This window comes from Hypomesus nipponensis, chromosome 18 (assembly GCF_054491055.1).
Source record: "Hypomesus nipponensis isolate SF chromosome 18, ASM5449105v1, whole genome shotgun sequence".
NCBI lineage: Eukaryota > Metazoa > Chordata > Actinopteri > Osmeriformes > Osmeridae > Hypomesus > Hypomesus nipponensis.
This window is the reverse complement of record NC_140378.1, coordinates 7,941,226-8,005,801: the sequence shown is the minus strand read 5'-3', so window position 1 is coordinate 8,005,801 and position 64,576 is coordinate 7,941,226. Positions and strand designations below refer to the sequence as shown.

The following is a 64,576-nucleotide window of genomic DNA, read 5'->3' as shown; positions in this document are numbered from 1 at the left end:
TAGATGAAAAAGCAGAACAGCATTGAACAAAATATTTTTGAACCTTATACGCCAAGCCTACGCACAATAGTTTTAAGGATACTTCAGCAACAGTGGAATGAGTATCTCATAAAGAAAATAGATGTTTGAATGAAACAGGATAGTATTTTCAGCTCCCATTTAATGTTCATCATGTCTGTACAAAGGCCTATATTTGTGGTAGCCCACTCAATACCCCAGATTGTGCAGAAATAAATTAAACTGCCAGAATACATAACATGGAAACGAGCTGAGCAAGTATTTGATCAGGAAATAACATCATCTGTCAAGAATATGCATCAGTGCACATAAATCAAAAACCTAAACATAAATACTAAATTGTCCATCTTGAATAGTTTATGAAGAGACTTTTACTGCATAATGTTCATAACAAGTACATGTTTCTGCATGACCATACCATGGTGGCATTGTGCCTAGCCCTGCCGGCTCACAGGTAGAAGATCCTGGGTTTGATTCTGCATGGGGCATTGTTTGGAGCCCAGGTCTTCTGGGCCTTTCTGTGTGGAGTTCTCCATGAGCTAACATGAAGAGGCTGCCCACTGCTAAGGGAGGAAAGACAGCAGGAGGGGAAAAGGCTGAGACAAGATGTTTTGATGTACACCCCTGGCATGCGTGTGCTTGTACCACAGTTATGAGACTAAGAAAGGTTTGCTTCTTCTTTCAGACCAATACTGGGGATTAAAGGAAATAAATTGACAATTGTTTTCATCTTGAAAACAAGCTGAGACAGTTTCATGGCTTGATATTTACAGCTGCCTGTAGTCCTATATTTACATATTTTACAGTCCATCAGGAAAGAGGAAGCACTGTTATGTGCTGTGGCGTCCCTGAGGAAGAGGCTGACCTCCATTTGAGGTTAGAAACCAATCTGTCATCAAATACAGAACAGGTTATCTTCAGGAGTTATTCGGTCTCACAGCATATGGTTTGTTGGAGGAAGCATGTGGTTTGAGTGCAGAGAGCCCTTGGAGGACCCCAATCACAGCACTTTATACATTACATTTACATTTATTAATGTAGCAGACGCTTTTATCCAATGCGACTTCCAAGAGAAAGCTTTACAAAAGTGCATAGGTCACTGATCATAACAACGAAATAGCCCCAAAAGTTTATATTACTGCCAACAGTTTATATAAATTACTTGAAATCTGCATCTTAGAAAACCAAAATTGAACTGAAAACGTGTTGGCATCAACAGTGAGAAAGCCCCAAACCGACACCTGGAAGAAGAGTGGTCTCCACAGTGTGTATCACCTGGCTGAGGAGAGATGTGCTGAAGGAACAGCACGGTCTATTTAAGGGGATATTTAGCATGTTTTTTTACTATTTATTTATCTCTTTTCAAACCCAGGGGCAGTAATAAAGACACGTGGGAGTTCAGTCACACAGAGTGGGTTATTTATTCCTGTTTAATGTCTAGTTAGTGATGCAACTTGTCGCGCTCTCCCTCCCCAAAGATTTGAAGTGATTGTTTTCCTTTCGCATCATTGAAACGCGCCTTGAACGCAGCAATACAAAGCACACTAACATGATGGGACAAAGACGTCATAGGTTTGGTCTCATGATAGTCATGATGGTGATAGTGGTAATTACCGGTTTTGGAGCGTTTCTGTGGACACTCTAGCTCTTATTAGTGGAAGTCCTAAGGGAAAACTCTGGAAGGTTTCAGTGACTTCAGCAGGAAACACTGAAGGCTGAGCTCCAGTTAATACTGTATCAGCATATGTTAGTGTTTTACCTTTCAGCAGTCTGAGACCGCTCCATTTACTGCAGTATATTGGGGTCACATGTGGTGCTACTTCCATAAGTGATTTCAATTTAAAAACCCAGACCTTTCCTGGTTAGGAAGATAAGAGTTTTCTTTGGGCTCCCTTCAACAGTACCACACATTTCATTGCAGTGAATCTTCATTTACTTCTTGCTCTGTGAGTGTTTTCTACTGAGCACAGGCTTGAGCTGCGTGTGTGTCTGTGTTTAGGAACCCTGGTTCCATGGTGGCAGAGCAGGGCCTGGCAGCTGTCTCTTCCTGCTGGGCCCCTAAGGCCTGCCAGCAAGGCACACCCCAGAGCTCTGCCTGGCTCTCTTCATAGCAACCATCTCCAAGGCTGTTCTTTCCTGCACACTGCTCCTCACACGCCTCATAGCTACTGAACAGCAAGCTCTCCACGACGTTCAGAAATGGCATTTTACATTTTAACTGTACCCTCTGGAAGTAAAGAACTTTTTGTGACATTAGTGGAGATAAACAGGGTATAGATGCATGTACTGGAATAACTAAAAGCCCAAGGCTATTATCGTGATGAAGAGTATTGAGGCTTTCAGTAACTTGAGGATGTGTGGTGCAGTGACTGAAATGTTGCTTGAAAGGTTACAATCCCTGTTTGGAACCAGAGAATGAAATGTAGATTGCGTGGCAGGAATAATTATTCTTTAGATAGTATGTTGTACCATGTTACACCTTTAGAACACATTACATGCATACCCATGGAAATACACACAGTAATGCACATTCACATACAAAACACACGTTCTCACAGAAAACACACTAAAATAGTGCACAAAAGAACACACAGAAAATGTTACATTATGTAAGTGACCCAGCATTCTCTTTGATATCATTAGCTGTGGTAAATCAGCCTGAAATCCCTTTGGTCAAGCTGTTTAGTGTCTAGTGAGAGAGCCATAGAGATGGCTGATGTAGGCCAGCTCCAGAGCAGCTCATGTCTGAAGCCTGACAGTAGGGATCAAAGAAAAGCACGGGGCAAAGAAAGCTACTCCTGCAGGCTCAGAAAAGGAGGAAATCTGAGGAAGCACACGGGGTCTTTCTGCACATGAAAAGGAGTCATAAACATATGTACATGTATGTGCATTCTCTGTCAAACTCCATATCCCAGCCCCTCTTCCTCCATCTCTCATTCTTTATTTAACCTTCGTTTTACCTGGCGGGTTCATTAAAAAATTAATCCTTGTTACATACATTAATAACCTGGCAAGAGACAAAAGACCTTCAGTACGGATGGGGACTCCTCCACCCTCTCTTTTTTCCTTTCACTCTTTGTCTCACTCTCTTCCTTGGGTTATTATCTTCTTTTTAAAGAGAACTCTAACTTAAATCCAACAGAACTGTGTGTCCATAATTCCCCTCCAACTCATTTGTCTTACCTGTCAAGACAGTGATAAAAAGTCTGGCCTTCATTCATCGTGACAAAATGGCTCCATTTTTTAAAAGTAGCCATGACATAATGAGGAGGTCAACTGAATAAAGAGCACATCACCCTGTTCTGCCAGCCCGCGAAGAAAACGCTCCTCTCGTTAATCATCTACTTGTGGCTTTGACATCAATTGTTTCTATCCTGGCACATGTCTGTAAAGATGAAAGATTCTCCCTCAAGTCTCGTAAGAGTTTACTGAGGTGATGCAGAGACTGACATGCACAGGGCTTATAGAGAGTCTTCTCACAGAGCTGAAGGTCCATCCTCTGTCTCAATAACCCCACCTCAACAGGAGGAGCAGGAAAAGCTTTCTAAGATGGAAGGCTCTTGTAGCTCAGCATCATTGCCTCATAACAGCATGATTTCTCCCTGTAACTCTGACTTACCTTTATGGCCTTGGGCTTGTCTCAGCTAATGAAGTTATGTCCAGACAAACTTTGTCTGATGACTACTGCGGCTGCTATTTGACGTAGGTTGATATCTGCACCGGCTTCATCAAGCCTGACAGAGTTAAACCAAAGTTCTTTCCCCTTTAAAACTCTGTCCACAGTGACGGCTGTGGCCGTCACGCTGTCAGAAGCCATTATGGCCGTACCTGTTACCAACAGTCCTGTAGTTTGACGTGCTGCAGGCACAGAGGTGTTGGGGGACCACATCGGTATTCCCCTCCACTTCCTGTCAAGCTCTCTGGATCTCCTGATGTGTTACCCAGTGGCAACATGGTGACTTTCAGTATCAGCTGCTCCACAGTTACAAGGACAGCCAGAAGAGAGAGAGGGAGGAAGTGAAGAACAGGCAGCTGAATGATTTAATAAAGGAACGAATGGATGGATGAAGAAAGGAGAGACCTAAAGTGGTTTGATGACAATGCAGTTTGCTGGCCACAATGTTTACAAAGTTGTGCACATGAATGGAATGTCTGGCCTTAGCTGAACCTTGAAGTGATGCATCATCATACATCTTTTATCAATCTCATCCTTTATTAAAGTATACCTCTGCTGTATTCTTTTAATCTTCATCATGGGGGTTTCATCCCCAGAGATTGGCAGGTTTGATAATGATCTCCCGCTGATTCCAAATGAGTACGGTTGCCGTCAGGTGAGTGAGAGAGATTTGACGTGCATGTGAATTCCCAATGAGTGAGGGAGACCAAGCAGAACACATTACCTCAGGTTAGGTTACCATCAGCACAGCAAAACCTACTTGAGGGGGAGTTAAAATGTTCACTACAAGGGGGAAAAATGAATGAAAATTCCTTATCTTTTGCTTAAACACAAACAAAGAACAAACATGACCCCAAATCACTGTCATTCTTTCTCTAAAAGCTCCTGAGGCACTCAAAAAGCACTCCCAAAACTTGCTCAGCTTTTCTGTTGCGCACCAAAGGCACTCCCGCAAACATGGCAGAGCTCTGCACAGAGCTCCATGACATTCAACAGCCCTCATGTGCCAGTCTGCCTACTCTACTGCCCCCCTTCACCTTTCAATGGCTCCATAGACCACATCACATGGAAGAGATCTTGCCCTGACATGCACTACAAAACAACATTTAAATCTACGAGAGTGTGCATTTCTCTTCCTGAGTATTACACCTATATTACAGTGCTGCATACTTTCTTTCCCCTGTTCCCCGTCTCTCTCTATATATATTTTTTCTCTCTACATCTGTGATGGGATGTGTTTGTGTGTGTGTGCTAAGTGATTTCTCTCGGGTTCTTCAACCTATTGTTCCCTGGGTAACAGGGACCAGGAAACAAACGAATGCAGGACTGATTGCCTCTTTGCTGTCCAAGAGGAAGCTCCAGGACTAAATGGATATCTGGAATTGAAGGGCTTTTTTCTCAGACTTTAAAGGCATTTGTACACAAAACCCTTTAAACTGGTTTCTTTTAGCTTTGTTTAGTCTTTTGCTGAATATTGCTGAATAAAGAGAGCACTATGAGTTGAAAAATGCTGATGCCTTCCTATCCTGAGAAAGAATCACCAAATACGCTCAAGGGGATTATTGCAAATCACTGTCCATATTCTGCCCTCCATATTCAGTAAAAACGTTTTTATGGCTTTTCCCAGGTCAAAGAATTCGGTCAGAGGGAAATCAATGCAACACACATAAAAATGTGGTATCACGCATTATATTTATTACAGCCTTGTGGTGTTTTTAATCATGGATAGAAGAGCAGGAGGAACCAGAGGGAGAGCAATGAACCAGCAAAGACAAAACAGACAGACATCTGTGGTCAGAAGGCCAGAGTTGCTGTTCTGGGACTCTCATGTTCTTGTTGTTTTTATTATCACACACTAATTCATAGATCAGTGTGTGGTCCCAACAATTCGAAACACTTTTCCTTTGGGGAGCATACATAATTGAAGGAGATTGTCTTCAGGTAACTCAATGTTCTTTTCAACATGGGCAGGTGTAACAACATGGTTTCGTTCACAAACACGGTCCACTCTTTCTGTCCAAAGTCCACCGACCACTGGTGCTTCTTCCCTCCGTGGACAGCGTCTGATGAAGGGAGCACCTGCGTCACTTTGTAGAAAGTACACTCTGTAAAGACAATCAGGCGTTACACCCTATTGATTTCATAATTAGTCCCTCTAATGGCTCAGGTGACATCAGCAGACGCCTTTGCCAGCGGCATAGACAGAGATTGTGTCACCTTCTTCTGTCCTGCAATGGCTCTCCCTGGAGGACACTGGGAGGTCATGCTGTGGAGGAGGCCGTCAGCACACAGCAGCAGGCTGAGATCACCCTGCAGAGGCTGAGGCCGTGGCTCTAGCAGTTAGTCCCTTCTCTGGACATGTTACTGAGTTTACAGCCGCATAGCCTTTCCTGAGATCAGTTCACTGGATGGAACATGTGCATGGTGTGGGGATTGTGTTGACAGGGGACTTGTAGGGAATCTTGGTAGGGAGGGTGGAAGAGTGGGAGGGGACTGTAGGGGTAACACATCTCGTGAGTAAAATAATTACCACCAAAAACGATATTTGCTTTCATAAATGTGACTGCACCAGTCCTCTTGAGAGTAAGAAGAGAGGTGTGACTAGCAGTATTCTCTCCCTTGAGAAAATAACTTTGCGACCACTGTTGGGTACCAACACACTCAAATCCATCACCGGCAATGATTTTTCTTCCCTGGAGTTGTTTTCACACTATACCTGGTACTTCCTATATATCATGAGGCAACTCCATAAAAGTTTCACGACGGTAACTTACCCATGGTCCTCATGAATTAATAAGTTGTATAGAACCTGTTCAGTGTTCGAGGCTGACTGTTCATTCAGCACCATGCTACACTGAAAGTCCTCAGAGAATATTTGCCAGAATAGCACATGGGGTTCTCAGCTCATTACAGCCGAGGTGGATGTCTTCCTCCTGAAGGGTCATACAATATTCAACACTAAATACGTGTGATTTAGTCATTGGTGTTTGTGAGCCAAGGTCTCTTGGGTTGGTTGCTTGAAGAGAACACTGTTTTATGATGCTAATCATTACAGGGATGCCCTTTACTGGACAGTTTCATTCTACTGCTCTGATTCGGGCGATTGCTTCTACAGCCACATTTGAGTTTTGACAGCCTTGCTGAAGAGCAAAACATGGGGCATCTCATTTGCACCTTGCTAGCTGTGCAAGTCTTTTTTAGGAACATTATAAGATATGCACGAGGATGCATTTAATTTTGTTAATAACAAAGGCTACTACTGGTATAACCTTTGCCAATTAGATTAGATTTGCTTGTGCAACCACCCTTACCTACCCCATATCACACACATACACACACACATAACCCTTCACCCGCAGTCATCTCATTACTCTCTCTCTTTCACTTCCTCTCGCCCTCTCTCCCACTACTGAGTGATGGCTCATTGATCCAAAATGTCCTGCCCCCGGCACACCTTGTTCCCTCTCTCTGGCATCTAGAGGAGCCGATTAACACATTCTCGAAAGGCTCTGCTGAAGAAGGAAACATGAAGTAGCTTAGGAAGCCGACATTTTGTTCCCTCCAGGAGCAGGTGATGAGAAAACCCTTGTTCCGACACAAAGCTCTGAAAATGTTCCCCACTCTGAAGACAGCGAGGAGGGGATGATTGTAAACAGCTGTGCAGGTGACAGACAAAGACAGAGCAGCTCTCTCTGTCTGTTTAGCCTCAGACCCTCACGCTCTGCTGCCTGGGAACTGCACAAGGTGCTCTCACATGACAGGCCCCTGTTTATGTTATGTTTGATGAGGTCAGTCGTTCATTAAGACAGTCACTAGAGGATGATGCTGAGCCAAAGTGCTTCTGGAACGAGGACAGAGGCTTGGTTATCTGGAAGATGTCCATGTTTAAACCAAGCATCCACCTAGCCGCTGCCATCTGTCGCTCTTCTCACTTTGGCTGGAGATGCTCATGTTTACACGAACCCAGCGTGGCTTCCACTCACGGCTCATGTCAGCATATGGTGGAGCTTTGTTAGACATGACACGCTCATGCACTAGTGCCTTGAAGAGTTCCAGGGTAAAGTTTTGATTGTGTGCATGTCAGCACAGCTCTGTCATGTGCTGATTAAGAAAGGGCATTTTGTGATGTCATCACACAAGGCTGACAAGGTATGGAAAATATCTCAAATGTTTTCTAAAATTTCTCCTCAACAAAACTGAACCATTACAAAGGCTGTTTGTTAAAGAGAAATATTGACTTCAAAGGATCCAGATAATATCCTTGGAGACATATCCATCAAAATAATTTAGTCCTCAGTAATTTGGTCTACACAATATACAAATGAACAGTAACAGAATGTTACTGTTGCCAAAATGTAGATGTTTTTTTGTTTGATTGACTGGTTAGTTATATAATGAACAAAAAAGTAACTGGAACTAAACGGCATTGAAATTAAAATGGACAGAATTATTCAATTGTAAAATTGGAAATTATTTGTGAATGGGAAAGTGTGACATAATTTCATAGATACAAGCTCATAACTTGAATTCATTTTTGGATAACACCCGTAACGCAGTCTGAATTGTAATACTTGATGAGTCTGATATCAGAATAGCAGTAAAATGGTGGATGGCTGGTAACCGTTTCAGATCAGTCGGTTTTGTAACCAGCTGACAGCCTTCTTGCAGAGGCAGGGATTTTATGTTCATTTCCCGGACAATTCAATCCCCTGATTAATTGCCTGACTCAGAGTAAACGGCTGAGGAGCCAATAACAGTACAGACAAGATCTCTACCCCAGATCTACATCTCACTGAATGTGAACCCCCCGTTTAAGTTACATTTAATGTAACACTGGTCCTACTGTTGTAATGCTCCTGTTCTTGGGGGATGATACAAGAGGTCTCCATATAGAAGGTTAATTTCTGTTTTCCTTTTGGACAAATGCCTGGTTTTCTTGACAACAGCTTAGTCTAGGTCTTAGAATTATTTGGGGAAGATTGGGGAAGATAAACCACAAGCTTAAATTGGTCATTCACTCAAGTGTCCGGTAAGATAATGAAAACCACTCAGACTTGAGGGTATTTTACAACACAATTTGTGAATAAATACTTTATTATAAACCATAATCAGAATGTATCTTCACAGATTACAGTGTGCATTAGTAGGAAACAAACAAAAACAGTAGCCAAAATATTCGTTTTTTCATCAAACTGTGTGGGACTAACCCTTGGTATTTTTGCTTCATTTGTGGAAAAGAAGTCTGGCAGTGAAAAACACTGAGCTTTAACAGAAACTACAAACATATATTTAGCAAACCTGAAAACAAATGCCCATAGTATACAGAATATGTACGGCAAAATGCAAGCACGTCAGTCCATAAGCCCTCTCTATGTGTGTGATAAAAAAAAAAAAAGTATCACAGTGTGGAGCTGTAAAAGTCAAGAGATCAAAGGTGTCACATTTAAAAAGACAATAGCTCAATGCTAAATGTCACCGCTGACTTGTCATGCAGAAATGATGAAGCAGGGCTTTAACAAATGGGTAGCAATAAAGATTTCCAGGCAATGGCTTTATTCCTAAATTATAGTTCAATTATAGTTCATTAGTCAGCCACTGTTAATAATAAAATTGTATTAAACTTCTTCACAGGGTTGAATGCATTCAAAAAGGTCAACTGTGAAAAAGTCTGAAAATTTACTGTTGCACTGGCTATTACAGGATTGTCATATTAAAAATGATACATTTGTTTACAAACAACCTTGCTGGAAAATACTAACTCTCAGACATCCCTTCTAACTAAGACATCATTTGGGATACTCACAACAAAAGGAACACCAGGAGGGTACAACACGTTGGTTTGGGGTGCAACACACCTTCACGACCATGACACGATGCACGCAGTTCCCTCAGTAGGCTCTGAGAAGATTTGTCCTTTTCATTGTGCTATTAGAACACCTTTCCCTGTCCCACTCACATCCCTCTTTGTAAACACTCATCCTCCACACAGTCTCCCAAATAACTGACAAACCAAAGTATTTCCCCTAGTCTTGGAGGCAGGGAGACTGTGAAGGTACCAGTGAGAGGAGAGGATTGTGTTTTTTGTTTTGAAATGCAGTAAGATATCCTCCTGTTCTCTTAGGTCAAACTAGAGAACTGATGAATGTCATTGTATTGTTGTTGCCGTCACTGATTATGTTGATTTGGCACTCCTTTAGTCCATTAACTAAGTCCCCCAAGTCCATGTGACAGAATCGAATGGGGTCAGTGAAAGTCTCACAATTCCCCTCCTCCTCCTCCTTCTTCTTTTCCCCTTCTTCCTTCCTCTGAATGTTCCCCTCTTTCCTTTCCTGACCTCCTTCTGCCTTCTCCTGCTCCTGCTCCTCCTCAGTCTCTTCCTCCTCCTCAGTAATGGAGTAGAGGCGGGGGGCAATGCCAGCGTGGTCGGCAGGTGGCCGGTAGTAGCACTGTCCGTTGAGCAGTCTCCTCAGCGGCATGAGTGGCACCACCTCGTCCCCAAGCAGCTCCTGCTGGCAGTGTCGGAAGTCGCTCTGACGTTTCAGACGTTTGAACTCACTGAAGGCAGACGTGGAGGTCTGGTAAAGTCTATTTGCGATGGCCCGGGCCTTCTCTGACTTGGTGACCAGGACGGCGTGGCAACGCAAGACTACTGCCTTGTTCTTCACTTGGTGCCGGTAGATCCAGGCCAGTATTTTGGGCCTGTAGGGGTCAGATGTGCAGTAGGTGATCCGGTTCAGAGAGTACAGATGAGTCGGCTTTTTCTTCCCAGACTTGTCAGCGCTCATCCTGATGCCCTGCGCTCCCACAGTCAGTCTCATCTTGATGCTCTGCTCTCCGTAGTGGCTCCTGGTCCAGATCTTGGCCACCGCCTCCTGAGTGCATCCGTCTCCCTTGGCCGTGATGGTCACTATGCTTCCCAGGTAACGTACATTGTAGGTGGGGTCCTCCTTGTTTAGCTCAACCTTCTGCCGTTTGTTCTGGAAGACGTTGCCAAGCCAGTCGAAAGGGCAGTCCGGGAGCAGGTCTGGGCAGGAGCGCAGCAGGGAGGAGAGGATGGAGTGGTAGGTAAGCCCGGCTCCAAGACTCTTAGGCTTCGTCTTGGCCTCGTTCTCCACCAGCACAAACTTACTCCTTCTCCAGGGCAGCATGATGGGGGATGAAGGTGAGGGAGCGAGCCCCCCTGTCTGTGCGCGTGGGGTTTTGTCAGCGAAAGTGATAAAGAGAGCGGTGAGAAGGAGAGAGAGAGAGAAATAGAGAGCAGCGGTTCTGCCAAGCACTGAAGAGAGACTGAGAGCTGTGAGCCTCAGCCGGTCTGTTCCACCGCTCGCTCCTCCTTCCTTCCTCCCTCTCCTCCTCCTCCTCCTCCTGGTCCTTCTGCATCACGCAGTGCTGATCAGTACAAGAGACTCAGCCCTGTGCTCAAACACCCCCCTTCCTAGTGTTTTCTTTCCAAATGGCTCAACTCCAAAGCTTTATTTATCTGGTTGCCAGGTTTGTGCCGTCATTTCTCTGTATTTTTACTGCTCTTAACCTCTCAAGTCACCCTAGCCCAGTGGACTGATTTATGTTCTCGTGAGAAAAAAGAGGTCAAGAGGTGGAACTGGGTTCTAATTTGTTTTCTCTATCTGGTGTGAGGAGTAGCAATATCAATGAAATACATGAACTATTATCACTGTACAACCCAAGATGGATTTATAGTAACAGAAATACTTATTTGTAAAATATGTGCACACATATCACAGCAAGAATACCTGGAGATGATGTTTGTTGAATTATGAATTATGAATGTTCTTTACCTAACATCTACTGTAGTACAGAATGTTTGAGAAAATGACATTAGACTGTATACCTAGGTCTGTTGGAACTATAAAGTTACTCCTACACAAACGTCTATGTTTCACATATGATATGGATGATACCTTAACCCACTGTTGTATGTGTGGATTTGAACACTTGTGTACAGATGGTTTTATCGTGCTTTACAGCAACCAAGAAGAAATGAGGCTACATCCAAGGAGTTGTTCCAATGCACTATCCTTGCAGCACTAAATCATGGTCTCATTTATATCTGCCTGTGATAATGCCAGGGAGCTGGCAGGATATGTCGTGTGGTGATGAAGTCCTTCACTGAGAGAATGACTCACATGAAGAGGAAGTCACCGTGGCAACGGGCAATACTGAACAAAAGTTGTTTTTTCATGCTGTGCTTTGAGCCGGAAATGAGTGCAGTTCTCTGAATGAGGAAAATGTTGGAGATGAAGAGGAACTTTTGTGTGAAGTGGTGTGTCGTCATACAAGGTCCTAGTCACATAGTATGTAAGTAAAGCAAATGAGCACTAGCTCTTTTAAAAACCCTAGTCATTTTACAGTGTAACACACTTTTAGTATCTACTGAAAATGTATTGACAGAAATGTATGTTTTTACAATTGAAAAAATAACTTAAATATATTTGAGAATGACAAATTCAATATATCCCCTAATGGTTGAAAGGGAAGGCAGAGCTGGCATCATTAAGACTGACACTAATGCGGACGAGACTTCCACCTTTGAAATCCTAGGACATAAGTACCGGAGGAGAGCTGCAGTCAGAACCAGTGACAGCCGGTACAGCTGGAACATGAATGAATCCATCAGAACTACAACGCGGAGGGACCTTATCTAAATGGATGGGGGCTCACATAAATCACTGGTGACTTGAGGAAGCTCCTCTTCTGCCACTGAAAATTAACACGGGATGCACGGGCTTAAGTCAGCCATGACGGCCTGGCCTTTACAGAGATGGATGCTGGTGTCCCATATTGACTTATCTGCCATCAAGGTTATCATCGAATAGGAGGGCTGTTGAATGGAATGAGAAAATGTCTGGCAGTACTTCGACTCCAAAAACACATTACATCTCCTGATGAATCAATACCACTTCAAATGTTCCCTGGGTTAGGTTCCCTCTTTGACTCAAGATGTTTTTGTGTCAGTGCGTGGAGACATTTCTGCCCTATTGCTAATTTGTCTAGGGTGGTGAGAAGACAATGTAAATATTATTATCGGAATATGAGTTATTTCTGTATCAAGAAAAACAACGACCAGAATTGCATGTGACTGGTATGCTTTGGATGAAGATGAAATACACAATCAAGGTTTTCGTGTGTGCACACTTGACAACCACATCAGCGTATAAATAGACTTAATTTGTGAGGAGAAAAAGTGTTGTCCCCGTGGTGTGGTAAAACAATCATTATGCTGGGTAATGAGTTGAAGTATGTGTGTCCTTTGCTCATTAGATTCCTTCACTGGAACTAATGCTGATTGAGAAGACCCTAGGACTGCATCAGTGATTAACCCAACTGTAACAGGGAGCTGTGAGCTGTGAGCTTGCTTTTTTTCCAGTCTGTGGAGGTTGTTTGGACTCAACTCCAGGAGCCAGTCCCAGCTTCAGGACTCTCTGGACTCCTTGTCCATGCCCATTTGTTATCAGCTCTCCCATGTGCAACCCAGGGTGCAGAACGCAACCGCAGCTATCCAATTCCTCTTATCTGAGTAACCTCACCAAAAAAATGAGCCTCATTCTTCTTTCTTATTACTTTTCATCTGGTCCTGTCCTTATCCAGAGCAGTGTAGGGGTACAGTACATAATTCTTTTTAGCAGGGCAGGATAATTGAAATGGTCTCTCTCTCTTCATCACGTCATACTTATTCAGTGGATTGTAATCAATGAGAGGGCCCAGAAAGAGAGAGTCCGTCTTGTAGATGGATGATTTATGGCTGTACATGAAGGCAGTAACAACACAAAGGCAACCAGACGGCAAGTCCAAGGCAGGCAGGCCCAGAAGAGAGCGTCATTCTGTGAATCAACAATATGAATATTTAAAGGATTACAAGGAATTAGGAGTGTCCAAGCCTGAGAGTATCTATTTTAGAATGTCCTTTGTCTGCAAAAAAAGTAAGCTGATCTGGAAATCAATAAGGCCTCATTTATTTGTATTGTATATTCCCTACAGGCCCAACCAAAAACATAACATCCAGGCACATCTTGCTGTAATGAGCAAGGGAACAACAGCACAATCAAACCCAGTCCCTCTCCCTTGATCTGGAAATAGATATACCAACAGGGGACCAGAAGGTTAAGTTATCCTGCATGTCTCTAGCACTGCACACTCAGCTGTAGAAGTTATTCATTCATGTGACTTTTGGGAGTATTGAGCATAGGAAGGGTAAGATGCAGATAAGAGTCAAAACATGCATTTATAGAATAACAACATCAAAGGGCAGCAGCTGAGTGCACGGCCAGATGGATCCAGGACTTTTATTGACTTAAGGTCCAAAGTCTACTGTTTAAGGGATGTCCTGTGTGCTGAATTTAAAGTTTTCATCTGACATCAGGAGATAAATGATACCCTTTTAGAAATTATTCACCATCATTTGCATCCTGCGTTATGTAACGTATTGTATATGTCCCACAGTTTGATGTTTCTGTGGACAGGAATTAAAAACACTGCAACACAACCTTGTGCCAAACATCTTTATTATTCATACTGTGTGCCTTTGTTTGGTAATCCTCAAAGGCAATTCTCCTGGCTAGCGGCATTCTTGTTCAGAATGCAGACCGATTTAAATATCTCAAAGCACATAGATGGATTTAATCATTATGATTTTAAGCAACAGCATGAATAACAGGTTACGTCTAACAGTAGAATTCGAAGAGAAAAACAAATATAAATTGTTCTCTTAAGTGCTCTTTGAGGTTGTTTACAAGTTAAATCTTCATTTATGATTAAAATCTGTTATGACATGTCTTCCTTTTGAGAGTGACTCAATGGTTCACATCCAAAGTTTCACATGGATCTTGATCTGGATTATCTTAAAGTGGGGAAAAAAACTCAGCGCATTGACATGTTGGAATCATTGGATGTACTTGTCTCAAATTATGAAATGCAATCAAAACATTTTTATTTACTTAATGAAACACTTTTCACCATATGCTTTGATGTTATGATGTTATGTTAGATGCTTATTTTCCCAACAACAGGGTCACTATGGTGGGTTTGCATGTTGACTGTGAGTATGTGTTTTGGGGAATTTGTTCAAGGGATTCTGTAGAGGTGTGCTAGGTACTAGGGTACATGTGCATCAGTCAGAGCCTCGCCTCCAGCCAGAGATCTGCTCCACCGCTTTGAGACGGACACATCTGGGACCCTGTTCTCCTCCTGCACGCCTCCCTCAAAGCAGCTCCCTCCATCTGCCAGGGCTATTTCTGTCTGTCCTGTGCATCTACAGGCCTCCCAACAACAGAGCTGGGGTAGTAGGAGGCTCTAGCTACAAGGTACACTGTATCTCCGTTATCCCAGCAAGGTAACTAATGTTGAAACAAACCTCTCAGATGGATTAAGCTCCCTCTTGACTGAAGGGGTCGGAAGGCTACAGAGGAGCCTTTTCATCTGTGAAGTTTGCTTTGAGTTGGATTGTTTCAGCTGTCAGGTTGATATGATCAAACTTTGATTCAGACAGGAAAACCTCTGTTTTCTGTCTAGTTTTGTTTCCTTCCATTAAGGAAATATTGAAAAGATTTTAAAGGGTAGTTTGAAGATGAGGCCACTCATTACTTATCTTGTTACTGAAACATAGAGCTGCCCGTCTCCTTAATCCAGAAATTTATATGGAGGTAGCTTTTGTTTACAGGCTCTACACATCTTTCATCTTTGCCCCATATGGTGTCCATAAATCGAATGCATCACATCAGTCATTTGACCACCTTTTTTTGGTTTGCCAACTCATCTTATCCAATAAGAGGTTAGGAACTCTACACTGCGACTGAATAGCTAAATTAGCTGTGACTGCGCCGTGTGGAAACGAGCTGACAAAATGTGGAGATCTAATGCTAATCCTTCTTTGGTTATGATTGGCTAAAGAATGGTGGTGAGAGAATGGCTGCTGTCAGAGCGTGAGGCTGAGAGTGACTCAGTAGATTTATGGTCCTCAGACTGAGAGGGCTCAGCTGAATGGTTTTGAAGCTTTCCACTTCATGCATCTCCTCACTTAAAGCAACTGACACCTTTTATATTTTCACTAAATAATTCACACCACATCACTATTCTATTTCACATTGGCACATCTCTATTGCATCATGGTTGTTTGGATGAGAGTGTACATTTATGATAGCGAATCAGAATGAGTAATGTTTTTTTGTCTGTTTCATACATGTTTGGAAATGGTTATCTCTGATTTATTACTAAATATCCTACTTGTACTTCTTTAATACATCACACAGTGTTTTTTTTCCTTTCATTGACACAGGAAAATGAGAGAAACAATATTCTCTTGTAGACACACTAAAATGTTAAAATGTGTGTGAGATTATTCTAGCTCCATTTGTTTTCAAGGTAGGTTCTGACCAAAGCCTGAACAAAGTAAATGTCTGATTTGTATTCATCATCATCAGAATTAATTCATGTATTTGTCCTTTATCCACAGAATACATATATGTTAGAAAAAAGTACACAATGTTCTTGAAGAATCCCCGCATAAAATAGAATGTCACAGAAGGAGATGCATGTTCTTGCACGCACATAGCACCTTTTACATTTTTACAAAAAAATAACTTCTACTTCGTGTACTTCATTTCTTGTTAGATGGAGAATTACATAATGATGATCTGGTACAAGGAGACCACTGACAGTTTTTCCCCACCCTTTCAGTTTGTCAGAAAACCTTAACTGATTATATACTGCCACCTAAAGGCTAACAAAATGGCATCTCTTTCCTGAACTTTTATTTTGAAATTTCAACATAAATCCCGGAAATTACATTGACGGCTAGCAAATATTGTGTGCCGTGTGAGAGGGTGAGTTGTTTTGAGCTTTCTTTAAACATTTAGTAAATCGATGTCACATAAAAGAGTTTGGGTTTGGTATAATGTAACTATTTTGAAACTAATAGTTTCAAAATTGGTTTCTGATAGTTAGCAAGCTCGTTATTTAAGCTAGCAAGCCAGGTAAAACACATTATAACAGAATCACGATATACTGTATGAAAGCATTTTTTCAAAAGCATATTTGCTTGCTGGAAATTCACCACCTGATACCTAGTTACAGTTTTAAGAAAACACTCAACAGATCTGTTTGGCTTAACGCTAACTAAAATATTCTGTTTCTTTGTCAAGGTCACTTTAGCAACGTATTTCTCCCATAATTGCAGGCTCCAGTTATTCCACTTTTTATTAAGGTTAATTGTTTCTGAATGTGTCTGTGACTAGACTATTGCCATTATACAGTACCAAACTCGCTTTTCTCACCCTGTTCTGTTTCTAATTGTTCAATTTCCGACCAAACAACACCTGCACTCAGACACAAGGTGTGATATGTTTCAGATCAAACGGGAGATCACAGGATGGATCCCGTTGGGAAGCCCTCCACTGGGCAAGTCCTGCTGTTGGCCACCAGCTCAGCCCTGACGGCTCTCTTCTACTCTGTCTACAAGAGCAGGGCAACAATAGTTGCTAGGCTAAAGGTAACTCACCAAAATAATCTGTAATCATAAATACTTTGCTTTTGCACTTTCAAATTAAAACAATATATTAACCCTTCTTGTAATACAGGATGCCAAAAAGGTGACTATTGATGAAGATCTAAATAACATCTTGTCTGAAGCACCGGGGAAATGTGTCCAATATGCTGTGATTGAAGGTGTGTTGAAATCTGCTGAGCATGATCAGAATGGTTATAGCTCAAATGGATTTAAAATTAGGTAATAACTTTACATATTGCCTTGTTCAATCCAGGTGTGGTGAAATCAGTAAAAGAGACATTAAACAGCCAGTTTGTGGACAATTGCAAAGGTGTTATAGAGAGATTGACCCTGAAGGAGAAGAAAATGGTATGGAATCGCACCACCCACCTCTGGTAGGTTAAGATGACAGTTAAGTGGATTATTACCCCAGAGTGACCTAAAAGCATTACAATTTATGTGCTGTCATCTTCAATGACAACTGTAAAAAGGAAAAACAGGAGTAGTAATAACAGTGATAAATGTCTACATACAATCATCAAGAGTACATGTACAATACTGTGAAAAGTAAAGGACGTATTTCATATGATCTCATTCATTAATGAAGGTTTGGTTTATACATTTTCGATGCATGTTATTCTATGTATTTCTGAATACACGCCCACGTGCACACACGCTCACATGTGCATACAGTATACGAACTGCTATATATAAAAAAATTGGGATTGACATCATCCTGAGTGTTTTCGTGCTTTGTGTGGTACAGGAATGACACAGAGAAGGTGATCCACCAGCGCACCAACACTGTACCCTTTGACCTTGCATCCACCAATGAGGCCGTGACCACTACAGTGCGTGTCATGCGTCCACTCGACTCAGCAGAGTTGGACCTGGAAACCACCTACGAGAACTTCCACCCGACCGTGCAGTCCTTCACCAATGTCATCGGCCACTTCATCAGCGGGGAGCGGCCCAAGGGCATCCACGAGATGGAGGAGATGCTGCGCCTGGGGGAGAACGTGACGGGGGTGGGGGAGCTGGTTCTGGACAACAACCTGGTGAAGCTCCAGCCCCCCAAGCAGGGCTTCCGCTACTTCCTGAGTCGGCTGGACTACGAAGGCCTGCTGAAGAAGCAGGAGAGCAGCGTGAGGGTGTGGAGGTTCCTCACCGTGGTATTCGGGGTGGCCGCCTGCACCACACTGCTGCTGATGCTGTGGAAGCAGTACGTGCAGCGCAGGCGGAGGGGGAAGGAGAGGAGCGTGCTGGACCAGTTCAAGGAGCAGCAGAGAGCTCGCATGCAGGAACTGAATGTGGAGGAGGACACAGTGTCTCCCAGCGCCTGCGCCGTGTGCCTGAACCGCGAGCGCTCCTGCGTGTTCCTGGAATGTGGACACGTGTGTGCCTGTTTTCAGTGCTACCAGGCCCTGGCAGAGCCAAAGAAGTGTCCCATCTGCAGGGCGACTATAGACCGGGTGGTGCCTCTCTATAACAGCTAGTCGGACAATCGGTATCAATGAATTTACGATGCGTTTAAAATGCATTGTGCTCAGCGCCTTAATAAGTTGGTTTCTGTATTTAGTTTTGTACAAAGAGCTTAAATGGTCATCATCACCAAAATATTATTGTTCATACCGAGGTCTTATTGAATGAATATGAAAATTAAGCAAATAAACCAATAATTTTCCAAAGACAGCTTTTTACAGCACTTAAAAGGGTTGGAAAGTGTTTGTCTTGTGAGAGAACCTTGACTTGTGATAATTTAATGGAAGATTTTTTTTTATCAGTGTATGGTGATGGTTGGTCTGTGGAACATTTAATAAATATCGAATCAAATTAAAGAATGCCGCTTTTGTGATGGAAACAGTTCTTACATTCACTACCTTCACTGCACCCAGGCATGAATGCAGGAAACTCACAGATGCCAGGAGAGGGGGATGTCTGCCTGTGTACAACAAAACACCAAGATTGCAGCAATAATGTAGGAGCGGATCAGGTGAAAACATAATTGTGTGTGACATGTTTAAGTCATCTTACGTTTTTTTTATGAAAACAGCATAGCCTACATCTTGTAGAAAAAGGAAATATACACAGTTGAATACAAAATGCATGTGTAGCTGTATTAGTTGAGTGATGTGAGGGAATCAGTAGACAGTCTGGGCAGAGCAACTGTGGACACCAGGAAAATTCTACCTCGGTGACGTATCGTTTGTTGCGGCTTGGGCTCCTGGGGAACGTGTTTTGCATCGCTCTCCGTCAGTATTTGCATCTCTCTTGTTCAACCTTACCGTCTAACTTAGCCTATTAGTTTATATATTTTTTTGCGGACATTATCATATTACAAGTCTGCAAAAGCACGATCCATTGAAACGTGAAGAGCGCGTTCAACTTGGAGTATAGTGTACTCAAAGCGAACACAATATAGGCGTGTATCTCTGTTACCGGTAGGTAACATTTAAATGGTTTATTTTTCGTCGTTAACGTCCACTTTTTTTCTTCATCGATCATTGATCATTCGTTTGGGAAAGACGTCATGTCAGAGGTGATGCCTTACAAAGACGAAAACATGTCTCACTATGAAGGTAAGGAGGAGGAGGAGGGACAAATCTCCATCACCTGTCGCCTGCAGGATACCAATAACTTCTTTGGCACTGCTCAGAATAAAAGACCCCCTAAACTGGGGCAAATTGGGAGAAGCAAACGAGGTGAGAGACAGCAGTTCGTATACTGTATGCACATGTGTGCACGTGTGCGTGTGTGCGCGTGGGTGTGTGTTCAGAAAAACATAGAATAACATGCGTCGAAAATGTATAAACCAAACCTTCATTAATGAATGAGATCATGTGAAATACGTCCTTTACTTTTCATAGTATTGTACATGTACTCTTGATGATTGTATGTAGACATTTATCACTGTTATTACTACTACTGTTTTTCCTTTTTACAGTTGTCATTGAAGATGACAGCACAGAAAATGTGCCCGAAAATGCAATGGAAAAGGCACCAGATGATGTCTGAAATGGTTTGAAGGATGCTGAATGATCACTCGCTCTGCACCACCCTCCCTCAACAAAAAAGCACTTTTCTGAATATGTGGTATTCACTGAGTAATCAGTGGCCCCAGTTGTTCACTGCTGCTGACTCTGAAACAGAAAATAGTTTAAAAGACTTCACCCTGCTCTTCTTCTCAAGAATGTGCAATAGATGGGGTTTCATGACTCCTTATTGATTATTTAAAGGGAATACAACTCAATTTAAAGGCAATGTTGTAATATGTACTTGACAGAAAACAAATCCAAACACTCTTTGTGTATTGCCTGATCCCTTTCTTACTGTCCTGTATCTTGTAAACATGTCAATGACGTGCACAATGAATGGCCAAATGCCATGTTTGAGTTATTAACATATTCAATACCTTTTGGATACTGTTTTTACAGTGATGAAAGAACAACTTGTTTTTTATAGGATGACAAATGAAGGACTACCTTTTTTAATGCTAAAACATTTTGCTGTTGCTATTTGTACCTATGTTGTTGCTATACAGTACTGCCTGCTCATCATGAAGTAAAAAGCTTATTTTTATATATTAGGCAGCTGGAATAATGTGGATTGACTTCTTCCTGTTTGTGGTGATTGTAACAGTTAAACCACTTGCTAGTACATTACTGTTCTGAGGAATTTTATGACTGCAGTGCCAAATATTTGAAGATGCCAGTTCTAAAAATTCCAATCAGGCCCCTGTTCAATAATGAATAAAGGCAATCAGCACTGAGTTTCACTTTACTTAAATGTTTGTGTCAATGTACCACAACTATGTCTGTGCTGTCAATGTAATCATAACGATAATTTAAGTTTGCTGTGGGCTGATTCACAATGCTTCTTGCCTTTATTAATTAACTGGGGTATTCCTCTCAGTTTTCTGGTGGACAGTCCTGGTTATCCTGTTTATTACAGGGCTGTTTCATATTTATCAGCCTTTGCATGAAACAGGCAGACATGTGTCAGTGACAAAACTAATATACAGTACAGTACACAAGTCATTGTGTGGTTTGCAACTTTGTAAAGGATGACAGACCTCAAGAGTATTGTTCTTGTTGCAATTATTTACGAAACAGGGCTATGTCTGTATTGTAGAATAAAATTAATAAAATGTGAAATGTGGTGTTTAACTTCACTGTTGTTTGGGCTTCCAGTGAGTAGCCTGCAGTAGGGAGACAATGTCTGTGGCTAAAGACATTGAAAAATGCCTACAGATACTACTACACAGTTGACACGACCTTGGTATCCACATCTGATCTGATGTCCACTCCAGGAGGGCTCAGCATGGAGCTGCCCCATAGAGCCTGCCGCTCTGTTGCACTAATGAGAAAGTGATCAGTCACCAGGGACCTGGTGGCCTGGCAGGCCTCTTCTCTCTAGTCATCTTACTATGACCTTAAAAGCCACATTATCAGCATCTTGAACCAACAGGCACATTCCTCCAGCTCCCTGTTAGACCTGGATGGATCTCTGCTCTCCTATCTAGAGCTTTCCTTGGCTGTCATTGTCTTAGTAAATCTCTCACAATCACAGTCATGTCATATTTTCAGTCCCAGATATCAAACATAGAATACTATGAATAAGTGATTACACCATGTGAAAGGTTTCTTCAGCCAATAAACATTGTCAAAATGGTAGCCCAAGATGGGTTTTCTGTTATGTTTTGTACATTTCTCCCTTGAATGCATTTAATGACATACAGTACCAGATGATGTATTATTTGCCCCTAAGTTTGCAACCCATATTCTTCTGATGCAATCTGGTGCCAGATCTCCTCTGGTTCAATTATCACTTAATGAAACGATAAATATTCACTTTTTGTTGAAATGCAATATCTCCTTGCCTCCATACGATTAAATACTCATCTGAAACAAAAGATTCGCCTGAAACTTTAGTTGTTACCATGGGAACCATTGGTGAAGAACTGGAAAGTTCCTTGAGTCTGTCTGGAGCCTTCCTTGTGGTTGTGCTGCAGCCTGTCTGTCTATTAAAAGGAAGCCTCGTTTTCTTTCTGAAGACAGTACTGTATTTAAAAAGATTTTCAGCTGTGCCTACAGAAATTGTTTGTGATGTCACGTCACATCTCGGACATCACAAAATAAAAATGCATAATGTATGGCTGGATCCTCAGCTTTTTCAGAGTACTGTCTGTCTAGTGTCGTCTAAATATTCATGTGCTTTTCAGAGGCACCAGAGGTGGCACAGCCCTGGCTGACAGAGAAAGTAATGGCCTACGAGCAAAGCCAATCAGCCTCCAGGAGGACTGTAGGACAGCGACATGAGGAGGATGTGGAGTTACAGTACAATCTGGACAGAGCCTCAGACTTCTGCTCCATGATGCTTCAATGAGGAACGGCCAGCTATGCTATCCACATGAGAATCTGCAGTAATGGCTGCTTTACGGAAGCTTTGCACCAAGAGATATCTTTATTAGATTAATCCATGACTGCATGGATGATTCATGATATTATTCCATTCATTGTGTGGATGATTGTAGTGTTGTATATTTCTTTGGGCATAGGGTGCAATTTTGTTATCAATGAAGTCTTGATCAGAATCTTTTGAATTAATAGTTTTCATTTTAAACGGATATCCTAATCTCATACTTAATATGCAGATGAATGAAGAAAAAGATTAAACGAAAATAAAGTATGGCTGCAGAACTAAGAGTCCAGGCTCACGTTCCCCATTCTTTTCTCTTGAATGGACAACGTGACAATGCACATCTAATCAAAACAGCCATGGTTCTTCTCTAAACTCTGGAGCATCCAAACCCACTCTTGGAGAGCAGCAGTGTATAATGAATGAATGAACACAGCTTGAGCTTTTTGTCTTTCCGAGCTTTGTCAGTAGAGAGAGACACAGAGCCTGCTTCATACTGGAGGCACACGGCACACACTATGAGAAGAGACTGTTGAATAATGGAGGAGCCAGTCATTTACTACAAGCTCCCTAATTGGACTTCAAAATCAGAGAGAGGGGCTGCACAGTCATTTGTCTGAGTTGTTTCTCCGGTTTGAGATGAAACACACTTACGTTGATTGTTTGACGTTGTGGTCCCCTCATGATTTTTGGGATTCTATGGGTGCTTCAAAAAAGAAAAATGACATCTGACCTGGTATCTGCTAACCGTGAAATGCCCAAAATGGTGGAATGTACAAAATATAAGTACCCTCACAGGAGATCATCTCCTGATGACACAGTGTTCTGGATCAAAGATGAACTTATTGAGGCTTGCAGAAGCCTGTTGAAAGGCAGTTTGTGTGCTATGGTTTGACCAAGAGCAGCTTGTGTGACGTTTCTGTTGCTATCACATAGTAGAAACGTGTGATGGGAACACCTTGTTTTTGATTTCCAGACACACTGTGATGTCTCCAGGAAACTGTGATAACACATGGCGGCACTCTTGGTATGACAACCGTAAGCTGGGAAAAGCATAACACATGGGCTGCCAGGGCGGTTGCCTTGGCAACTGCTCATGAGCCTCCTGCTCCCGCTCCCAGTGTGTTTGCTGCAAAGTTGAGACAGGGTGTGTTGGTATAGCTGCATCGTAAGACCTGGCCATGGACTCCTTTTGGACTTCATGCTTGGGTTTGCATGTATCTACTTGTGTGTATGTGTGCTTGTCTGTGTCTGTGTGTCTGTGTTTGTGTGTCTGTGTCAAAGTGACAAAATCACCAAGACATACGGTCCTACAAGGTTTCACATCGTGTGAAAGTCTAAACTATTTAGTCCTCAACTTCATTCCCCTGAAAGAATCTGAAATCAAACCAAACATCTGGAGCTTCCTGTGTGAGTGTGACTGTTGACTGCCAGTAGACCAACCATGGCACCACAGGCAGTCCCCAACCAGCAGGGGACATCTGATACTACACATCACCACCTCAGCCATGGTGGAAGCATTAGTGACAGCCATGATTACCTCAGAGCAACTACTGTTGAACGCTCCATTTGTTCTTGATTTCCCCTGTGTGGTTGCAACACCCCCACATGAGTTTTATTCAGATTCTGTCTCATGTCTTTGAAACTGTACAAACTATGATTTACATTCTCCCCAAATGGTAAACTTGTATTTACATGACAGCCATAATGAGTGATTGCAGAGTTACATTATATGATGAGTAATTGCAGAGTAGACAACACAATGAGACGTGATGGTAAGTATTTGTTCGGACTTGATTTACGTAATGAGGTTGGATGTAGATAGAGACCTCCTGACACAAAAAAATATTTTCTGAGGAGGCAAGAAAATAAGTGCTAAACTCAAGAAGTGCCCTGCATGGCAACCATACTCTCTAACCAGTCAGTTAGCATTGTCCTCTGTGTGAGTGCATTCTCTAATTTTGTCGTACAAATTAATGATTGATTTCTCCCCTTCCCTCCCCAGACAGACCAAGAAAAGCATTAGGCCTGGGACAAGTGACATCAGACCATCAAAGCCACCATGTAAAAACTGTCAGGCTGTGGTGTGTTTGTTAGAGAGAGATAGAGCGAGGGAGTGCATGAGAGAGAGAGAGAGAGAGAGAGAGAGAGAGAGAGAGAGAGACGTCTGCTTGTCGTCTGTCCATTCTATTGAAGTCTGTAACCCCATCAGACCCAAACTACCCTTATTTCGTAGGATGCAACAGCTTCCTGTGGATAAGTGCATCTGTTTTCAAACTGTGTGGGTGAAGGGATTTATTATGGGACATAAACTGATATCTGGTTAACAATTATGAATAGGCAAACACATCCCTCTTCTATCCTTTTTTTAACACATATTCATTAAGCTGTGAGAGACAGAGCTATTGACAAAGATGTATCAGACTGGAATGGACAAATTGTGGAAATACAAGTGAATTGACTGTAATATACAGGGTATGCTAATGGTAATATATTCATCTACCTACATATATCCAGTCGAATTACATGTTTTTTATGGCATGTGAAGCAATGGTTGCTATGTGTGTGAAACCTATTGTTACGTAGTACAATTAATTAGAATGACTGAATAGCCTGGTATGAAATTCCAAATCTGTTGACCTGATTATCCTCATCTTAGTATTATTACCTTATAGCTGTAGTAGGGACAGTATGTTCTGTGTTTAGGGCATTGGGAATCAGAGACACATGTTGTATGCATTCACAGATGTCCAACATTAAAAAGAAGGTAAACACATTTGACCTGGGTGCTGTTTTAATTACAATCAAATTACGCAGTGCTGTCATCTCAATACTGCAACCATGGCAACACCAACTTGAGCCTGGCCCAGGAGATTTTCAGTTCTAACTCGGATTGGAAAGTGTCTATAAGAAGGAGCTGAGAAGTCCAAAACCTCGCCAGCAGTCAGGACCTGCACCCAGCAGTCTGGACCAGCACCCAGCAGCCTGGACCAGCACTCAGCAGTCAGGACCTGCACCCAGCAGTCTGGACCTGCACCCAGCAGTCTGGACCAGCACTCAGCAGTCTGGACCTGCACCCAGCAGTCTGGACCAGCACTCAGCAGTCTGGACCTGCACCCAGCAGCCTGGACCTGCACTCAGCAGCCTGGACCAGCACTCAGCAGTCTGGACCTGCACCCAGCAGCCTGGACCAGCACTCAGCAGTCTGGAACTGCACCCAGCAGTCTGGACCTGCACCCAGCAGTCTGGACCTGCACTCAGCAGTCTGGACCTGCACCCAGCAGCCTGGACCTGCACTCAGCAGTCTGGACCTGCACCCAGCAGTCTGGACCTGCACCCAGCAGTCTGGACCTGCACCCAGCAGCCAGGACCTGCACCCAGCAGCCTGGACCAGCACTCAGCAGTCTGGACCTGCACCCAGCAGCCTGGACCTGCACCCAGCAGTCTGGACCTGCACCCAGCAGTCTGGACCTGCACCCAGCAGTCTGGACCAGCACCCAGCAGCTTGGACCAGCACTCAGCAGTCTGGACCTGCACCCAGCAGCCTGGACCTGCACCCAGCAGTCTGGACCTGCACCCAGCAGTCTGGACCAGCACCCAGCAGTCAGGACCTGCACCCAGCAGTCTGGACCTGCACCCAGCAGTCTGGACCAGCACCCAGCAGCCAGGACCTGCACCCAGCAGTCTGGACCGGCACTCAGCAGCCTGGACCAGCACTCAGCAGTCTGGACCTGCACCCAGCAGCCTGGACCAGCACTCAGCAGTCTGGACCTGCACCCAGCAGTCTGGACCAGCACTCAGCAGCCTGGACCAGCACTCAGCAGTCTGGACCTGCACTCAGCAGTCTGGACTTGGTTGGCTGTCATTACCAGATGTTGGGGAGATGCCACACACTGTCATGTAACCATACACCAGGGGTCAGCCTGTGTTCAGGAATATGTCAGTTGTTATGTATTCAATCTCTGAGGTGGAACTCTCTAACCCTGCTTGAATCAGATTAGTTACAAGTAGCATTGGAGAAAAAACCCTACATGAACCCACAGGACAAGAGGAACCAGACATTTGAGACAAATAAAATGAAGACTTTTCTTTTAACAGCAGAGTAGAACACAGTTCATGCAATATCGAGCATTAGAGAATAGATTATTGCTATAGTGGCAGACGTCTTGCATTGTCATGGAGACTTTGTTAATTGCAAAAACGCTTATAATCAGTTAACCTACAGTGGCTTATAGTGTAATATGCGTCATGGGCTTTATTTTGATTAAGGTTAATCATTTAACAAGTATTAAATTAGTTATACATTTCAAAGAAATTCACAATAATTCTTTATATGAATGTGGCAACTGCAGTGTTCTTCACCAAAACATGTTCTCTGGAAGCAGTAACCTAGCAACAAATATGAATATTTCAAGTGCACATATATTTGGTAAAAGTAGTGAATGCATTCATGTTATCCAAAGTATCATCCAGTGTCCATCAGACAGCATGATTGGCGAGCATGTGTAATTTGATGACAATCTTGTCAGCAATTGTCATTGGCTATCCTCTATGACTGACAGCATAGGGTTGTGATAGGAGCTGACGGAGCCCCATCACCGTCTTAATGCCTCATCAGCGTGTGAGGGTTTGTGAAGCTTTGAGAGGCATCTTCCACCCCTCGCGCTGTCAGTCTGAGGACTGCACTTCAAAGCACTATGTCTTTGAAGAAAGGGTCAAGACGAACAGACACATTCGACACGCCTTTAATGAGCAATCATCTTGATTCTTTTTTTACATCTCTGTCTATCTCTCTCTATTTTACTCTGGTGCAGTACATGAGTCATGGTCATCATGGTGGATGCATTACCACAGCCTTGTTATCCTAATTATGTTTTGAAATTCAATGACCCGTTGCTCTGCCTCTTGTAAAGGTGCAGAACAAGTCGACTCTGACTTAGCCCAGATTACGTCATCCTAGCATCACAACAACACTCATTTAGTAAAGTAATGATGCTGTGAGATATTTAGAAAATTCTCTTTATGCTCCATCCACAGAATCAGCTTCTTTTTTTAAACACACACATAAAAAACATTGACTTTGTAGTTGTCTGTCAGCCAGAGATATTGCATCCTGTTTGGAACTGATGCTTTGGTACTCTCCTTATTGAAAGACTTTCAAAGTGTGGTGCAACATCTACTGGTTGCAAAAAGTATTGCTTTGGAACGGATTATCCATTCTTAGTATTGTGAATAAAACAATAAAGAGCTTTATCACAAAACAAACTGTGAATCTGTACTGGAAAGTTATTTTTATTACATGCAGTCATAGCATTGACATATAAACCGACACTAGGGGCTTTCAAACCCTTAAACAGTCAAAAAAACTTTTACACAGCAACTTGAGAGATACAATTTATCTCAAAATGTGGAAACACAACTTGTCACAATAAAAGTCAGTTGCCACATTCACGAAAAGCTTGTTGGTGACATCTCAAGTATGACACCTCTCTTTTTAGACAGACCATTGCTGCAAAATACAGTACGTTCCAAATGCGGGAACACAGGTTTAATACTTTAAAAATAAACATGCTACTCCATGCAGGAGGATGGCTGAAATCCAGCCTGAGCAAAATAATACCTGAGTAAAACAACAACACTTAGAAGTACAAAGCAAGTAAGGAATACTGAAACACCCTCAAAATACATATGACAGGGAAGGAGATAACAGGGATACATCTCTTCCATTCAATTAGCAATATTCAAGACAATATATCAAGTCAATAAAGCCACAGACATGACCTCATACAGGGGCTGCATGATTATAGGCATTGCAATGAAAACATGATCAAATCACATATTTTTACGGATGTAAAATACAAGAAAGAAACATAATTTTCATGTATCCATTTACTGAATGTATTCTCAAACTTAGAGTTGAAATCGAACCCTTGTTAGGCACTTTTGGCTGATGAGTACAAAATGCAAGGAGTGGTCTCTCAGTGAACCATGTGATCAAACATGAACATGTCAACACCTCTACATTTTATATGACCCTGGAGATGACTGCAGCACTTAATATACAATACAGATAGATGAACACAACTGTCTTTAAATAGTTTTGACAGATTCTTTCTGACATCAATATGATGAAAACAAGTTTTTCTTTCTCAGATATCTACAGTTAATATCAACTTTTCAGGGCACTGCACTGTCTCTAACACAATTGATTTTCTCTGTCCTGAATTTCATCTTCTCTCGCTCTTCAGCCAATTATTTGGCACCGTCTCTGTAAATAACTTTGGCCTCGGAGAAGCTTATGATATGTTTACAAGTTATCACACACAACAGAATAAAGCCTAGTCACGCAATTCTCACAACTGCAACCGACAACATACTCCAAAAACTCCAAAAGGCAAACAACGTAACAGTAGCCAGTAGTAGCATAGTATAGTTGATAATAAGTGTCCTTTACAGCTTCTCTTCCCGTCAGACACTGTTGGGGTTGTAGCAGAGCATGTTGAGCTGCAAGTTCTCGTCCCAGTGTCTAAGTATTATAAAGAGCTGGTTGGCGGCAGCCTTGACGGAGGCTAAGTCCCGGCCCTCTGGGATGCTCTGGGCACTGAGCCACATGCTGGCCTTGGCTGCAGTCAGCTCCCATTCTATGAAGTAACTAGCCGAGCTGTGCTCCAGCCAGGCCAGGGCCACAGCTGTAGCCCACACCATGCTCTCCTGGTCCAGCAGCCTCCTCTGTGTGCCACCAGGGGGCACTGCTGGGGACGTCTCCTGGTTCTCGGATTCAGAACCCAGCCCGCTGTCTGTGAGGGAGTGAGGTGAAAGGAGGGGTTCAGCGGAGGTGGCGGGGCTGGCCAGAAAGAGGGACCCCCCTCCCTCCTGGGACTACTAGCCAGGTGGAGGGGAGAGGGACTGGGGGTGCTGACCCGTAGGTCCCCCAGCTGCTGGTGTTGCTGGGGGAGGCTGGCTGCCTCTGGCTCAGATGAAGAGGTGGACCTGCGAGTGTTCTCCACACCGTCTGGATGACAGCTACCAGAGTGGGACATGTGGCCCAGGCTCACTCTGTGGCTGGTGAAGGGGGACGTCCACTTGAGCTTGTCCATGGGCACGTTAATGGTCTCACACAAGACGCTGTCAAGGGCAAATGCCCCACATGCAAGCTGCAAGGACACCTAGATGACAGACAGAGAGAGAGAGTTGGAGAGATAGAGAGAGAGAGAGAGAGAGAGAGAGAGAGAGAGAGAGAGAGAGAGAGAGAGAGAGAGAGAGAGAGAGAGAGAGAGCATTTCTATCTGCCTTTATTACTTGTGTAAGACTGCAGGAGCTCTTCAGAAGCGGTACCCACCAGAGGAACGTAGTCTTTGTTCTCGTTGTCACTCTCTCCCACTGAGTCATTGGTCTTGCTGTGTGTTCGACACATGAAGCCCTTGGCAGCCCGGGTAAGCAGTCGTGTCCTGCTGAGAGTCAATCTGACAGTCGGGGATGGGAGTTAAACATAGTCTCACACAAAGATTGACCTTATGGAATGAAATAATTGCTATTTTCTACGGTCAAAGAAAAGTAGAAGCTATTTAATCTCAGTCAGACCACAGCCTTGTCTCAATCCTTGGGTGGAGCAACCACCAGCTATTCAAGTGATTTCTTGTTCATCTTCACTGACACATTGAGAAACACAATAAGAAACCATATTATCAGCTTTTTCCTCAATGGCAACTGTAACATAGGAATGGGAGACCTCAAGTGGATGGGTCCACATTCATGTGGTCTTCCTTTTCCACAAGAGTAGAAAAGATTTATTTTACTCCAGCTGGAATGAAGAAGGCCAGACAAAAGCAGGTCAAGAAGATCAAGCTGAGGACCTAGAGGTGAAGGGAAGAAATGGAAACTAATGGAAGCAATCTAGTTGTGCTGTTAACCTGCAGCTACTTTCAGTACGGAACATCTTATGTATCAGATGGAATGAAAAACAGAAAAGTACAGTCACTGACCTCATCTTAACACATTGAGAGAGGATATAGGAGAGGCAGCTAAAGTTGTCATTAAAACAGTGACTGTTTTTATGAGTGGTGGGGATTATAGTGGCAACAATAACACAACAGCTGTGAAGTATTACTGTCCAGGGTCATCTGCTTGTTTGCCAACAGTCTGCCCAGAGAGGTGTAGCATTACAGCTGTCACATTAGGCACCCTTGTGACCCAACTCCATCAACCCACCTGGCAGAAAAGAGACTCTCCACGGATTTCTGTGATTGGTCGGAGGTCACCGATGGGCTCTTTTGAGTGGCTGAGAGAGGTGGAGACAGGTGTGGTGCGTTAGCTTTCCATTGAGCTTGCCTCAGCATGACACTAGCACACAGATAAAAGACTACCACTGAGTCCTAGTGACTGCAAAGGACAAACATAATCTAACAGCTGTCCCTGTCTCTACAAGTTTTCAGTGTGTGTGTGTGTGTGTGGGCCTGCATGCGTGGGTTTGATCAGACAATATCACTTCAGACCACACATAATATTGATCTTCCCACAGATAACAGAGTACAACTTTCAATATGTCTTGGCTCATGTAATTGCGGTTTCTAGCAAGAAGACACCCAACCTTAGGAGAATGACAGACAAAACAACACAGGGTTATTATGAGACGCTGCCTGAAACTGACCTTCGGTGAAGCTGGACCTCTCCCAGCCAGAAGATGAGGGGGTGCTGCATGGAGAGACACCATCCTCAGCATCTGAAAACACAGTACCACCAGAGCACGGTCAATATGAAGTTGTTCTGGAGGAAGTCACAGGACGTGGTGCTGTGTCGGAGGGCGGGGGGCTGAGGCCTCACTGTTGGGTAGCAACGCTTCGTCTGTCTCCTCTGACATGGCGCCAGACTGCGAGCGGCCCAGCCCAATGGAGTAACCCCGGTTCTTCCTGCTCCCTGATCGGGAGTTGGAGTAAGAGCCTCTCTTGAGACTCTCTCCTGAAACAGCCAGGAGGGTTAGGAGGGCACTTATATCAAGCAGTGGTGCTCACCTATTCAAACTTTTTCAATTCCTTTCAATTCAAATCATGTAAATTCATTTAAATTCAAATCAATACAATTGAATTCAATTTATGTTGATTCATTTATCCCAAAGGAAGATTCAAGATGACATTGTCAATGAGTATGGCTCACCAGGGTTTACATATTCGATAGATGTCTGCAAGTACTCATTGGTGTCCAGATCAATTGGAATGAAAGCAGTATATTTGCTCAGTATATTGCAGGCCTTGCTGGTGTGAATAGCATACAGCTGGTACCTCCTGATTGATCCTGTGTAATAAGAACAAGATCACACACACTTCATAAAGTCAAGGAGCACAACGCTACAATTCCATGAACAAAGGGGAAGAGACGTTCAGAGAACACGTCGGTTTGAAAGGGGTCACACAAAGCAGTGCTCACAGCTCACCGTGTTCAATCTCACACTCTCTGTCTGCCATGCGCTCAAAGTCCTGGATGATGGAGCATCCGGCCAGGTGGTGGAAGGTTTCATTCCACAGCTCCTCGTGAACCTTCTCCTCTCGCTCCCGGCCTTTCAGGTAGGGCTCAATGTCAAACACCACTTCCCACTTCACTGGTTTCCCACCCAGCAGACCAGACACAATGGCCTTGCAGTCGCCATTCCCCTGACTGGTGAAGTGGAGGTCAGGGGCACTGGAGTCCTGGGGGGTTTCCACCTCACACATCTGGTGGGAGTAGCCCTCTGGTATCACAGCCAGAGGCAAGAGTTAGACTGTGCTTGGGTGTCATTCAGCTGAGTGAGTACCGGTAATTAAGGTGTTAAAATGTGTTTAACGACGTGTCATGCTTTGAATACGTGTTCTGATTTCTGATTAACAAGTGCACTTTACAAAAGTGTCTGGGCTTTAAAAAGTATAATTTCCTTTCAATAGCTATTTGTCCTAGCAGTGACTGAGTCATGAGGTCTACCGATTGGGGAAGAACTCCTAGCCTTGTTTCCGCACACACCTGCATCTCCTGTGCTGCCGATAGAGGGGCTGTCAGTGGAGGACCTGGAGCTGTCCTCCCCGGCCCCACGGTGGCTCCGGCCTGCTGCCTGCTGACTGCTCATGCTGCTGGGCTGGCACACCTCTGGGTCTTCCTCCTGGGAGGGGCCTTCCTGCTGGGCGGACGGCCTGTGGCAGCTAGCAGAGCGCCCCCTGGAGCTTGTGGCACACAGGCTGGCCAGCTGTGGCTGCAAGGGATCGGACAACGATACGTAGAAGGAACGGGATGAATATAGCCAAATATGAAATGCTATTGTATGACAAAACATACAGTCATCTGCTTACTCCTGCCCACGGTGAATATAGTCACTAATTACAAGTGAGATTATTGAGACAAGTTGCTCGCTCAAGTGCAAACCGAAGCCATTAAGGTTATGCACAGTAATTATAGACCCAATTCCTTGTTACAGCTCACTCAAGCTGAAACACTATCCAGATATCATATCCACTGATATGAAAGAATCATTCACATGTCATAAATGTGCATTAAGACAGTGTTTCACATTGTATTGTATCTGCTTGTATTGTATTTAACTCCCATAAAAAGGCCATAGTGTTGAGTCCCTCCGTTAGTCAGATGGTTCGGCTTGTACAGTACAATCAGATCAGTGTCAAACAGAGAGTGTATCATCAGTCCTACAAGGGCAGGTGAGCCTTGCCTGATTACACTGCTGCTCTCTGCGTAACATTCAAACCTTTGTCATTCATGAAATGATTATGGCTCTCATTACTGCTGAGAGCACATCTCACTTTTGTATTCTTGATTACTCTCCGAGCCAGACGAGGGTCAGATGGCTTTTTCTCACCCTATTATTTCTCCTGTGCCATTGCAATCTGAGCACTGATATGGTCTTTTGATGGAATGACAACATTCTCCCACCTGAATAACCTAAAGAGTTTTGGGCTTATTGTGTATGTGGGCGTGCATAGCTGAAACCATAAATCTGGTATCAGCCCGAGTAACCCTTTTATCTACAGATTTTCCCATAAAACCTCCTATTTCATGCAGTCTTGAGGATTCGTCTGTGTTCTCAAATCGTTTCTTGGTTTTCATAAAAATGCTCCTTTAGGCTGCCATTTGGGGACTGGATATATTGAGTATTACTATAAGTCGTATTGAGTCCTGTGTAAGAATGTGTTAGAAAATCCAGACTATTTATTCTGTTCTAAAACTATTCACCTGATAGTCATTCTTCCATTGGGCGCCGTAGTCTGGGCTGGTCTGGCCAATCAGCTCTTGGATTTTAGCCCTCCTCAGAGGGTTCTTCCCCACCACAGAGCTGGGGTCACTGGGGGTGTAGACCTTCTTCCCAGGGTTGTAGTCCACAATCTGGTTGGTGCTGTATGCCCTTCTCCTAGGTGATGTTTTAATGTCTATCCCTACTGGTGTGCATAAATATAGTACACTCTATTCATTACTGCTTTCACATTAGTAACATGATCTTAGTTCATTGTAAACAGCTGACAATGTGTTTGCTGGGATGATAATGTCAACAAGGCTGTTCCTGCTTGTTCTCAGTTCTTACCAAGGGGGTCTGGTTCTGTGGTGACTGGGCTGCTTTCAGACACAGAGTCCTGGTAGGTGTCATACAGGGGTCCTGACTGTGGGTCTCTCTGTGGCCCCAAACCATCAGCCCCAGGCCTCCAGGGGTCCTCCTCTTGAGAGTGGTAGAACACAGAGCTGGCTGACTCATTGGAACGCATCATACTGTACCGCCTCCTCTTATCCTGTTGAGATTGCATTTGAAAAACCCTCTGAAAACACTTTAGGAGGCATTCAAATTTCACAAGACTGGACAGGCAGTAGGCAAATTCAAGCATGCCCAAATACATTTTCCTCAAAAAATATTTTAATAGCTTTTTTAGACAAAAATATCACTAACTCTCTTCCCCTGCCCTTTATGAAAAGGAAGCCTCAAGAGGCTGAAAGGCTGATAATATATTTCATTTGTGAGTCAGACTAGATATGACAGACAGACTATGAGGCGTGGAGATAGTCTCATCTAGTTCAGGTGTACTTACAGACTTGGGATTGGAGTGGTAGCGAGTGGTGTCACAGACCACGCTATAGCCAATCAGGCGATCCCCAGGAAACAAGAAGCTGCTGCTGACTGGGGAGAGCAACACCTCTTTAGTCTCTGGGAAAAGCCACTCGATGGTGATGTCACTGAGCACAGGAGACATGGTCCTCTTCAGGGACTTGATCATCTGGGAGAACAAAGACAGAAACGGTTGAGGCAAAGACTGTTTCAGGTGCAGACTGGAGATGTACAATAGTCAGGCAACTATACTGGAGGTGTACAATAGTCAGGCTTAATTGTAAATATACTGGAGGTGTACAATAGTGAGGCTTAATTGTAAATATACTGGAGGTGTACAATAGTGAGGCTTAATTGTAACAATACCTGGAGGTGTACAATAGTCAGGCTTGATTGTAACTATACTGGATATGTACAATAGTGAGGCTTGATTGTAACTATACTGGATGTGTACAATAGTGAGGCTTAATTGTAACTATACTGGATGTGTACAATAGTGAGGCTTGATTGTACCTAGATATCTCAAACTTGTACATAATTCATTGACTCTCACAACTGGATTTCCATCACAATGTTAAATCTATCAAATCGTTTGGACTGGCAGTCTAACCTAGGGCTTCTTTCTTCCTAAACGGGAAAGGGCTGCCCATTGTTAATCATGTTTGTCTTCTATTGACGGAGTGATGAAAAAGAAGGAAACAAACAGAGGGAGAATAGCTGAGAAGGTGGGAGCTTGAGGCTCTGAGCCAGTTCCTCTCCACTGCTGAGGGGAGGCATATGTGACAGGAAAACAGGGAGTTTTACCACTACACGCTCAGCCTCACCAAGCTGGCATCCAAGAAGATTAAGGGTAGTGCTGCCAAGATTTATAAAGTGGACATACTGCCTACTAGACTGTTTTTAATGAGTGTTTTACTTCCCAACATAAATTGATAATTTGTACAGGTAGCAAGCTCTCGGTAATTTGCATAATCTGCATAATGGTCTTCCAATGACATTCAGAACAACTGGTTGTCACAAAGGGGGATAAATATGTCAACGCAAATGAGTACCTTGGGCTGCAGTCTCTCTCCCTCTGCCAAGAATTCTGCCGTTCCTTTGGAAACGGTGGCAAGTCCTAGCACGAGTCTCCTGCAGGCACTCTGACCGATGCCGAATGTATAGCACCTGCCAAGGAATTCAACACATAACACAGCCTCAGTGTCTCAGGAAGAGGATAGACAGATCTATAGATATCTGAGACTAATAAGAGGAGCGAAAGAGAGACTTCTCATCTACAAGACATACTTCCTCCTTAGATGGTCTGTTGCGCACAGCACTGACACGGTATCACTTTCATCAGTAATGCAATTTGTTGTGCATAGCAGCAGAAAGCACAGAGGAAGCCCAACAGGAAATCATCTTTCAACCTTGAGAGCTCAGATAACTAAGACGTGCCTGGAGCTCAGGCCATAACCCTCAGAGCACATCAAGGGAGGTAGAATACTAATCCATCATGGCCATTATAAATCACCTCATTTGGTCTGTCAATTACACTTCTCACAAAAGAAATGGAAATCTCCACACCATATGATCCATCAATACGAGTCCCTCTGCATATTTGATAAGGGCAAACATAGGAGATTAAAAGGGAGAAGGCGACCTTTGGCATGGCCACGTTTGACGGGGAAACTGTGGAACAGAGAGATTTCTCAATTCTGTGTCTCCTGACAGGAAGTGTAACATGATCATTCAGGATAGATGGATGGATGGGTGGGTGGGTGGATGGGCTATAGGCTCATAGGCTATAACCTAATGCAGTTTTCATCTGTGACCATCCATCCATTTAAGACTGAAGACTAAGTCAGTTATTAGATCGACTGTGGAGAGGGAGCATGGTCCTAGATTACACATGCAGCGACTGAGATCAAATAATTTCCCTCATACTGTTTTGAGTCTTTGTGTTACTGGCATTTACTGTCAATTACTAGCTGATGTTACTATTGCTAAGGTGCAGAGTGGCTTTAATGTGTATGTTAAACTTGAGATAGTATTTAAACAAGCTAGACTACAGTCACTTTTGCATTGGTTACAAATGTACAATATACCTTACATGTTTTATTTAAAATACTAATAAATAAGGGGCCGGCCTGTTCTGTCTTTCTAATTTTGAAAGGATGAATGTATAATAACAAAGGTTGCACACGTAAGCCTTCTCAAATCCCATTGATTTCATGACATGTTTGAATGGCTTATGTCGTTGTTGTTTGCATAACAAACGCAAACACAAGCTTGAATAGAGTCCCATCAGACAGAATGTGCTCCAGTTCCATTGTGCTGGCATTGTTGTGCTTACACAGTTGCTGTTGCGCTAAATCCCACTGTGACTCACTGAGTACCTCAGACACAAATCATTTAGGGTCTATATTCCAGTCTCCAAGGGGCATAACATTTCAACAAATGATGTTGTAATGTTTGATCCAGCAGGACCCATATGAAACCATAAATTACCATGGCAACCGATGTTTACTTTACTTAATCTTAGCTCTGCCTACCCACCCACTTCAAATCCCATCACGCACACATAGATTAAATGTAGGCCGCTACTGTGCTTACCTTGCATATCGAGCATGGCTGCGCACCAATTCAATAACCTTGCCTGTGTTGCTGACAGCCCCATCTGTAAGCAGGAATAGCAGGCGAGGATGTCCCCTGTGCATTGGTTGTCTCAGGATCCAGTTCAATGGGGCCAGGATGTTTGTGCCACCCATGTCTGCTCTGATCTTCTTGATGTATTCACAAGCCGTGGCCAGGCTTTCCTGAGAGGTGAAGGCAGGAGAAGAATCAATGTTGAGGTCAATTGGATGCTCAAAATAAATGATCTAAATACAGACAACGTTTCATTTACATTTACATTTATGCATTTAGCAGACGCTTTTATCCAAAGCGACTTCCAAAAGAGAGCTTTACAAAAGTGCATAGACATTACATTTCAACAAACGTCATGCATTTAGAGTATTGTATGTCTGTCTGCCTCCTACCTCATCATAGATCTGGCTGGTAGCGAAGAGGCTTTTGAACGTGGAGCCAAAGCCAATAATGTTGAAGAGGCAGCCAGGCACAAGGCTCTTCAGAATCACTACCATGGCATCCTGGGAAAGGACACACCACTCTGTCATCTCCAGGTCAAAACGGGGGCGAGCTGGTGAACCACAGGCAGCTACCAGCAAACTTGTTTACCTGCAAGTCTTTATCATGACCTTTGAGAAAACACCTTTTGCCTTTTCAATATTAGCTGTTGTTTCGCTGCAGTCTGCAGTCGTCAGTCTCTTTCAACAGTCGCTAGGAAGATAATCTTGCAATAACATACTCAGTTTGAAATAACCCATGACTAAATGTGTATTTTTAATCCATCCCCAACACATTCTCGATATTACCTCCCTACCATTCTTTAGTTTCTATGTTTTAAATAGCTGAAATTCCTATGCACATGAAAAACAATCAATAAGATTTAATCAATAACGTTTTTTTTTATACAAAATATGTGTGAGGAGATAATACCAACCAAAGTAGTATTAATATTGTCAGCATCGATGTATAACACTGTTGGTGCGTGATATTTTCAGGGGGCATTTTAAAGACACTGGAGTTATTTCATTATGATCTGGTTGACCTGGACCTTTCAGGCCAGACAGAGGAGGCATGTCTTCTGCCTGAGTCTGTCTGAGTCACCGCTGAGCATCACAGACCAGCTTTACGGAACAGTCTGTTCAAATGGCAGCCACCTCAACAATCTAAAAGTATCCTACAGGTTCACATGTATGGCGGTCAAATAGGTGTTGTAAAATCGACAATTTATGCAAATTATATATACTGCTTTGCTCCCCTTTGAGTCTAGCATCCCATTTGAAACACTTTGTGTACTACTTGACAGACAATTCTTAATAATTATGTGTCCATTTTCAGAAAATGTGGCCTCCCTCAATGTACTGTCAAGTAAGGCTTTCAGCTACATGAAAGTGTTCTATCACAGTACCTTCACCCGGGTGATGTTTACCCCACTCATACTCCCACTGCGGTCAATCAGGAAGACGAACTCTCCATGCACCATGCTCAGGTCAGAGGTCATAGACTTGAGGTCAGGGCAGAAGTTTAGCATGACCACAGGGTTGTGGAGGATGTCCTTGTGGAGACGTTTGTGGATAATATCAACCTACACATGAGAAGACCATGACAACAGGACAGTGCGATGGGGAACACAAACCCCCCCCCACACACACACACACACCTTAGAATGAGAGACTGCTTTACAGTTCAGTTGTGTAACACAACACTGGACCAGATATTTGTCTAGCTAATACATCATGAAATACATGAAGAAAACATTAAGGAGCTGAGAAACGGCACTTCAATGGTGTTTGCTTAAGTACAGATTCTGAGCTGAATGGTGCAAGGTTTGCAGCATTCAGTGGTTTCCATAGAAACACCTTTTTATCATTTTAGGGGTAAGTGCTTTCGTTTTCCCTGTCTTTTCCTCCTGTTGAGGTCGACTGGTCACTTAAGAATCTAATTATTGCCTTCCATCAAACAATTCTGAACAACCTCCACTGAAAGTCTTAATTATTTTTCCAAGAACAACCATTTGAAAAGGTTTGTTGACATGCTGTAATAGGTCTCATAGTTTAAACCTAACTGAGCCAATACAAATTGGAACAACAAGAATTTTCTGACAATTTAATTGGTCGAGGAAACCCTGTTTGAATGTTATGTTGTTTTGACAGAATAGAGTAAATGATTATGTTTATCAAGTCTATAAAATGTTATTAAAGCAGTAAATTTACATTTAGTCATTTAGTAGACACTCTTATCCAGAGCGACTTACAGTAAGTACAGGGACATTCCCCTGAGGCAAGTACGGTGAAGTGCCTTGCTCAAGGACACAACATCATTTATCATGGCCTGGAATCAAACCAGCAACCTTCTGATTACTAGCCAATTCCCTAACCGCTCAGCCACCTGACTCCCTTCCCTCCCAGTAGAATTAAGTTTCGGTTTCAATAAAAAAAATCTCTGATTATAAGCTTTGCAACAGAATAGCTCCAATTCATACTTTGTGCCAAGAGTTGCCCTCTCTTTCCTCTCCAAAGAATGCAGCTGTTCCCCCCTTGCCACTGTTGTTACCCTGCTGTTGTTATATGAACAGAAACAAATTGGCCTCACCTTCTTTTCGTTGCTGGAGTCCTTCTTGGTGGCCCTGATGTAGTCATTCCGTCCCCTGAGGTGTTCGTCATACTCCTCCTGGGTCATGTCTCCATCCTCAATCAGCACATGAGGGAGATGAGGCTCTGGGGGACGCGCAGGCGGACAGACAGACAGACAGACAGGCAGACAGACAGACAGACAGACAGACAGACAGACAGACAGGCAGGCAGGCAGGCAGGCAGGCAGGCAGGCAGGCAGGCAGGCAGGCAGGCAGACAGACAGAAGACCAGAGACGTAAGGCTCATCCTCCATCATCTTGATTACATTGGCAGGAGCAGAACTTACTCCGGTAACGGATTCCCTGCTTAAAATCCTGCTAGCTTAAAGGGAAGCAGAGGTGTCAACTGAAAAGTCTAAATGTACTTTACTGACATAATTTACGGACATAGAGTTCGGTACTGGACAAGAGTTAGGCTATTTCCATTCGAACCACATGCACCGTTGACTTACCTCTATTTATGTCACATTTTGTCACAAAAACTTTCGTTTGAGTTGATTTTTAAACAAATACTAAGGAAAGCAAGGATCAAGTGGGCAAAGCATGCCTCCAGATATTCTGTCAGTCTGCTGGAGCTGAGTTGCCTTAATGAGATTTAAACCACAGCATCACACTGAGCTGAATTGAATTGCATTGCATCGCCCCCAGGTCTGTCAGTTGACAAAGCCATCTGATAGCCTACTGGATAACCAATCAGGAGCTGAATCCTGCCTTCGGGAGACAACTGGACCATGGAGGTGAAGACAAACATGAGAAATGGAGGGATGCTGAAGGGGGAGGCTGGGTAACCTCCCACACAGCAACACCTCTGGACAAGTCATACATTACTGAAGAGATTCACACACAGAGGGGGCGATGATTCATCTCTACACTGATCTTATTAGCTCTCTGCCCATTACAGGGTCGTAAATGAGCTCAAGCTCAAGATCCAGCAGGGAGCAGCAAAACGCTGGCTCATTCTGGATCTGCCATCCAGGATTCAGGGCAGGATACAAAGTAAATGGAATCAATACAATGCTGAGACTGTCAGGGTTGGGGTTGTAACACTAAGGGAGTACCCACCGCTAGGATAGATGAGGATCTCCACAGGGCAGTCGTAGGTGTACTTGTCTGCCAGGGTGATGACCACACTGGTGGCCGAGCGGGCCAGGGGGTCAGCGTCAGCCCGGATGGCATGAGATGAGCTCTCCACACCTGCACACAGACACCTCTAAAGCCTCTAAAGAAGCAGCGGCAAGTGTGAATTAACATTTCTAACAGTAGCTGTGTTTAGCAAATAGTATATATTGTGCGCGTGTTCCTATTTACACCCCAAAAATGGATAGACAGTAATAGAATGAATGTCACAGTTAAACAGTAATACTTAACACAATCCATTGTTGTTTCTAATGTTAGCTGCATAATGTTATCGTATGCTGTGATATTGTATTATGTCTCTGACCTGCAAGGAGATAAGGGGCCCTTATCTCCAGCTGGAAGTTAAACTCATAGTCTATTGAATTGATGGCTTCCTCCTCCAGAAGAGAAGACATGCACAGTTGTGTGGAGCCAGGAGTCTGGTCTAGGGAACCCAGGGGACACTTCTGTCTGTCCCGCCTGTGACCCAAATACAATTAATATGAGTCAATTATTACATTTGCATACATTTGTAATATATGAGCTTGTAATTCGATTGTCTCCCAAGTTCATTCGATTTTGCTCACTGATGAGAAATTCCAATATTGCTAAACTTTTGATTATGAGTCTGAAGGCAGGCAGACTCAAGTTTATTATGGATTTAATCAAAGATCAAAAGGATACAATGAGTTGGTTCTTTGAACCACCCTGGTCATGACACTCACGTTCTGGTGAAGTTTGGGGAGAGGCCCTGCTCCTCGTTGATGGTCCTCTGTACCCGGGGAGTACACACTGGCGGTGAGGTGACACGGATGCCCCCCTGGGGCAGGGTGGGCAGCTCAGAAGAGGTGCTCACCAGAATGTTGACCGTCTCCAGTGGGGGGATGATCCCCAGGTTCACCACCAGCACGGTCCTCTCCAGGTCCTCATCGAGTAAGATGTGTCCTGGAACATCACACCGGCTGAGCCTCAACACCTAGCACATGCATTTACGCTTCGTGTTTCTCCATAGCAACATCGTCTTTATGGACAAGGCTCTGTGAGCATGTGGATAATTAGACCCAAAGCAGGAATACAATTGCTAACAATGTGCAGCCCCCCCACCAACCTTTAGAAGTAACATGACACCAAGCCTTACCACTTGCACTCTGAAGGGCATCATTTGCTACACTGCAGCAATCAAAGTAACAGTCATCAATCTTGGCTTTGTCTTTGATTTGCACTGTTATGATTTGGCTGGATATCATTGCTTCAAAGCCCACAACTGTACTGCATTCTTCCAGAGGGTAAATGAAGAGTCCTGCGTGATAATAGACAACATTAGATGGGGATTATTGGACATCCCCCCCAAAAAATGTATGTAATTACCTGCCTATAGATCTATATTGTATCTATAAGGTTTAACAGACCAATACAAGCCAGATTTGATAACGATAAATTTCACTCACCTTCAATAGAATGGTCCTCGAAGTTGTTGTAGGTCAAGGAGGCAGTCATGGCCAGGGTGTATCCCCTGACACAGGAAGTGATGTCGGAGACACTGAGAGGAAGAGCATTCCGTCTCCCCTTGTTTATCAGGCCTGGCATGGTGTTGGTTTTACTCTTCTACTTTCATGGCACCGGATAATAGATGGGCAAAAAAACAAACTCTTCAGGAACGTAAACTTAGAAAACCAAGCAAACAAATACAACTTGATGGAAACGCCCAATATCTTTCTCCTTTACATTGTTATCTAGCCATGACATCAAAGACAAGGGGGTGTCTCATTATAACCTTTGAAGCAGTGCAATTCCAGCAGTCCAGCTGTCTGCTCAATGCATCTGAACATGGCATCCCGGATAATACAAATAACAATCCAACAGTTTTACCGTGCATAATAAAATAAGTAATTGTATGCCAAATGTGTGCCATATTTAGAGCATGACATGATAAAAAAAATTGGCCAACAGACAAAAATGGAATGGCAGTATTTTACTGCATCAAATATGTCCTTCGAAGCTTACCTGGACGTTGTGTGAGACAGGGCAAATGAAATCCCTCTTTATTTATTTTATTGTATAAACATATCATGCACCACAGCCTTTATTGTCCTGTATATGCACCAACCATCTCTCTCTCTATCTCTATCTCGCTCTCTCTCTAGCTCTCTCTCTCTCTCTCTCTCTCTCTCTCTCTCTCTCTCTCTCTCTCTCTCTCTCTCTCTCTCTCTCTGTCTCTCTCTGTCTCTCTCTCTCTCTCTCTCTCTCTCTCACTACAGGACAGCCTTTGCTCCAACAGCGTGTTCATTAGGAGAGTTGTGACAAAAGCTATTTCCATAGAGACAGACCTACTTGCTTGCTAAGCTAGCCATGTCTTTCCAAGGTACAGTACAACATATCTAGCATCAGTAAATGTAACAGAAACTAAATATCCTAAATGTCCCCTCCAACAATGAGCACAGCAAACAAATTAACTACAGTACATTATATAGATAGAATACATAGCTACTGACTCAGACACAATATTTCCTCTTCATGAAATCACAAAAAAAATCTCAATCATCAGTGAATCTTAAGATATCAGCTTTTCCTGGAAAAGATTAAACATGTTGCAAAAAAGATAGCACATGTACTTGACAATTGACAAATTACATGTTAACAATATATCCACATGTCAGATATTTCACATGTGGTATCTGTGTTATTATTTAAACTAAGGTTTGGCTAGATCAGAGAGGAAAAGGTCAAAAATATATGGCCACAGTTGTTGTCAGCTTTGCTGTCCGTGTCAATACTGCCACCAAGCGTCTTGTAGCACCACAATCCACTGTCATAACAGCCAGGGACAAAAATTCTTAATTGTCCCTCCAGGGTGATCTATATTTATGAGTTCCAAGCATCTTGTTTGAACATTTTTTTTAATCTATATATTTGCAAAACTATACATTTGCAAAACTCTTAACAAGGAATATAAAATGCTTGATTATTTGTCACTATTTGTAAACAGAATAAATATTACCACACCAAAACATAAGCCTTAATTTTTGTTAATTGTTTTTAAATATTCAAATCTATGTCTGATTTGGTCAAAAGTACAGCACTGTCAGCCTCCTCTTATAAAGAATGACTCTTTCCACTTTCTGACAGATCATAAATTGTGATAATGTGATAAAGTGGCAGACCCAGGGGTGCCCCTCTGCTTTTTGTTCTGCATGAGTCACACAGAGCTCCACAGGAAAGCTAAGACTGACACTAAACCATCCCCTCGCTATATTCCTGCAACAGCCACAGTGGGAAGCACTAGTCGTCAGAAAGTACAAGCTATACAGTGCATAAGAGCAGAGAAAAATCAACCACTTGTTGACACAGAATTGCTCATTTGCCCAGCTTGCCATAATGGGCTGTAACATGCAGTCTCTATTATTGCAACAATATTTTGAGTGGGAAAAAAAGTAAACATTAAACAACACAAAGATAGGGCATATGGACAACAGTAATCAGGACATACAAAGAAACAGAATGAAGGTAACACAACGTCTGACATCACCTGAAGCAACATCCACTTACCTTTCATTTGTGTGAACTGGGAAGAAGATGATGCTTTCTGTCTTGCAAAATCCCACTTCTTGTTTAAAAAGGGTTTTACCTTTCTCCCCGTCCCTGCTCTCTGCAGCTTGTCTATGACGTAGAGAAAAAGCCAGCTGCCACAGGTGGAAGAAACTCTTAATGAAATGGCTGTGGCTTAAAGAGGAGAAAAGCAAAAAGGGAAGGAGAGGCAACACTGGAGCTAATCGGTCAGAATAGCAATGTGTGGTCTAAAAAGTATCTCTCTCAGTCTGTCTCTTCCCTGTGTCTGGAGTTGGAGAAGCTTGCTGGCAGAAAGACAGTCCTGTGCAACAGATTATCAACCCCCTTCTCACTGCATTGATATGATCAGCACCACCCACTCTCTCCCTCCCTGCAATCAATGACGAGGGACACCATTCATGTGTCCTTTTTAATAGCTTGGGGAGAGACTGAATGAAATGAAACACCAGGCAAGGAGAGAAAAAAGGGTGGAGGGAGGAAGGTGGGTGGAGGAACATAAAGCATGTCTCCTATAACATCAAATCTTCCCCCTTCGCATCTCTATCTCTCTGCCCCTGTCTATCGCATAGTCTCTGGCTGAATGGATGATCCTTAAAGCTTTGATTCTAATGTGGGAGTTTAGCGGTCTGTGTATTTTGTCCACAATTACTCTGATCCATCTGTTTTCTTCGGAGGTTACCATGACAATCAATAACAGCTATAGTGAGCGTCCTTTCAGACATTTGGTTGACAAGCAGGGAAACCTGGTGTGGGAGGGGCAGTAGCTGAAATTCAGCATCCACCTCATAAAATTAACCTAGTGCCGATAAACCCTTGTCCCCCGCCTCATCTGTCTTGCACACAAACCCACACGGACTATTTACTATTTTCTTCCATCTCTCTCTCTCTCTCTCTCTCTCTCTCTCTCTCTCTCTCTCTCTTTCTCTCTCTCTCTTTCTCTGTGTGTCTCAGATTCATTGTTTGCTGTCCAGTCCATAATGATTTTAAAAGAACTGTGTGCTTGAGTGTTGAACTGGTGTGTTAAATTATTTAAAAATATATAATTTAACAATATGACCGATCATAACATTAAACAGATATTCAAAAACATGCTTGGATTGCCGCACTGGCTATTTTGCTTAATCGAGCAATGCAGCAATAAAAGTTTGGTTGGAAACTTACTACTGACTTCCGAGCTTTTATCAGCTATACTGGGATCAGCTGATGCGCATGAGCGCACGAGAGAGCGGCGCGCATCAATCCTGTTCAGGCATCTGGCAACTGTGGCGTTGAGTGGTCTATTTAGCTAACTAAAAGTTGGGTAACTTGCCGGTGTCTATTTAACAACGTTAGAATAACACATACACGATGGCTTCTGATTCTTGGGCGTTGGCAGTCGATGTTCAAGAAGCTACGTCTAAATCGGTAAGTTTTTTCGCTACGTTTGTTTGACCTGGTCAGTCCTCGGGGTCGATTGACGTGCATGGCATAGAGGGGCATCAAATTAGCTGGTTAGCGAACGTTAGCCATGCTGGCCTGAAGAGGCGGAGGCTGGTCAGAAAGTTAGCTTAGCTAGCTAGCTAGTAAACTTCTAAACGGTCACCTCATGTCATTCAACTGGACCGATGTGAATGATGTCATGCCGCTGGTCTACCTCAGCTCCTAACATGTCAATCTCCGTGGTTCATGCTCGTCTTTCAAATCATTAGTTGTCATTTCAATTCATGAATCTATTTTAATTGGCTAATTTGTTTAGTAGTTTCACACGCATTTAAGGGGTAGAACGATGATGAAGTATGATGGGTTGTATTTTTACGGGGCCTAGCCTAACCATATTTCATTTCCATCAGTTCCGATTTGCAGATCACATGCAAACAATGGACAGGAGTGATTCTGCATGTATCCATAGAAGAGAAATCAATGGTAACAGATTGTAACTACATTTCAAAAGGCCTACAGAATAAATTGCTTCCGTTATTATTAGTTTTTAATGGCATGCTTCATTTTACTCAAGGTAGTCCTCAGAAAATTGAAAATGGTATCAAGGAACCAAAAGAAGAGGAAATGGGTGATTCTAAGACTAGTCTAGAAAGTAAAAGACTACCTATGTAAACATGTCAGGTGAAGTAAGCTTGCCAGTTGGCTACTCACGGTTTTCATCTTTATTCAACAGAGGATGACAAGGCAACTCAGTCTCTGTTGAACAAGCTTATCCACAGCAGTCTTGTGAACACCACAAATCAAGTGGAGGTTCTGCAGAGGGATCCCAACTCTCCTCTCTACTCTGTCAAGACCTTTGAAGAGCTGAGACTGTAAGTTCTGACATAGTGAATGGCCTGCTTCTGTATGCTTGTCTTGTATGGTCAAGCAAACACAAATCTGCTGTGATGTTTGTTGTATTGTATGCACACGGTACAGGAAACCAGAACTACTCAGGGGAATCTATGCCATGGGCTTTAACAGACCCTCCAGGATTCAGGAGAATGCGTTGCCTATGATGTTGGCTGAGCCGTAAGTTCTCCCTTTACTCAGCTCTGTATTCAAACCTTCATCTTGAAATTTAGGCTTCTTCGAGACCTGGCTTGCCCAATTCCATAAAGTGGTCCCTTAGTATTGAACACCACAGTGTAAAAGTGCTGAATCACCTATATAGTTACGGCACCACACAGCCCCCCATGCTTCTAAATTCAGAGTGTATGTTCCTTGGTTCCAGACCTCAGAACCTGATCGCCCAGTCACAGTCTGGCACAGGTAAAACCGCTGCCTTTGCTCTGGCCATGCTCAGCCGTGTCGACACAGCTCAGACAGTGACTCAGGTGAGTAAACATCCCTGCCTGTTCTTAGACTTGTACCACGGTGTGGTGTGCACACTCAACCTGTAGAGAAGCAATCCACTCATGCTGCCAGCACTAGCTATTTGTCGTCTGTATGTTGTATTATTGTTTGGAGCACCTGTAATGTATTACATTAAAGGAGCCTGTACTTTCAATGAGTACTGAAGTACATTATTTGGTACAAATAGTTTCATTTCTGCTTCTGTAGTGCCTTTGCATCTCCCCGACGTTTGAGCTTGCTGTGCAGACTGGTAAAGTGATAGAGCAAATGGGGAAATACTATCCTGAAGTGAAATTGGCGTATGCCATTCGAGGCAACCGAGGTAATTATATTTTGATTATAGCACTGCTCCCTGCTTCAAACACTCTGCTTCAAAGTCAAGGTATGAGGTGTAATGGTCAAGGATGGTTATCTCAAATTATCAAGTGCTAGAAACGGAAGAACGCTGGTACTTATTTCAATATGTATATGCTCCATAATGCATAATTGGATCAATATGGTAGCACAACGTCCTTCTTATATGTTGTGGCTCCTACTTAGTGGAGCGGGGAACCAAGATCCAGGACCATATAGTCATCGGGACTCCTGGCACCGTCCTGGACTGGTGCTCCAAGCTCAGGTTCATCGACCCCAAGAAGATCAAGATCCTTGTCCTGGACGAGGCCGATGTCATGATAGCCACTCAAGGCCACCAGGACCAGAGCATCCGGATCCAAAAGTGTTATATTTTCTGTCTTCTTTCCTTTTGATGGCACATAAGTGTTGTTGGCAGACATCTGCAGACATTTCTACAATTTGTTTTTTCTCTTCCTTGCCATCATTCTCAATAACAGTCTGCTGAGTACTTAAATGTTGTCTGTTTCCCCAAATGTGGTCTCTCCCCCCCCCATTTTAATCCACACTCAGAATGCTCCCAACGGATTGTCAGATGCTGCTGTTCTCGGCCACGTTCGAGGAGTCTGTTTGGAAGTTCTCTGAGAGGGTTATTCCTGACCCCAACATCATCAAGCTGAAGCGAGAGGAGGAGACCCTGGACACCATCAAGCAGTACTACATGGTCTGCAAGAGGAATCAAGACAAGTTCACTGCCATCTGCAGCGTGTATGGAGCCATCACCATTGCCCAGGCCATGATCTTCTGCCATGTGAGTCCTCCAACACCTCCCAATGAATAAGCCTGCTTTCAATAACTTGACTACAACCTTGCTAGTTTTTGCCTGATGGTCATAGTTTGTTGACAAAATTCATGTTATATGTGGCTGTGTCAGATTGCGGCTTAAGCCTGATTTGGAATATCTACCTGACGTTTTTTCCTTGTCTCCAGACTCGCAAGACAGCTGCCTGGCTGGCTTCACAGCTGTGTAGAGAGGGCCACCAGGTGGCCCTGCTGAGTGGGGAGATGACTGTGGAACAGAGAGCCAATGTCATTCAGCGCTTCAGGGATGGCAAGGAGAAAGTCTTGGTGACCACCAATGTATGCGCCAGAGGTAATTATTATACTTACCGTAGGCATTGGGAAAATGGGAGTTAGTTGTTGCATTTGATAACATGGCAGTAGTTAAGTTGCAAGGCCTTTCCTTTGTGTTGTTAATGCAGGGATTGATGTTGAGCAAGTGTCCATCGTGATCAACTTTGACCTCCCTGTGGACAAAGACGGGAAAACCGACAACGAGACTTACCTTCATCGGATTGGTCGTACCGGGCGATTTGGCAAGAAGGGTCTTGCAGTCAACATGGTTGACAGTCAGTACAGCATGGAGATTCTCAGAGAGATTGAGAAGCACTTCAGTAAGCAGTAATAAATATATATATATATATATATATATATGCGCACAAATGTTTTAATGTAAAACATTTTTTTTTTCACAGATAAGAAAATACTTAAACTTAATCCAGATGACCCTGATGACCTTATAAAACTGGAGGAAATCCATAACTGAAGAAGCTCCAAAAACATCTCTGCTGAAGTTACCTCAAATTTGTGCTTTTGGACTTGAGTCACTTTAAGTAGTTGATAACTTAAATGTTATATCAGATTACTAAATATGTTAGTCAACCATGAGTCTGTTAAGCTTTCAGGGCAGTGGTTTCTACCAAATAGATAACATTCTTAGGATTTCAGTTGGAATGTTCTGTTTTCAATTAAGTGGTTGTACTGAACTGGACCGTAAGCCTTTGGAACATGCAATTGCCATTAAGTTGTTGGCAACAAATGAATCCAAGAGAGGACAGTTTAATATTTTGGGGAGTTTGCTTTGTGGATTTGCCTTAACACCCCTTTCTATATATGATGGGTATAGAGTTTGGAAGGCATTGGTTTTCCCCAGTACAAGGGTTATCTTCACTGGCAATTGTTCAATATCTTCAATATCACAAGAATGATCAGTCAAGTTATTTGACTGAAATCTCTGAAGTTGTTTGATTGAGGCCTTTAAAGGTCGCTCACAAAGGTATGTTAATAACCACCATTCTTGGTGACTGTTTTTGTTTGGTAACAATCAGACAGTTTCCATCCCATGAATACTGTGAAGATAGAGCTGTTTCTCCATGTTTTGTAATTTATTTTACAGTTAAGGAGTTTCAATTCACACAAAAGTGTTATCAACTTTGATTTATAAAGTCAAAGTGGAAATGTTATTGAAATTATAATTATTTTTATTTAACTAATATTTGACACTTTTACCAAGTAAAATGTTAAAATTGACCTTAATTGTTTTGGAAATAACTATTACAGAATATGGAAGTGTACCAAAATATCCAGAATTGTGTGATCGTGTGTACTTCAGTAAATATATATTTAAGATGGTGCTTGTAATTAACTACTTAAAGATGGCTATTGACAGTAGCCCTAAGTTCTAAGTTGTTTTACTTTAGGCGTTTTGCAGTTGTATGGTACGAGAAATTACTTGTTACATAGTAATAAACATTACTTACATTGATTCACCTCTTCAGGTTTGGTTTATTATACAAACACCCTTGGTAGTAGATGACAGTTCAAGATTCATGGACTTATTTTTTTTACCTGTTCAATGGAAACGACTATAGCCAATGTCTTCAGTAAAACATAAGGCTTTAAAATATATATACTGTATATATGATACATTTCAGAAAAATCTATAGTTCATATATGGGCATTACTTTGTAATCCATTAAGGTTCATCTACATCTTGAGTGATGTACAACACAGACCTGTTCACTATGCCACACTGAGCCAAAGTCAAGCTCAGATCTGTGAAGGTCCTTCTGGGAACATCCATGGTCTCAATGAAACCATGCTCAAATCTCATCCCATATCTTGCCTCGGCACACGCTATCACTGTGAGCAGGGAGTCTGTGTGTAGAAAGTGGTGCTCAAACCTTTTTCCAAATGGTTCGCGAATGGCAAGGAGCAAACTGGCAGGGGGGATACCTGAAGGGCTCTGTGTGTCAGTGGTCATGGTGTCCGGGCCTGGAGGCTTGGGCCAGACCGTGCATTGCACCTCTGCCACGTTCCTCATCTCTGGGTTGCTGCGGATCATGGTGTGGGTCCTCACAGACAGACATCCCTGAAGGAGAAGGCTGTCAGACAGACTAAGTTTTGAGTTTTTGTCCTCCATGCCACTTTCTGACATGTCCTCTTTTGGCTTCTTCTCAATAGAGGGGAGGACTTTGTATTTGTTTAGAGAAAGAAAAGGAGCAGCAGGTACGTTTTGTCGAAGTTCTGCCACTTTTTCTGTACTCAACTGGCTGGTGTGCTTGTTGAATGAGTGAGGGAAGGAGCGGAGTACGCGGTCTGATCTATCATATTGCGTCGCAGGTGGCTTTGGCGTCACCGGTTGGTTTTGGAAGGTATCCATGTGTGGGTTGTGACTTATGGTGGGTCTACTACGTCCCTTAGAAGATTTTGGCCGGGTCGAGTGCATTGTTTCCCCATAGATTAGCTACCAATTATGTAGCTATGGCTGTGGTTACTGTAGGTACTTGCTTGGTGTTATATCATTCCTTTAAATAAAAAAAAGAAATATTTTTTATTCGTGGCATATACGGTCGTCATGGTCAGTCTCTTATTTCTGATCAAATACAATTAGCTAGTTAGACCTCTTGACACTCAGGGACCATGTTTCCTCTCACACGATCAGCTCTCGTCTGGACTGTTAGAGCTGGCGTTACGGTTAGCTACAGTACTAGTAGACTACAGTAAGCACAGTACAGTACTATAATATTGTACTACAGTACTGTACAGTAGCTAAGCTAAACTCGCTTTTTATAATAGCCCATTGAGGATAAAGTGTTTTAGGCAGCATTACTTACTTGACAAGTTTCTAAAATATAAAATCCAGCATGCATGCAGTCTTGCATACCTTTCATCATAGTTAAAAAATGTAAATTACTTCTCCATTTCTCAAGTCAGCTCCTATGCTCCAGATGCATTTCATCGTCTGTGAAGTTACAAACATAGCCCCGTTACCGTGACAACCCCGACGATTGGGCCTCATGCAGAAAGAGAGCCCCCTGGTGTAAATGGAGCGAGGTGCATCAGGTTCATTCCATCGAGCCTTTAACTTGTGAATTACTTTAAAATCCCTTTCTTATATAATAACACGTACATTATGACACCTAACAATAACTTAAGAGTGCAAAAACACACAAAATACTGTATACAAAGTTCACTTTATTAGACCTACTGTCAACAGGACAGTGTAAATTACAGAATGTGATCATCATTAGACAGTTTCTCAGAATAGACACTGGACATTAGACAATGTGTATGATTGAAATTATAAATACTATTGTAGTGCAAAACAGACAACCTGTAAATACATACTGGCAATACAATCTTTTGTGCCATTTTATGGTATTCTATAATCAGTGAAAACCTTTTTAGACTACGTTTGCCTAATAGTAGGCCCTAAGGCTAGTTACATAGTGAATTTACAGTCACACTTTATGGCATGACTTAATGTCTTATGCTTTGCCTAGGTTTGATTGTAGAGTCTAAAAATCAACACAGAAACTAATAAAAAGGGAGCAGTGGAATGTAGTTTGTCAGTCTATGGGGCAATTTAGACCAATACAGCAGTATGATACAGTACACCTTTAGGGCAAATCCAGCAGGTTTTGCTTGGTATAGAGGTCCTCTGTCACCAGATATACCTCAGAGATAAGTGGCAATGCCTCCCCCAGCATGGCTACCACCTGCTCAGGGGTGCCAACATTCATCACTTCAAAGAAGGTGGGACGTCCAGGGAGTGCGCAAAATGCCATGCCGGCAGCCTTTCGTATGATCCAGGCGTGATGCTGGGATAGAGACTCATTATAGGCCTCTGAGCACATGATGGAGGTCTTACTGTCATCTGTGCTGGTGCGTAGCCTCTCCAGGAAGAGCTCCAGCCAGCGCAGAGCACGGTGAAGCCTCAGCAAGGTTCGGCAGCCAGACTCGGGAAAGCTACTTCTTTTTGTCAAGTCCACAAGTTCGTTCTCCACCTCATACTTCACCATGGACTGGATCGTGACATAATGTGCACCATGCTCACCGTTGAGAAGACTGACGAGGATTTCGATTTTGTTGACAGCATCCTTGGAGATGAACGTGAAGACACTACCTAAGCTGTTCATGAATCTGTGGGTGAAAGAAAAATGTATTGAATTGCTTTTGCAGGGACTAGGAATCATGAAAATGCACGATTAAATGCATCTTTAAATATTTGATTAGTTCTGACATCCAGTAAAACGCGTTTCATCGCCATAGGGGGAGGTCAACCTTATCAAAAATATATGTAGGCATAGCTAGCTTAACTCCGAAAAAATGGTAGGATTTGACAGCTGTCACCGTTGACATAAAACACCATTTCGACAACTTACCTTACAAGGCCACGCCACCCGGCCACATAATGTTCAAGGAAGACTTCTTTATCATCTGAAAGACATGCCGTGAACGTGTCAAGAACCTCTTTTAAACTAAATTTCTGATCTTCTTGTGTAATAGAATCTGCCATGTTTCCCCGGAAGTAACGGAATTGTTGAAAAACAACGAGTCACTGGCAGATGTATTGAATGAAAGACATACGCTTGTTACTTGCTAAACGTTTGTCGTGACACTCATAGTCTTTACAACGTATCTAATCAACTTTATATGAAATCAACCAAAAGTAAAAGCTTTGCAAGCTCTCCGTCCTGATACGATACTACACAACCGTGCATGCGCAAAACAAGTGGATATGCACCATGTAGTTTCTTTATTTGGCAATGGGGGGGCAATACTGAGCGTACTTTGGGTTTCTGAACTATTACACAGAGAGAGAAGAAGAAGTGTCTGGTTTGTTGTTGCACGATGAACATCATACGCACGGCATATAACCTACCTAACGAGTGATACTTAGCTAAACTTCTGCTTACATAAAGTGTGCATTCATTTTCACCGCCTACATTTGCATTTTTGCCCTTGATAAGTAAACAGTTCAGGATGCCTGAGATTAAAGTGACCCCATTAGGTAAGTAACTACGTTGATAACGTCTTTAGTTATTCCTAACGTTAGATCATGTAGTACATGGTATGCTAGCAGCTACAGTTGGAGACTAAACGTTTGGATTGATGTTGGCCATGAGAATCATAAACGTTCGGAAAGTGATTGAAAATAGATCAAGGGAATAACTATAAGACTGAATCTGTGTCCACTGTCTTGTTAATTTCTAATGCCCTGTAGGTGCTGGGCAAGATGTTGGTCGAAGCTGCATCCTTGTTTCCATTGGAGGCAAAAACATAATGCTGGACTGTGGGATGCACATGGGATTCAATGATGATGTACGTACATACATACTACGTTTATTTGAGCAACTATCCATTATGGTCTCTCCTCTTCTATGCACATTGCACATACACACAGTGAACAGTATGCTCATACAACACTTCTTTCCTTTAGAGGAGGTTTCCAGACTTCTCTTACATAACTCAAAACGGACGTCTGACAGAATTCCTGGACTGTGTGATCATCAGGTTTGTGATGTTTGGCCTTTCTATGGGCTATGTGATTATATATTATATACAATTATATACTTTCATTTACTTAAGGTCAATTTCCACAATTAACCGAACATTCGTCTGTTTCACTTATCCCAGCCACTTCCACCTGGACCACTGCGGTGCTCTGCCTTACATGAGTGAGATGGTGGGTTATGATGGGCCCATCTACATGACCCACCCCACCAAGGCCATCTGCCCCATTCTGCTGGAGGACTTCAGGAAAATCACAGTGGACAAGAAAGGGGAGACCAACTTCTTCACATCTCAGATGATCAAGGACTGCATGAAGAAAGTGGTGCCCTTGAACCTTCATCAGACTGTCCAGGTCTATTATTACAATCCTTTGATTTGAACACACGTCCTTCTCAAATATGGATTTAATACTATCTGCTTAACCATTTTTCTGATGTGAAAACATCACACCATAGTGCTGTAGTAACTAACTCCAACAATGTATTCAATTCTGTTGGTTCTGTCACAGGTGGATGATGAGCTAGAGATCAAGGCCTACTATGCAGGGCATGTTCTTGGTGCTGCAATGGTGCTGATCAAAGTTGGGTCAGAGTCCGTGGTGTACACAGTAAGTATTCAACGTTGTTTATATTAAAATGCCCATTGAGATTGTTGGAATAATGGCAGATTTTTGTCATTGCAGGGTGATTATAATATGACACCTGACAGACATTTAGGGTAAGTGGAATTCATTCATTTAGTTTATACACATGGGATATAATTAGTTTTGTGAGTAGGATTCACTTTGTTCAGTTCATTTTGTTCAGCTATTCATTGTGTTGTTTTTATTCAGTATGCTGTCATAGACCTGGCATGTTCATTTCCTATGGATGCCTTTCTATGCTATGACCTAGGGCTGCGTGGATAGATAAGTGTCGTCCTGACCTGTTGATCTCGGAGTCCACCTACGCCACCACTATCCGCGACTCCAAGAGGTGCAGGGAGAGGGACTTCCTGAAGAAGGTGCACGAGACGGTCGAACGGGGAGGCAAGGTAAGGACCACGCAGGGTTCTGCCCATCCTGTGTGATGTTAGCCTGTTGTTTTCTCTCGTTCTGATGGAGGACGTGTTCTCACAGGTCCTCATTCCTGTCTTTGCCCTCGGAAGAGCTCAGGAACTCTGTATCCTATTGGAGACATTCTGGTATGGTTATGACATCACTTAATCACCAGACCTACATGTAAGACTATCAGATAGTGGCAAGTGCAAGGAATGCCAAACTTCTCTTTTTCTTTCCAATCAGGGAGAGGATGAACCTGAAGGCCCCCATCTATTTCTCCACAGGGCTCACAGAGAAAGCCAATCACTACTATAAACTCTTCATCACTTGGACCAACCAGAAAATTCGCAAAACATTTGTTCAGAGAAACATGTTTGAGTTCAAGCACATCAAGGCGTTCGATCGCTCCTTCATTGACAACCCGGGACCTATGGTGCAAAGACACATGAGACTGATTAATAACTCATACAGGGCTAACATGTAACACATGTTCACAACTAAAATATGTGCTTTTTTAGGTTGTGTTTGCCACCCCGGGAATGCTACATGCGGGGCTGTCACTACAAATCTTCAAGAAATGGGCCAGCAATGAGAAGAATATGGTGAGTAAATGTCACACTGGCTTAGCACTTCTTATTAAATATTTTGATTATAATATGTTTTGAGTAAATACAATCCATTTTTAATTCTGCCAGGTAATCATGCCTGGGTATTGTGTGCAAGGCACAATTGGACACAAAATCTTGAATGGTCAGAGGAAACTGGAGATCGAGGGAAGAGCAACGGTAAAGCAGAAGAGCTTTAACCAAAACATTCTGTCTAGCATTGATTCCGTTTCCTGTTGTTATAGCTACATGCACAGAAGCACAGCTAGCCTCATACAACCTGCCTACGTGGCATATAAGACCCATATAAGTGAACCTGTGAGGTGCGTCTGCTGACCCCTGGCCTCTCTATGACCCCTGCAGCTGGACGTGAAGCTGCAGGTGGAGTACATGTCCTTCAGCGCCCACGCCGATGCTAAGGGTATAATGCAGCTGATCCGCATGGCGGAGCCTCGCAACATGCTGCTGGTGCACGGAGAGGCCGTCAAGATGGAGTTTCTCAAGGGCAAGATCGAGCAGGAGTTCAGTGAGTGAGACCAGCATTGTTAGCCTCGATTTTTCGACGGCTGAACGTACTTAGCATATTGGGGGTTTGGGTGGTGCAGTACTTTTGTATAAGCCTCATCAGTCAGTGCGCGTGTGTGTATAAATGGCAGGTATTAACTGCCACATGCCAGCTAACGGAGAGACGGTCACAGTGACCACCAACCCCAGTGTGCCAGTGGACATCTCACTCAACCTGCTAAAGAGGGAAATGGCTCTTGGAGGTATGGTCTTTCTATAAGCCCCGTCACAATATAACGTTCTGATCAACGTTCTCTGAATATTCTAATCGTTCAATTTCAAGGGTTCGAGGGTGGACACATCTGGCGTGTGACTGACGTGTGACTAACACATGACTAGCATGGGACCGACGCATGACTAGCGTAGGACTGACGCACGAATAGTGTGGGACTGACGCATGAGGAGAGTGTAACAGCAACCAAGTAACGTTACGGTAACGACTGACTAACAATAGCCAAACACATGAAACATTAGTCAAACGTTCCACACCAGCGTTTAATATTAAACGTTAAGGAATGCTGGTCTCCATGAGAACTTTTGTGCATGTTAAAAACTTTTTTTTTGGACCAGCGTTCTCCACCGATCACCAGCGTCACCAGCGTCCACACAACGCTCTTCTGGCAATATACCAGCGATCATGGACAATTACCAACGTTTCCTCTAACATCATAGAACGTTGACCAGAATGTTATGGTGTGACGGGGCTTTATCAGAGTGTAGGTGTGTGTGTATATACTTGTCTATGTGTGATTTTGTCTGTTTGTTTTTTTTCCTACTGCACATGTTATTTCTCACAGGGCCTTTGCCTGACCCTAAGAAGCCTCGTACTATGCATGGAACCCTAATCATGAAAGACAATGTAGGTTCTATGTACTGTAACGCTAGTGTAACATGCATACAGAATACGTTTTTAATATCTTGCACTGTTTACAGGAATGAATTGGAATGAACAGAACTTAATAACTTGCCTCTCCTCCCACCTGCAGAGTCTGCGGCTGGTCTCTCCAGAGCAGGCTTTGAAAGAGTTGGGCCTTAATGAGCACCAGCTGCGCTTCACCTGCCGTGTTCAGCTGCAGGACTCCCACAGCGACTCAGACACACTCCACAAGATCTACACACACCTCAAGAGGTCAGAAGACCCCCAATAGACCAACACACACTACCACACACCTTGTGTAGAATCCATACTCTTTCAAGGGGGTTTTCCAAAACCTAGCCTGTTAAAAACCTTCAACCACAGCTATGAACTCATACTTTCTGTTCTGTATCTTTACCCAGCGTGCTGAAAGGTTACACAGTCCAGCACCTTCCGGACAGTACAGTCATGGTGGAGTCCATAGTCATTAAGGTGTCATCCTCGGCTGAGGACCCCAACACCAAGGTCCTGCTGCTGTCCTGGAGCTATCAGGTGAGGCTGGGGGGAAGGGTGGCAGGTGAGGGGAAATGTGGTGTGCCTGTGTCAAGTGCCTGTTACCTTCCTGTTTGTTGGTGTGCAGTTTCACATACCAGTCATTCTGATGCATACTTCCTAAATTTAACCCAGCAAAGAAGTGAATCTAATGTTAGAATCACCACAGCAAGTAATTAGATGTCGACCAAACTTTTAGTAAAGTCAACTGAAATGCAGTAAAAGCTATTTGGACAATATTCACGAAAATGTACTTACATGTTCGGCTGCAAAAGTACAGTGTTATTGAAAGTACTACAAGATAGAGTTACCTCTTCATTCTGAATATAGACTGCAGTGTACAACACCAGTAACCTCATACAGCCTAACACTGGACAATAATATTTGTACAGTGTTTTAGTTTTTTTCTGAAATGAAACATCTCAGGAAACCGCGTCACTGTGTGCTATATCTAATCTTAGCTTGTGGTTTCAGACACCCACTGTCTGGTTTTTGTAGGTGAAATTGCAAATAAGTACCCGCTGCTTGGTTTTAATTGTGGGGTATTATTGCACCAATTTAGCATTGTTCTTCTATGCCTTGTTGGTTAGTTGCTTCAGTGCAAGGTTATTTTACCCAAGGTTGATTTGAAATTCCACCTTTTCTTTTTAAATGTAAAATCTGGATCAATGAAACACATTAATTAGGTGATGTTCAATGCAGCATGTGAAACCCCCACACTTTGGTAAAGTCAACTGAATTGACTATTGAACTTTAATCAGATGCTTTTAGGTTAATATGAATAACTTAAATAATTGCTATGTTCTCCAAGTGACTCCTGTTCTGAATGTCTGTTTATAGGATGAAGATTTGGGGAGCTTCCTTTCCACTCTGTTGAAGAAAGGGCTCCCAATAGGACAGTGCTGAACCATCTGCTCACAGTCCTCAATTCAGCCCATTGTAAAGTTTTGTTTGTTGTATAAATCTTATTTCAATAAACCTTTGATAAAAAGCAGGCTGTGTTTTATTTTCATCTCACTTTATTGACATTGTGTTTGTATTTATATAAAAATGCAAACTCCAAATACATGGTACAAGGCAGAATTGTACAAAATAGCTGCAGTATCAGAATCAGAAAGGGTTTTAATCGCCATGAACGTTCGCTCAGACAAGGAATTTACTTTGGCAGGAATCTTAAATATGTGGTCTAACTTTACTAAAACTACAAGGCTAACTAATACTAAAGGGCTAAAATATGTAAATATTTGGAATAAAAAGATATAATAGCCACATATACAATATAAAAATACAAATAGTACAAAATATACAAGTATATTTCAAGTACAAGTATATTTCCATTCATATGCATATAAGGCATTCCTAAAGTATGAGGTTAGTACAGAGGTTAAGACTAGTCAAGAATTGCCAGACTAGACTCACCCCACTCTCTTCCACCCTCCCACTCTAAATGTACAGACCCTGTACTTTCCCTCTAGCTTATATTGACATTGTAGAAATCCCTGTTCCTGGTCCACATCACCCTCATCTTCGGTCTCCATTTGCAGTGGCTGGTGGTGACATAGTAGAGCAGAGGATCTAGACAGGGATTGAGGCTTACCAGGGCCATGGACACCCGCCGTGCATGGTAGATGACATTGCTGCTGGAGCAGTGCTGGATGACCCCCAGGCGGTGCAGCAGGTGCAGGAAGTGGACCATGTGATAGGGCAGGAAGCAGAGCAGGGTGATGGCCAGGATAGTGTAGATGATCCTCTGGGCCTTGCGAGCCGTGTGACTCCGGATCAGGGAGATGCGCCGCACCACCAGAGGGTAGCACACCAGGATGACCATGGAGGGCAGCAGAGAGCCACAGACCAGGCAGGCGATGCTGAAGGGGCCCACTCTCCTGCCCCACTCATGCTCCGTGAAGTTCTCAAAGCAGCTACGCTGGCCAGCGTGGCCAGACTTGCTGTCCAGTGGACCATGAAAGATGAAGGCAAGTCCGGCAACTCCAGACAGCACCCAGGTGACCACGCTCACGACAGCTGCACAGCAGGAGTCTCGTATCCTGAGGTAGGAGTGAGGGTGGACTGTGGCTATGTAGCGGTCCACACAGATGCAGGACATGAAGAAGATGCTGATGTATATGTTGGCGTGAAACAATATCCCTGTGACGCGACAGGCCATGTCTCCAAACGCCCAGTTGTTCCGGTTCAGGTGGTAGTGGATGCGGAACGGCAGGGTGCAAAGGATGGCGGTGTCGGCCAGAGCCAGATTGATGATGTACACGTTGGTGGAGGTTCGAGGGCTGATCTTGAAGATGAACACATAGAGGGCCCCCAGGTTTCCTGGCAGGCCCAGAGCCACCACCAGACTGTACACCGCTGGGTACAGGTGGGCCTGGTACTCTGATGACGGAGCACTGCAGTTGGTAGCATTAGTCATTGTTATTATCCTTTTAGGATGATCCAGATGACTTAGAAGGGCCCGTCTCCTCTGTGGTTGATCCCCCCCTGCTGTATGTACAAAAGTTGCTCATAGTCCACTCAAAATGATATTGGTTTGCCAAAGACAAAACAATTGTGAACTATGTACCCCCTGACACTACAATTATGTGACATTTCTGTATGAAATACACTCACTAGCAAATATTTAATAATGAAGTCAATATCTTCCTGGAACTACGGTTTGTTGGAATCCATATTTTTTTGGACTGTCACATCTTGCCCATCTATCAAATGTATCTAAATTCAGTAAAAGCTATGGAACGTCTTGTGATATATTTTATTGGTTTTGATTTAGAAGTAGAAGGTAAAACTGATGAAATGTTTTACCTTCTACTTATTAATCAAAACCAAGTAAATAATGCACTGCTACAAAGTATGACAATACTGCTGACAGTATTCACAAAAATGTACTTACAGGTTTGACGGCAAAAGTCCAATGTTTTTGAAAGTGCTAGAGAGTGCTTAAGATAGAGCTACCTGTTCACTCTGAATGAGGACTGCAGTGCATGTCATGAGACATCCCAGGAAACCACATCTTCGTTTGTTATCTCTACTGTTAGCTTGTGGTTTCAGATGCAGACACCCACTATCCTGTTTTTGTAGGTGATATCACATCAGTACCCTGCTTGGTTATTTTGTGGGGCATTATTGCACCCATTTAGCATTGTTCTTCTTTGCCTTGTCCTAGATTAGTTGCATCAGGTGATGTGCAATGCAGCATGTGAAACGACAGCACTTTACGTAATCCAAATTAAAATATTCAAATGATTTACTGTTCATCTTTGAGATTGTTTGGAGCCAAATCTTAACACTGGGGGGCGCCAAGTGCCAACTAATTTGTTGTCAGGTATTCCTCATGAACCAGGTCTGGAGTTCCTGACACATTACTGTAATAAAGGCCATTTAACATAACACACCATACAACAATGTAGATCAGCTGTTCCTTTGTGAAATAATTATCTTCTTTCATTCAGTCCATGTAGGCATACAATCCTCTCTCTCTCTCTCTCTCTCTCTCTCTCTCTCTCTCTCTCTCTCTCTCTCTCTCTCTCTCTGTCTCAAAGTATTTCTCTTGCCATCACATTTTGATCATCAGCTCTAATATGTGTATTGATGTGCAGGGACTTATTCAGGCATTAGTATTCCAAAATATTATCACACATGGAAACATCCTCAGATAAATTTCTACTGTGACCTCACAGGAACCTCAGAACATTGAACCTTCTCACCAGAGCAGATGGGAAATCCTAGCCACCAACACCCCCAGGGTGAACCCAGCTCAGCAAGGGCTTCAGCGACCCTCACAGCCAGATCACCTGGATCACAACACACCTGGCCAAACAGAGGGGTGTGTGGGGCCAGAGCAGCCACAGCCTCACGTCAGCTAAGGACTCAGGAAACTACCTCCTCCTACTCCAGAAACCCCTATTTCAACCCCTCCCTCTCTCTCCCTCCAGTCAGCCATTGCCTAGCAACGGCGCTCACAGGTCCCCCGTTTCCAAGAGGAGCCTGCCTCCATCAGTATCAGACAAATTCACCACAGACAAAAGAGACTAGGGCCAACAGATCTTTTGTAGCTGGTAGCTAGCATTTGATGTTAACCCCATCTGCTTTCTGTTGGTCTCAGAGCCATGTCTTCAGCTGCATTTAAAATTTGAATAATTAATGACTTGTCAAGTGGTACCACACTCAATAATTACTACAAGATAAACGTAACTACCATAAGGACAATTTAAAGAAGTGAGTTTTATGTTGTTGATACTGTAAAGCACACACCCATGATTTCAACAAATTGTATTTGACATTGGAAACATGTTTTTGCAATGACCTTTCTTCTCAGACTCTTTGAGATACCTTGGATTGACGTGGCGGTTGAGTCCACATAATTGGTCCATGCTTGAGTTTATTTGCGTGCATGCAAGTGTGTGTGTACTGTACACCACATGGTGGGATGCTGGGGGTAGGGACTTACAGTTAAGCAAGCCTCCAGCTCATCTTGCCCTACTTTTCCAAAAAACTAAGCGCACAGAACAACAGAGATGTACCTGGAAGCCACGCCTCTTATATTGTTATAATGGTTCCAATGAACTAATAGCATTTAAAGTATGCATTTAACATCTTCAATAGTCTTCACACTGAAGAACATCTACCAGTAGTTACTTTGTTAACTCTTTCCTGAGTAATTGGCTGTATTTCTCCACCTAAATGTGCATTACTCTTTTAAGCAGTAAACATATCAATCCCATTCTCTTAATTTCCTCTGTGAGCAAGAAAATATGCTTTTGTTGTTGAAAGGAGACTTTTGCAGTTGATTCCAGTTGACACAGTAACATGTATTTCATTATGTATGTTTTAAGCTTCATTAAGTAAGAATTTACTTTGTAAATTATGTAAGGTTTTCATGCATTGACTAGACATTTGAATACTTTGTAATAAAATCAACAATTGACTTTCAAAGAACTGTGTTCTGAGACCTTGTCAGAGCCAAATGGCTTTGGCTGTCAGTATGAGTCTCCTTAAGCAATTAGGCTTACCCCAACACAATTATCAGAACTTTGAACGACTCTTACCACGGCAAATATAGAAACCTGTCTGATGACGTTTTCCTTGAGGATTACCAAAACACTTAAATGTTAAAAGGTCATAACAAATATGTATTCTTTTATGTGGAAAACCTGTATATGGAAATGTATGTTTGGCACAGATTACTTTTATATATAAAGCAGACTCTACATGTGTACTGACATACTAAATCTGGCTTGCCAAAATGAATAACAGTGCAGCTAGCTAGGGCTTTCAAATGCCAAGGTAGCAGGGCAATTGGTCTGAAAGATTTACAAGACTTATTTTAAAATAGCTACTGAATAACTAACCAGTGATGTTAACGTGTGTGCTGAGTGCCTTTGGCAGCTACTAAGAAAAACATCATAGGTCAAAACCATTCAGCTTGGCCTTTAAAACAAGGTATGATGGCATGTATTAAGGTACATGTTGCATGTCAGCATAATTCTAGACATAGATGCATTAGGAATTGCCAACATTCATATGGAGATACATTTTAGTTATCAGGCAATCACCTCTGGAGAACTTTCCTAAATTATATGCAAGAAAGCACCAACCCTTTAAGGGGGGAGAGAAAAACATCAACACACATCTCTCATGTACACTTGTGGATCAATGATCAATCATTTACTCTGTTTAAAATAAGAGGCCATATTCAGCATTATTTCTATCAAATCTTGGTGATTATTACATGTTACTTCCTGTAAGACCCATTGGTTGGATTGAACTAGTCTAGAATCAGGAATTAATATTAAATGCTAACTTTAACACTGACTTTTTACCATCTATCAACAGCTATATTTCTCTAATGAACTGTGAGGGCGATAAAGTAATCAATGGCAAATTAATCATTTCAGTCACGGTTTCTTAATGATCTTCCTCCATCAGACCTCAAGCATACTGTATCAGTGTTAGAAAAACAGAACCACATTGGGATGACATGTTAGCGTAGGGAAGCAGAGGGAACACATGACATGCATAATACACAACATGCACATGTCTCTGACTCTCTCTAGTAGTGGCTCGTCAAGCCTCGCACCTGCAGTCAGAAAGGATAATGTAACGTGCTGTGTGCTCAGCGGCATGGCTCAAGAGTGGAGCCTCCCTCGCTCCAGAAGACCACGAGGGGAAGAGAGGGATGGATAGTGGGGAGCAGAAGTAGGTCACATTCCCAGAGACCCACATCTCTCTGGATGATTCCATGCGGCAGCACTGCTTATGTCTGCCTTTAGAGGGCTTTTACCACCACCAAAATCGGAGTCGACAGCAGCACCACCCTCCTTCTCACATGGCAGAGACAGAGATTATCATCCCTCCTCCCTGTGGATCCTGACATCCTGCAGATGCACTGCGTGAAACAAGAACAGCAGGGAATAAGGTCATGAGCAGTGCATTTTCACTGCTACATGAATGTTGCAGGACAGTTTTATAATAGAGACCTTTTACTAACCTAATGCCTCTGTGGTTACTCACATAATAAATGTTTAATTACCTGCATGGACCTTTAAAGTCTGTTTATTGACAACAAGGGA

General features: G+C 43.0%; 9 protein-coding genes across 15 annotated transcripts; 4 read left to right on the top strand and 5 right to left on the bottom strand.

Moving 5' to 3' along the window:
* Positions 1-8,920: 8,920 nt before the first annotated feature.
* On the bottom strand, positions 8,921-10,842 carry fam43b (family with sequence similarity 43 member B). The gene has a single exon (XM_084680815.1). It carries the CDS (start codon positions 10,840-10,842, stop codon positions 9,817-9,819), a length of 1,026 nt encoding a protein of 341 aa, XP_084536941.1. The 3' UTR covers positions 8,921-9,816.
* A 5,640-nt stretch (positions 10,843-16,482) lies between these two features.
* Positions 16,483-19,034, top strand: mul1 (mitochondrial E3 ubiquitin protein ligase 1). Its single transcript, XM_084680389.1, has 5 exons — positions 16,483-16,530; positions 17,056-17,195; positions 17,284-17,371; positions 17,467-17,587; positions 17,959-19,034. The coding sequence occupies exons 2-5, from the start codon at positions 17,076-17,078 to the stop codon at positions 18,686-18,688; spliced, it is 1,059 nt and encodes a 352-aa protein (XP_084536515.1). The 5' UTR covers positions 16,483-16,530; positions 17,056-17,075; the 3' UTR covers positions 18,689-19,034.
* A 688-nt stretch (positions 19,035-19,722) lies between these two features.
* Positions 19,723-20,272, top strand: camk2n1b (calcium/calmodulin-dependent protein kinase II inhibitor 1b). Its single transcript, XM_084680891.1, has 2 exons — positions 19,723-19,894; positions 20,137-20,272. The coding sequence occupies exons 1-2, from the start codon at positions 19,723-19,725 to the stop codon at positions 20,205-20,207; spliced, it is 243 nt and encodes an 80-aa protein (XP_084537017.1). The 3' UTR covers positions 20,208-20,272.
* A 7,643-nt stretch (positions 20,273-27,915) lies between these two features.
* On the bottom strand, positions 27,916-42,622 carry vwa5b1 (von Willebrand factor A domain containing 5B1). Its single transcript, XM_084680479.1, is given in 22 exon segments — positions 27,916-29,464; positions 29,467-29,776; positions 29,950-30,073; positions 30,819-30,888; positions 31,258-31,329; positions 31,431-31,565; positions 31,761-31,898; positions 32,038-32,331; positions 32,598-32,823; positions 33,816-34,015; positions 34,162-34,363; positions 34,658-34,843; positions 35,727-35,841; positions 37,270-37,472; positions 37,695-37,805; positions 38,690-38,866; positions 39,874-39,998; positions 40,976-41,107; positions 41,355-41,509; positions 41,755-41,974; positions 42,168-42,329; positions 42,478-42,622. Coding segments are annotated over 22 exon segments (3,882 nt in total). The 5' UTR covers positions 42,617-42,622; the 3' UTR covers positions 27,916-29,078.
* A 3,186-nt stretch (positions 42,623-45,808) lies between these two features.
* ddx19a (DEAD-box helicase 19a) lies at positions 45,809-50,316 on the top strand. Of its 5 annotated transcripts, none has more exons than XM_084680648.1 (12): positions 45,809-46,000; positions 46,426-46,498; positions 46,590-46,643; positions 46,749-46,887; positions 46,994-47,086; positions 47,289-47,391; positions 47,618-47,732; positions 47,951-48,128; positions 48,317-48,554; positions 48,734-48,896; positions 49,006-49,197; positions 49,279-50,316. In XM_084680648.1, the coding sequence occupies exons 1-12, from the start codon at positions 45,944-45,946 to the stop codon at positions 49,347-49,349; spliced, it is 1,476 nt and encodes a 491-aa protein (XP_084536774.1). In that variant the 5' UTR covers positions 45,809-45,943; the 3' UTR covers positions 49,350-50,316. The 5 variants fall into 5 exon arrangements, with proteins under 5 accessions (XP_084536774.1, XP_084536773.1, XP_084536775.1 ...); XM_084680647.1 differs by having other exon boundaries at positions 46,590-46,667; XM_084680649.1 differs by lacking the exon at positions 46,590-46,643.
* Positions 50,317-50,372: 56 nt separating this feature from the next.
* ubxn10 (UBX domain protein 10) lies at positions 50,373-51,865 on the bottom strand. Of its 3 annotated transcripts, none has more exons than XM_084680654.1 (2): positions 51,780-51,865; positions 50,373-51,390 (listed from the first exon to the last, which is right to left on the bottom strand). In XM_084680654.1, the coding sequence occupies exon 2, from the start codon at positions 51,309-51,311 to the stop codon at positions 50,559-50,561; it is 753 nt and encodes a 250-aa protein (XP_084536780.1). In that variant the 5' UTR covers positions 51,312-51,390; positions 51,780-51,865; the 3' UTR covers positions 50,373-50,558. The 3 variants fall into 3 exon arrangements, with proteins under 3 accessions (XP_084536780.1, XP_084536781.1, XP_084536778.1); XM_084680655.1 differs by having other exon boundaries at positions 51,750-51,843; XM_084680652.1 differs by having other exon boundaries at positions 50,375-51,390; positions 51,700-51,853.
* Positions 51,866-52,349: 484 nt separating this feature from the next.
* On the bottom strand, positions 52,350-53,535 carry cptp (ceramide-1-phosphate transfer protein). The gene is made up of 2 exons (XM_084681064.1): positions 53,251-53,535; positions 52,350-53,008 (listed from the first exon to the last, which is right to left on the bottom strand). Exons 1-2 carry the CDS (start codon positions 53,382-53,384, stop codon positions 52,486-52,488), a joined length of 657 nt encoding a protein of 218 aa, XP_084537190.1. The 5' UTR covers positions 53,385-53,535; the 3' UTR covers positions 52,350-52,485.
* Positions 53,536-53,715: 180 nt separating this feature from the next.
* ints11 (integrator complex subunit 11) lies at positions 53,716-58,992 on the top strand. Its single transcript, XM_084681063.1, has 17 exons — positions 53,716-53,879; positions 54,093-54,190; positions 54,309-54,382; positions 54,506-54,734; positions 54,891-54,989; positions 55,065-55,099; positions 55,276-55,414; positions 55,500-55,564; positions 55,665-55,854; positions 55,940-56,023; positions 56,117-56,206; positions 56,390-56,552; positions 56,683-56,793; positions 57,388-57,449; positions 57,577-57,719; positions 57,869-57,998; positions 58,839-58,992. Exons 1-17 carry the CDS (start codon positions 53,852-53,854, stop codon positions 58,902-58,904), a joined length of 1,806 nt encoding a protein of 601 aa, XP_084537189.1. The 5' UTR covers positions 53,716-53,851; the 3' UTR covers positions 58,905-58,992.
* A 477-nt stretch (positions 58,993-59,469) lies between these two features.
* LOC146251855 (lysophosphatidic acid receptor 6) lies at positions 59,470-60,949 on the bottom strand. The gene is made up of 2 exons (XM_084681050.1): positions 60,898-60,949; positions 59,470-60,491 (listed from the first exon to the last, which is right to left on the bottom strand). Exon 2 carries the CDS (start codon positions 60,418-60,420, stop codon positions 59,470-59,472), a length of 951 nt encoding a protein of 316 aa, XP_084537176.1. The 5' UTR covers positions 60,421-60,491; positions 60,898-60,949.
* Positions 60,950-64,576: the final 3,627 nt, after the last annotated feature.

Bases quoted from the DNA above. Each gene is read 5' to 3' on its own strand.
- cptp (XM_084681064.1), bottom strand. From the start codon at position 53,384: ATGGCAGATTCTATTACACAAGAAGATCAGAAATTTAGTTTAAAAGAG. The intron at 53,009-53,250 runs GTAAGTTGTCGA...TTTCACCCACAG, and splicing joins GGGTGGCGTGGCCTTGTAAG to ATTCATGAACAGCTTAGGTA.
- LOC146251855 (XM_084681050.1), bottom strand. From the start codon at position 60,420: ATGACTAATGCTACCAACTGCAGTGCTCCGTCATCAGAGTACCAGGCC.
- ints11 (XM_084681063.1), top strand. From the start codon at position 53,852: ATGCCTGAGATTAAAGTGACCCCATTAG. The intron at 56,794-57,387 runs GTATGGTCTTTC...TATTTCTCACAG, and splicing joins GAGGGAAATGGCTCTTGGAG to GGCCTTTGCCTGACCCTAAG. The intron at 57,999-58,838 runs GTGAGGCTGGGG...GTCTGTTTATAG, and splicing joins TGCTGTCCTGGAGCTATCAG to GATGAAGATTTGGGGAGCTT.
- ddx19a (XM_084680647.1), top strand. From the start codon at position 45,944: ATGGCTTCTGATTCTTGGGCGTTGGCAGTCGATGTTCAAGAAGCTACG. The intron at 47,392-47,617 runs GTGAGTAAACAT...CTGCTTCTGTAG, and splicing joins CAGCTCAGACAGTGACTCAG to TGCCTTTGCATCTCCCCGAC. The intron at 48,129-48,316 runs GTGTTATATTTT...ATCCACACTCAG, and splicing joins CAGAGCATCCGGATCCAAAA to AATGCTCCCAACGGATTGTC.
- ubxn10 (XM_084680654.1), bottom strand. From the start codon at position 51,311: ATGCACTCGACCCGGCCAAAATCTTCTAAGGGACGTAGTAGACCCACC.
- mul1 (XM_084680389.1), top strand. From the start codon at position 17,076: ATGGATCCCGTTGGGAAGCCCTCCACTGGGCAAGTCCTGCTGTTGGCC. The intron at 17,372-17,466 runs GTGTGTTGAAAT...TGTTCAATCCAG, and splicing joins CCAATATGCTGTGATTGAAG to GTGTGGTGAAATCAGTAAAA. The intron at 17,588-17,958 runs GTAGGTTAAGAT...TGTGTGGTACAG, and splicing joins AATCGCACCACCCACCTCTG to GAATGACACAGAGAAGGTGA.
- fam43b (XM_084680815.1), bottom strand. From the start codon at position 10,842: ATGCTGCCCTGGAGAAGGAGTAAGTTTGTGCTGGTGGAGAACGAGGCC.
- camk2n1b (XM_084680891.1), top strand. From the start codon at position 19,723: ATGTCAGAGGTGATGCCTTACAAAGACGAAAACATGTCTCACTATGAA. The intron at 19,895-20,136 runs GTGAGAGACAGC...TCCTTTTTACAG, and splicing joins AATTGGGAGAAGCAAACGAG to TTGTCATTGAAGATGACAGC.